This window comes from Patagioenas fasciata, chromosome 1 (genome assembly GCF_037038585.1).
Source record: "Patagioenas fasciata isolate bPatFas1 chromosome 1, bPatFas1.hap1, whole genome shotgun sequence".
NCBI classification, from domain to species: Eukaryota; Metazoa; Chordata; class Aves; order Columbiformes; family Columbidae; genus Patagioenas; species Patagioenas fasciata.
Genome location: NC_092520.1, coordinates 211,500,878 through 211,561,825, shown reverse-complemented (window position 1 = coordinate 211,561,825; position 60,948 = coordinate 211,500,878). Strand labels below are relative to the sequence as shown.

At 46.5% G+C, this 60,948-nt stretch overlaps 1 long non-coding RNA gene across 1 annotated transcript; it reads left to right on the top strand.

Moving 5' to 3' along the window:
* The first annotated feature begins 10,363 nt into the window (after nucleotides 1-10,363).
* On the top strand, nucleotides 10,364-14,614 carry LOC139827112 (uncharacterized). Its single transcript, XR_011737308.1, has 3 exons — nucleotides 10,364-10,651; nucleotides 12,662-12,764; nucleotides 14,544-14,614. It is a non-coding gene; the product is annotated as an uncharacterized lncRNA (long non-coding RNA).
* Nucleotides 14,615-60,948: the final 46,334 nt, after the last annotated feature.

Sequence of the window (60,948 nt, the reverse complement as noted above, 5' to 3'; positions counted from 1 at the left end):
ACTGTGAAGGTCTAATGCTTGTGAAATGGCTTTTTTTTGGGTCCCCCCTTCCACTGCAGCGTCAGTGAAAACCCACCCCAAACACCCTCTCCCTGCGCTCCTGTCTTATTTTAGTTAATATTCTTTTTAACGTTAGTGCTACAGAATAGAACAACTTTTCCTGCCGGGTGATTCGCTCCCGAATTCTGTATTCCTGTAAGGGCCACATTGGGCTTCCACGTGCTCGCCGCTGAGTAATTTCCTTTTGTATCGCTGACAGGTGACTCAAAGCGGGCGCTCGCAGGCGCCTGCGTCCTGAGCTGGTGGCCACAGCCTTACGAGACGAGTTTTGGAATTGCCAGCAAAGTCGGGATTAAGCTCAGGACATGCCGGTGGCTCCCAGCACCCCCGGGGGAGCGCGGGAGAAGAGGAAATCATTCATAGCGACTCATCTTTGCGGTGGGGTGAGTCAGGGGGTGCTGTTGGTGGTCAGAAAGGCACGTGGCTGACTCCACCGGCTTTGTGTGCTCTGCAGGATGCGAGCCGTCTTTGACAATTAATTTCTTGCCCTTTCGATTTTTGCCCGGTGAGTTATTTCCAGAAAGGACTTACTGTATTTTCTGGAATGAGTATTGCGATATTTTTTTTTACAGTGGGCAAGTTTTCAGCTGGTGATTTATCAACAAAGTATTTTACACGATCACGGTTAAAAGCTCTTCTTTAAAAAAAAACCCCAACACATCCTGTGCGATAGGGAAAGTAAAAGCATCTCTGTTTCCAGATGATGAAGGAATAACCGAAAGAGCTGGTTCTTGGAATAGTAGCTCCACTGGCACTCGGTGGTGATTTCCTGTGCATTTGCTGCAAGAATCACTCTGTGATGCGAGTAGGTGGTACTAAAGGGTTATTACGAAACCGAGTTTTTTTTCCTTCGACCAGACGTTTTGAGTCATGGATCGGGATAGCAGCTTCAGAGCTCTCTCTTTGTTCGAGCAGCTCTCCTGAAATGCACATACAGGATATTCTGCGATTCTCGGCTCGCACGCAACGAGCAGAGCGGGGACAGGGCTGGCAGTGCATAAAGGACCCTTCGCTCCGCTCCGTCCCGGGGATGGGAACCGAGGACGCGGCCCAGAGCGCACAAGGTGCACGGGGAGCGGGTTCCTGACGCCTTTTGCATCGTGAGTATTTTTCTCGTGGTTTTTCCCCAGACGCAAGAGACAAAATGGAGTTGGCGTCGGGATGGATGTCTGTGCCAAAACGAGGTGGCGATGGTTTGGAGCGGTTTGGTTCTGGTTTAGAAGGAGATGGGTTCCCAGTGGCCGGAGACAGTTGGCTTCTCCATCAGAAAATGAAAAAAGAAATAGGAGCTGTTTAAGGGAATTGGTCTGGCTCCTAAACCGGAGGAATTGTTGACCTACTGACTCAGTTATGAAGCATTAGGGAAGCAGTCGTGCTGTGGTTTCTTTTGTTGGTGGCAGATTCAGAAGACGCCTGCGAGCGTTACGAGTACGAGGAGCAAAAAGAGATGGTTCTGGTACCTGCTGCCTGTGGGATTTGTTTTGTGCCAGGAAGGAGCCGAGGTGCTGAGTACTGACTAACACCTTAGAGCTTTATTTCTGATGCTTCTCCCGATAATGCATTGGTAAGTTTATATGCTTCTCATTTTCAGTGCTGAGATGGTATCTTATTAAATGAAAGAAAGCTCTTAAAGAGCTTTTTGAACGTGGGAAGGTGCGTTTGTTTTCTTCACTGCTTTTACAGCAAACACCAGCTGGCCTGCTGCAGTTCAGGACGCTGGAAATCAGGGGGAAAACTTTGTCGAACAGGTCAAGGATTTAAAATTGCTGTTCCCTCCCACCTTTAACCTGCAAACCTCTGCTAATGTTGGTACTGAGCAAAGAGGCTGGGCCATCGTGGGGATCCTGTCACCCTGGAGTCACGGCCACGCTCTCATTTTCCTGTTACACTTAATGATGAATGAGCCTTTGGTCTTCTTAAATTCCACGTGAAAATCAGGTGTTCATCCTTGGAATTAAATCTAATGATATTTTTCTTGAAGTATGCCCAGAATAGAAACAGCGTGCTTTTTGAGTGACTCTAAATCCCAAGGGAAAAATAAATATATCAATGGGTGGTTTCTCCGAAACCTCAAATCATTAACACACTGTTGGCTGATGGAGCAAGGTCTGTTAATCGTGATCCCCGAATCTGTTGTCAACTCTGCCACTGCTTTGGGGAGGGTTTTTTTTGGAACGAGGCTTCTTGGGCAAGTGATTATTTATTCTTAGTCGCTGATAGAATGTGGATAGTGATACTTAACTTTTCTTCAGTGCTTTACCAGCGTTATCACTACATTTTCCTTTTAGAGAGGGTGCTGATATGTGATACTGTAGCATTTCCAGAGCATTGTTTTGAATGCATAGATTATTAGAAGATAGGGGAAGCAGCACAGTGATTATTGAATTTATCATGCTCTGTAGGAATGGTCCTAAAGTTCCACCACAAAGAGAAGAATTCACTGCTACTTTTCTCCCCTGGGTGTGTAACACATTCCCAAACGCATTTTAGTGAATATTGCCCCCCCCGCTCTTCCAAAAGAGCAACGGAGGGGGCAGCTGTACCCCACACATCCCTATGGAACCGCAAATAAACACAGCGGTTAAAAATAAACAACAAAAACCCCACGTTTAGCATTGCACTGAACTTCCTTAAGTGCTTCCTTTGGATTTTGGGAGAAGAACTCGAGCACGGGGTGATTTTAGTGAGCGGTTGGACCGAAAGATGTGGGAGGCAGGGTCAGGGAAGAGTCCCTTGGTTGTTACGTGGGTGTGAAAAGCCCATGAAAAGGAAAGGGCGGTGGAAAATATTTTACTCGAATTAAACAAATAAAGGAGAATACTATACGAAGTAGATATTCAAAGTTAGATATTTTTGGGGTTTTTTCCAAGTATTTTTGCATATCTCCTGCAAATCATTTGTTTACCAGCAAGCTTAGCAACATGTTCTCAGGACATTATCATTTCGGATCAAAAGGAAGCAAGTTGCCAATTTTTACAGCCTCTAAACTGTTAACTGTTAAACCTGGGTCGAATTTCCTCAGGCTCACACCGGAGCAGCGGCATTTACTAAGAAATCACAAGCAGGTTGTGTTTGAGGAGGAAGAGTCGTAGATCTTGAGTTCGTTGTGGTTTATCCACCTGTGGGACGGGGGAATCGCTGCTCTTGAAAATGCCCCGTTTTGGGGAGCAGGTTGCGGTACCACTATTGCAGTACATAGGGGTGGTTCACACCCAAAATAATAGAAGAAACAACATATTTCTAAAGCTGATTTTTTACGTGTATGTTTGTATTATCACCATTTCTTTGCAGGTTTTAAAAAGTCACCTCGTATGATGGAGAAAATCTAAAATACGTGGTGTAGAAGTTACATTTTTCCACGCTTATTGTGATGATCATGACCCAAAATAAAAACCATAAAGCAGGTTTAACAGCATTATCTCTGAAGCAGAATACTGGTTATTACATTAGTGAAGCGCTTGGGGGGAGAACACAAAGCAAACAAGGAAAGAAAACCAACAAACCCCACTCTCCTTTATCATAAATGTTATAGCTTTTTAAACACAAGCAGTAAATTACATAATAAGAAAACACCAACGCAGTCTGAAATGAGACCCACGTGTGTGTAGTAGGATGACTTCTACTAAATCACAGTGCTTGACTTTGTGCGGTGTATTTAGAACGTTGATTTGGGCTGATTTCTGAGGGATTCCCATGCAGATCTTCCCAGACATGGTCTGGATAATTTGTTGGCTTTTTCTTGTTTGTTTTGCACGTGTTTGGAGCTCGGCTCTTTATGGCCCGTAGCTATCCAAACGCAGACTTTGCAGCCCAAGTTTGCATACAAAAGACAAGCTCAAAATTGGACCTGGAAAAGAGGAGCGCTTCCTTTTCCACTGCTCTACAACAATGGTAATAACACTTAAAAATTACTATTCCTTGAGCCAAATAAAAATGCCCGTGTACTGGCAACGTGAGGTATGGATAGAAGCCACGCTCATCTGTGCATTTTCAGGATGCAGTTGTATGCCACCCTTATAAAGCACATTTGAAAAATAAGTAGTGGTAACTCTACCGTACATTTTGTAATTTTTCTAACTTGGGAAGATCCTGACATCAACACTGGAGTATCTTGGTTGCTCCAGGAAGATCAGAGATGAACTCAAAAACTCAGATGTGGTCCAGAAGTCCAATCCTTACTTCTGCCTCCTACTTTTTAGTTTAGTATTTAAACAAGGTTCGAAGTATGGCTGCTCCACTGTGTCTCTGTTCATGCTGGGTGACAAAGATTAAGGTACAAAAAAATCTGGAATGAAGTGGAAAATAGTCTAGGAATACTGAGTGTGGTTTACAGTGGGAGGAGAAGAAGTGTTATTTAGGGATTAATTAACTGCCACCGAGGGAGTGATGCAGAGAAGGATGGAAGGAGCCTGCAGAGTCTGTGATCAACCCCAGCTGGGGGCCTGGTAAGATCCCACCACAGCTTCTTTCCATCCAGTTCTCTTGCTTCCCAGTTCACTTCCTTCCCATATATTTTGCGAGCTCTGGGCAGTGCTGCGGCTTTTGGGGTTCACCGCTGCGGTAAATGGACACTAGCGGGTGTTTTTTAGCTTCCAATCCAAGTTTGGCCACCTGAATTGTGACTTTGAAGGACCTCAGCGGCTACTGAAATTCTCCATATGACCTGTTATTACAGGCTCCTGGGAGAGCTTATATGCAGCTTTATTGCCAAAACATGAGGTTGGCAGAAGTGAGTCATAACTGAAGATCTCAGCTTTGCTCTTTCATTTACTTTATCCACTAAAAATAAAAATATTTCCAAGAATACAGGTAGGCAGATGCTGTTCTCCTGTTAGGGCAGAGCTCTCACTGGCTCTCAAGTGTATTTGCACAGCTCATAGGTTCTATTTTTCAAGCTTTAGTATAAAAGGAGCCGTGTATACATTTTGTCTTCAACGCAGTAGGAATGAGCAATGCCTGGAGAAGGGACCAGAATATAGGGTTCTACCCCTTACCCTTATCTTCTGTGGACATGTTTTTGGATTACTGTGATGGTTACTATGGTCTTGTAGTTGTTTTAGTGTGACCAGCATGAGGTTTCACATGCACTTTCAGCTCTGACTTCTTCCATGGTCATCACTCATGACCATTTTGGGGTGAGCCAGCTCAATTTGCTTATCTGGTTAAAAACTAGATTTTTTGGCTTCTCCCTTGCTTTTCTTTTGGGAAAATTCAAACTGATCCAACTCAGTAAATGGAAAAATCACAGGATCTCATGGTGAGAAACAAAGGAGGTGGGACCGTCCCTTTCAGTGACACCTGCGGGAAATTCAGTTCAACCCATTCAGAAAAACGCGTCTCCCCATCTCTTTATTACAGTGGAGCTCAAGAGCTAATTTAACCTTGTTCTCCAAAAGAAGCTTTTTATTCTTCCCTGTTTTCCTTTGGCATCTGGATTTTAAGTCTCTACATGTAACCCAAGTATCTGTGTAGACTGAGTAGTCAATGTTATCCTTTCATATTTCTATTTTCTCTTTGGAGCTGAAGTATTTAAGAGTAGGACTAATAACGTATGGCGGCAAAGAGGAGTCCATCCCTTACTAAAATTTCTAATCATCAATGTAAATAAGTAATACAGAAATAGTATCTATAGAGCCTCATAGGCTCGTGGCATTGATCTCATTCTTATCATCTGTTTTTCTCATACACGTACTTTAAACATCAAAAGGTTGGTTTGCGCCATGTGTCTTTTTGCGCTTTCTTGCTGCATACGCGCTTACCTAATAACTTGCAAACAGCAAACAAAGCGCATGATCTGAGCAACAAGCTGGTATTTTCCCCTAAGGGAGGATTTTCTCAGCGCACAAATCAAGTGTAAATAGTGCAAAATACCGTATAGTATAGAACCAACCACACTAAACGCTTCCTTGCCTGTATGAGTGAAGCTATTTGCATGCGTGAATGTTGACAGAGTTGAACTCTGTATTATCAAATCCTCTGTCAAAAGTTGACCCCGGGGGCGTTCTGCGAGAAAGATGATGATTGTCTCTTTAATTACTTAAACTCTGTTTTGCCTGTTTAGGAGAGCTCCCCACAACTCTGTAATTACCACCCGCCTGCCATTCAGATCAGGCTCCGCTGGCACCGTAACGCGGGACTTTGGACGGGAGAGGCTGCAACATCCAGGAACTCCTTTTAATTGAACACTTTGATTATCACACAATAATCAGGCGATTGAGTTGCTGCGACGGTTTGCCAGCCCTGTGCTAAGCGCTTCTACGGAATTACGGAATCAGAGATGTTAGAGATGGAAAGTTCATTACATCACCCGGACCAAATTCTTGCCAGTACATGTTTTCTGCTACGTTATTTTGGTTTTTATTCTGTGGTTTATGGCTACAGATACTCTAAGAACTTGGCCTTCCACTTGGATCTTCCGGAGTCTTTTCCATCAAGTTTGATGGCGAGATTTTTCTTTGGCCTAAATTTTTCCATTTCTTTGTTTCACCGTATTATTTCAAGCCTGCGTTCTCATCTTTCAGTGATCCTCTCTGGGGTGTTAACCGCCTCTAAATACGAGCGGAATGGTATTACTCTTGAATATTAGATGTATCACGTCCTTTAAGTGCTGCATACTCAATTCTTCAGGATTTGGAAAAATTATACTGATTGAAGATAAGCTTTTAAACTGAACTGCTAATAGGATGATTTCTTAGACGCGTATGTTATTCCGGTGTACGAGTGGTCTGTTCTGGCATCATTTGAGAAATTGTTGAAAATTACCTCAAAAGGCCAATTTTACTCAGAAATGAAAACGTTTTTATATGGGAGAGTTATACCAGTGTATCTTTAATGATTTTTAACTCCATTGTGGGAAGCAGTGTGTGCAGGCAAGTCTGCAAAGGGCATTACAGGGAGAATTTAAACATTGTGGTTTTCCATTAGTGACAGAAATACTGGAAGTTGTAATGTAGTATTTGAGGGTTTTTTTCCCCACCCTCAGCTTTCCAGTATCCTTTCTTTTTCTCAGAGTTTCTTCACTTCATAACTATTGCTTCTTTTTATAGTTTCACTTGTTTTGGTGGCATTTGAGGGTTCCTTGTTTGTTGTTTCTTCTTCAGGGCTTGGCCTTTGCTACCAGAAGCCCCAGGCGCCTGAGCAGGGTTGTCTCCAAGTTTTCCCTTGTCTCGACCACAACGAGTGAGATCGATATCCCCACAAAACAAATACTCTGTGACCATAAAGACAAATGGACATTGTTTTTGCCCCATGAGAGACAGGAGCCTGATGGACCTTGGGCTATTAAACTGTCCCCTTAAAGCTCAATACAGGGCAGGGATGTTGATGGGAGAGGTGAGGACGAGCGTATCGTAGGAGGTAAAATTACTACTAGTGAGTGGATTAAAGGTGTTTGAGGATCAGGTTGTGTAACCGAATGGGGAGATGAATGAAAACCATGTAAATGGGTGGGTTAGCGTGTGAGCAAGAGAAAATGCGAGTGGGCGGGTGATGAGACCGGCGAGTGAGAGAGGAGGGAGGAGTGGGTGAGTACATGGATAGGTATGTAGCGAAAAAGTTGAAAGAGCATTATGAGCCAGCTCTTGTGATACCTGAAAATCTGGTACCAACTCCATAATCCCCATTGGGACGTGCAGAAGGGACCAACAACCAGCGGCAGCCCATCAAGACCTGCGTTGCTTTCCAGCTCGTTGGATGGAGCATCATTTACTCTAATTAAGCTTCCCTGAGTCTGTGCAGCGAACAACGATCTTCACCTTGGTCAGACAGTTGTATTTTGCTACTGTTCCTGCAGGAAAATAGAAGACCATAATTATAATTTTGGCTCTGGCAAACTTACAGAGAAAGAGAAGCATAATAGAAACTTTTCGTAGTTTGTATTCCCAAGAAGGAAGAACAAATAAAAGGTATGAAGATGAGGGATACACTGGATTTACAAATACCCATCAGCAAAAAAGCATCTCCCAAACTTGAAGATCCTTTCATTTTAACGAATGAGGCGGGAAGGTAAAGTAACTTTAAATCATTATCATCAAACCTTGACTGACGGGGCTTTTATTGGGATATTTCACTATAACTGCTGAAGGCTGGACATAGTTCACCGTAACTAATACGTAACTGTTTTTAATTTACCATGGCAGAGTTACAGCCCCAGCTGTGACCTCTCCAGTCAGGTACAGTCAGGCTATTGTTCAAAATAATGGCTTTACTATCTTGTTAAGTTATATTAAGCTGTGCGTGGTACATTTTCAATATTTATTGTAACAGAGCAAGTCCTTTTGAAGCCCAGATAGAGGTGAATGACCACTGCAGGAAGTTACAGGCTTCAGTTAGCTGCCAAAAAGGTGTATATTTACTAAGAAACAACTAATACATGGTTTAAACTCAAAAATCCTTGAGTCCCTTCAAGTTTTTCATCAAGTAGCTGGCCAGTGTGAGAGATTTCCCTTGTTAGGCCTACTGTTTGATGAAAACTACATTTTTTTTGTCTACATGTGGAGTTGGCAGCAGGATGAAGACCTGGTCTGTGGAGCAACCTACGGGATCGAGTGTTTTAACCCCCCACTTGCCATTGCATTGTCCATGGGCGGTTTTGGCTTGGATTGCATCACTCACACACAGAATCCCAGAATGTCAGGGGTTGGAAGGGACCTGGAAAGCTCATCCAGTGCAATCCCCCCATGGAGCAGGAACACCCAGCTGAGGTTCCACAGGAAGGTGTCCAGGCGGGTTTGAATGTCTGCAGAGAAGGAGACTCCACAACCTCCCTGGGCAGCCTGGGCCAGGCTTTGTCGCCCTCACTGAGAAGAAGTTTCTTCTCAGATTTAAGTGGAACCTCTTATATTCCAACTTAAACCCATTACCCCTTGTCCTACCATTGGTTGTCACCGAGAAGAGCCTGGCTCCATCCTCCTGACACTCCCCCTTTCTATATCTGTAAACATGAATGAGGTCACCCCTCAGCCTCCTCTTCTCCAGCTCCAGAGCCCCAGCTCCCTCAGCCTTTCCTCACACGGGAGATGCTCCACTCCCTTCAGCATCTTTGTTGCCCTGCGCTGGACTCTCTCCAGCAGTTCCCTGTCCTTCTGGAACTGAGGGGCCACAACTGGACACAATATTCCAGGTGTGGTCTCCCCAGGGCAGAGCAGAGGGGCAGGAGAACCTCTCTGACCTACTGACCACCCCCTTCTAACCCACCCCAGGTACCATTGGCTTTCCTGGCCACAAGGGCCCAGTGCTGGCTCATGGTCATCCTGCTGTCCCCAGGACCCCCAGGTCCCTTTCCCCTACGCTACTCTCTAGTAGCTCATTCCCCAACTTCTACTGGAACCTGGGGTTGTTCCTGCCCAGATTCAAGACTCTACACTTGCCCTTGTTCTATTTCATTTAATTTCTCCCCGCCCAGCTCTCCAGCCTGTCCAGGTCTCTGGATGGCAGCACAGCTTCCAGTGTCAGCCACTCCTCCCAGCTTGGTGTCATCACACAGAACGTCAGGGATTGGAAGGGACCTCGAAAGATCATCTAGTCCAAACCTGCTGAAAGATCGTCAGCAAACCTGCTGATAGTACACTCAGGATAGTTGCGTTTTTTATTGTTTATAAAACTTGGTTACATGGGTGTCTGGTAAATCCGTCAGGGTTTGCTGACTTCTAAAAGAATCCCTAAGCGGTGAGTGAAATCTTTCTCATCTTTGAATGTGGTCACCTGTTGCAAACTAAATTTCCTATAAATCTTACAAGTGTAGCCAAGCCAGCAGCGTTTACACTTTTCTTTTTTAATCTGAAACTGCACTTGGGCAGATGTTTCTTAATGTTAAACTGGAGCAAATCTCTTTGGTGGTGTTAAATGCTGTGGTAACTGCGGAGTGAGGCGCAGAGGAATGTGTGGGTATGTTGAATCCGAGCCTTTTGGGTTGTAGATCTGTCAGAGCCCCACATTTGCATTTCTTACATAAGCAGAAATCCCGGTAGTGTTTCCACGTGCTTTAGGAACTGCAGGAATGGAATTGCTATATAAACCCCTGCTTTTATTTGCTATCTGTGAACTCGCAGGGACACTTAAAATATTTATGGTTTCAACCTGAACTAGAAGTTTGTTTCCTTTTACCTTTGACACTTAAACTTAGCCCAGTGGTCACTAAGACCATCCCGCACCCTCCGTGGAGCTGCGGACAGTTACAATACTGAGAATACACAGGAATTAAAACCTTGACGTTTCCCCTTGTGTTTAATTAATTGTTTGCTTTTGGCGGTGGCAAGGTTACAAAACATTTGTAATAAGCCTGCTTCGTCTTTTGCTGTTTTTTTCCATATGGGTGTGTGCTTCCTTTTCATTATGTTGTTTTTCTTTCCTTTTTTTTTTAAAGCACAACCACTGCTTTCATTTTAACTGTAAGAAATGAGCTTCTCGCCGAGCAGGAAAGAAAAGTTTCATAAACACTGCAATTCTGATCCTTCTAATCCTTCATTACCTGTAGGGGCAGGTGCAGGAACCTACCACAGCAGAGATTTCTTAACTTCTTCCAGGCTTGGGATTACACAATGGAGCGGTAGATTTTAGACGCTACGGAGAAAACTCACAACATGGTCAAAAGGTGCGTTGCTCAGAAATATAATATAGCCCTTTTGTTTGGCTTATTTTCAGTTCTACCCTGTAGAGTTCTGAGCCCTCCAGCCAGCGTTTTAAACACAAAATGGAAATAGGTTGAGATGTGCACGTATTATCTTGTTTCCTGCTGATGTGAAATAGGTTTTATTTCTGGAGATAGTGTCTTCGAATACTTCTGTTATCTGGACTAGTTACTTGTTACTCAAGAGAAAGTGAAGGGAATCACTTGGTCTCAGTAAAATGAAAGTAATTAATGCTGTTTGCGTTATTGGCTGTAATGCTGAGAGGAAAACAACCAGACAGCTTAACGAATTTAGATTATAGTTTTGTTTCATTTTGTTTTGTTTTTTCAGCATTCTAAAATGCTGAAATAAGGGTAGGGCAAGGAGGGTGGTAAGAAGTGCATCACCCATCCCTTGTGATCGTATGGTTTTGTCTGAATCTTGTTCCCTTTTGCTCCCTACGATCAGCCACGTGTTTCAATGGCGATCGCTGCCCTAAGGCAGTCGCTGCGTGCGGGATGTCTCATTTGCCTCACGTTAAAAATATCTGTGTGTAATAACGTTTTTATAGTGCTTCCCATGTGGAATATTTGTCATACACCTTTCTATAAAGATTCATGCCACCCTTTTCACATATTGCTATGTTTTGTGGATGGAGACTCCTGTGCAGGGATTTGTCAGTGTACAGTTTGGTCTGAAAAACAGTTCAAAGCGCCTTATTATTTATTGCTAGAAATAAGTTTTCACTATTTTTCTGTCTTGCTCAATCTAGTAGAACCAATACGCTTGTTAGAGAATAATCTGTCTGCTTAAAGTTGTTAAGATTTATTAAATAGAAGAAATGCTAACGAGCTAACGTGTAGTGAGGGATCTGAGAAGCTTCTTCCTCTGATCATTCAGGAGATACCTGGAAACATTAAGGTTTGGGTCTAAAATTGTATGTGCAAATCATAACCATATCCTAAGGGGTGAACCTCTGTACAAATTTGTCTCAAAATGATACATCCATTAAAAGGTATGCGCAGGTAATTGTCGTGCTGCCATTTACATTACCAAGGCCACCTTCCTTCTTGAATGAACTTAATAGAATTGTATCAAAGAGTGGGATAACTACAATGTGAAATAACTGGAGATCAGCCTTATCATTCTCAAATAACAGGTATTGCTGCATAAGCAGCATTACAAAAAAGAAGAACAAAAGCAGCTTTATGTCTTAGCATGACTTTGGAAAAAGGACAATGAACTGCTGCTTTTACAGTATGTAGGAAAATGAGCTTCTGAGCTGTTTCTGTACTTCAGATATATTTGCTGATATGTCCTGATTAATACATTGCCTTTAAAAGACCGGATTTCCCAAGTGCCAAGCAGCAGACGGCCCCTATGTGCTTAATTCCAGCTGGCAGTGACACCTTCTGGATCCTGAGCACTTGGAAAATTTCACCTGTCATATGAATCAATGATTGAAAACGGAGTTATTCGCAGAGCCTGGTGTGATCCACGGTCAGCAGTGTCGTAATAGGAGAAAACAGTCCAAATGTGCTGTCTCGAAGGCGTGTTCTCTGAACCGTCATAAAGTGTTGTATTTTCAAATTGCTTTTAAAAGGCGATGATGCAGATTTGACCTGTGTTTATATCTACACAGAATCACAGAATGTTAGGGAGTGGAAGGGACCTCAAAAGATCATCTAGACACGTTTGTAAGAAGCCCATAAAATTATTTCTGTATTGTTTTCTGTAAATCTCCAGTATATTATTCTGAGAAAAACGCATCTGCAGCCTGCACGATTTGGCTTTCTGATATGCAGATGCACAGCCCTGCCTATCTACTTAAATCAGTGTAGCAAGCGCGTTTACAAACTGTGTGACAATGTACAGCCTCCTATCTGCGGAGCGGATCAGACTGAAATTGGGACTCTGTCCAAAAAAGTTAAATACTGCAATCAATCTACTTACTGTGTCAGCACTCGGATTTGTTTCTGTTCTATACGCTGCAGGGAAAGGAAGTGGAAAATACACGTTAGCGTCCCAAAAAGGATTCCTGAGCTGCGGAGGAGGCGTTCTTAATAGGAGCTGCTTAAAAGTTCCCGTTTTTGCAGGGTAAATAGATGTTAAAGTGATGTTCTAAGCCTGTGCGACACGAGGGAAGTCACGACGTGACACTACGGATGCCACGTGACTTCCCTGTTTACGCTCAGCGCGGCTGCAAATGTCTGTGAAACAGCGGTGACAGAACGAGCTGCTCGTGTCACGGCATCCTCGGCCTTCAGAGCCGCCCTTGGGTACCAGCGGGGATTTGTGGAGTTCATTCCCTCAGAAAACCTTAATTTCAATGCTGATGCGTTCACACTGGGTCGATCTCTTGCTTCAGAACGTGTGTTTCCTTCCCTTCCGCACACCCCACCTCTATTCTCAGCTGCTGGCTGGAACCTCTCGAGCATCCTCATTGAGCATCATCATCATCAGCTCCTCGGGTGGGCAGGTGGGCTCCATGGTGTGATTCCACTTAACCCTCTCCTTTCCAGTTCTCTAGACTTAACCCTTTTGCCCTAAAATTTGCTTCATTTCAAGAAAATCGTTCATGGGAGAGGATGACCCATGCGCCCATGAGATGCTCTGGGCAGCGCCCAAGCGTGTAGGGTGTGCAGCATAACGGCAGGGTCGCTCCAGGGTTAGAACAGTAAATCTATATAAAGGTAATCACGCTTCAGAAGTGATTTAAGGAGCTGGGTTTCTGGGTGAAAACCAATTGCCAGGGTTTAATCTGCACCCCAAAGCTCTGCTGGTAAATCTGATTCGGCAGTTCTGGTAGAGACACCAATATAAAAGCATCTTTCCTGATAAAAAGCAGTGGGACTTTTGATGTCCACAAAAAAATTAAAGCATTTTAAAGGGGCTTTAAACTTATTATTAGACCAATAGATGTGCAGCAGGCTATGTGGGTGGGATTTGGCTCTGATGCAGAGGCCGGACAGCATCCTACACGTGCACATTTGTCTGCAAGTGCACAAGGATGGGATGCAACTGTCTGCACTTTGGTGTCTGGTCCATTTGAGACACTTCAGGTTACACCCGGGACATATTTACAGGGCTGGCAGGTACAGAATAAGTTTCCTGGGAGTTGTAGGTGAGCCAGGCAGCGTATTGAACATCACCAAAAATAACAGGAGGCACAGGTGCTGTGTTCAGGCTACTAAATCTTCATGCAAGTATCCATTGTAATTGCTGGAGATGCGTTTTATCGCTGAGAATGATTCTGCTCACCCAGCAGCAGCCACTTTATATTTGATGGGCTGAAATGCTGTCCAGATGCTACGGGATCTCTAATGGTTCAACCACTCTTTGTTTGCCTCTGACACAGAAGGTGAAACAAATCTGAATAATAAATCATTTCAAATACAAACAAGTTCACGTGAACGTCTCAGAATCTGTAACAGTCAATTGAGATGCAAAGAAACTTTTTATGCAGCTGGAACACTTTGCAGAAGAAAATCATGAGTCTCAAAGCAAGTAACTTTTCATCACTGTGATTACAGCTTTTTGCTTACACTTCCCATATCAGTTTCAGTGTCATAAGCACATTTATTTACCCATTAAGCATTTTTTATAGACTTTTACCATGGCTAACTAGTAGAGCATTGAGTAGTTCTTTTAGTGAAGTAGGGCACAATTTAGAATTTTACCCAAAATACTACACCTAAAAAAAATGGGATTTTAGTTCTTAATTACTGAACTCCTAGCATAGAAAAAAAAGAACATCAACAAGCCCATTGTGATGCTTTTGATTAGGCTTCGAGAGGGATAATAAAAGTATAGTGTCCCTTTGTGAAAGGCGTTTTTAATTATCGTTAATTGTACTTCCTCGCTTCATTTCTGAAGGAAAAGGGAGGTGACCTCATCCTGGGAGCTGTCAGTCCGATGCTGCTGTCATTCCCTGCATGGAAAACAGGTTATTTTTTTGTTTCTTGTTGTTTTGTTTTGTTTTAATGAGGAGTTATCAGCTGGCCTGACGGGCCACTGAGCACTGCGTGTGTTTCTCAAATGTCGAGCTACAGACCTGTGGTATTTGTGCTCTGGTAACGTTTCTGACAGCAGCCGGTACCAGAGACTTTGGTGATGGGAGCCCTTGGAGAGGACGGTGCCTGTGTGGCCAGGAGGCCAATGGTCCCTGGTGTGTGTTAGGAAAAGTGTGACCAGCAGGTCAGGGAGGTTGTTCTCCCCCTCTGCTCTGCCCTGGTGAGGCCACATCTGGAGTTCCGGGTCCAGTTCTGGGCTCCCCAGGTTAAGAAGGACAAGGAATTACTGGAGGAGTGCAGCGGTGGGACACAAAGATGCTGAGGGGTCTGGAGCATCTTTGTGATGAGGAGAGACTGAGAGAGCTGGGGCTGTTGAGCTGGAGAAGAGAAGCTGAGAGGGGATCTCATCAATGGTTATAAATATCTCCAGGGTGGGTGTCAGAGGACGGACCAGACTCTGTTCAGTGGTGCCCAACGACAGGATGAGGGGCAATGGGCACAGACTGAAGCACAGGAGGGTCCATCTAAACATGAGGAGAAACTTCTTTCCTTTGAGGTGCCAGAGCCTGGCCCAGGCTGCCCAGAGAGGTTGTGGAGTCTCCTTCTCTGAGACATTCAAACCCACCTGGACACCTTCCTGTGTGATCTGCTCTGGTGACCCTGCGTTAGCAGGTGGGTTGGACTGGATGATCTCCAGAGGTCCCTTCTAACCCAAACCATTCTGCGATTCTGTAATTTGAGGGCTCACTCCTCCTCTTTCATACTAACTAATGAAATACTCATGGATGGTTTCATTATCTATCCAAAAACTTGATTTCTTACCCCTTTCCAGCCCTTTGGCTTTGGCATATTCTCGAGAGGTCCGCGCTTTATCTGTACTTTACATTTAAACAGATGCAAAAAGATTCTCTCACCCTTTATGCCGCAAACCGAGCAGGGCAGTGGTGGCTTCATGTGTGTTTGTGGGGGTGCCAACGTGTTGGGACCGATCAGTATTCAATTGTAAATGTAATGAAAATACCAAAATATTTATAATGGGTTTAGTTTTCTAGAGTCTCCGTATGTCAGAAGGATGAATAGGAGTACTTTTTTGTCTCTCTTCACTATTCTATATTTCTTAAGCTGTTACCTTGTCTCGCCTTACGTGAACCTTCTCTGAAATGCCCTGAACTTTTCAGTTCTGTTTCAATTCATCCAGCGCCATCTGCCGCAGTGTCTGCTCTGTATTTCAGTCCAGACGAAAATCCCCATTTCTCATCGGTACCTCTGCACTCTTTCATAAAGGTGATGTGACAAGCTAAGCTCACAAGTTGTTCCCACCTTTGTTGCCAATTATATATCAATGTGAAGAGGCAAATTTTAACAAGCTATGTCCTTAGAGGTGTTTGAATACCCAACTTGCAGTGAGGCTCATGGGACTTAGGGCTGGGGTTTCTGCTCGACTTTCGTTCAGGCAAAAAGTCTCTCAGTGACTTTGATCACTTTATTTTTTTGAATCGTAGATCTCAGATCATACAATGGTTTGGGTTGAAGGGACCTTCAAAGCTCATCCAGTGCCACCGTGAGCAGGGACATCTTCACCAACTCAGGTTGCTCAGAGCCCCGTCCAGCCTGGCCTGGGATGTCTGCAGGGATGGTTCATCCACCACCCCTCTGGGCAACCTGGGCCAGGCTCTCACCACCCTCATCATAAAGAATTTCTTCCTTATGTCTATCCTGAATTTCCTCTCCTTTAGTTTAAAGTCATCACCATATTTTTCTGTCTCAGACGTGTGTTTAAAGCTGCTGATTCTTCCTTGGTATCGAAACCTTTGACTTGGAGATGAACGGAGAGCAGAGCGCCAGCAGTTCCCTCTGCAAGGGAAGAAGCATTCGGCTGTTCTATTTTCTAACCATGGCCTGGAGAAATCCGAGAGGTCACTGACCTCCGTACGTTTAATGGGTCTCCTCACTGCTTTGCCAAATGTGTTGGGAACTGTGGTCTGGAGCTCCCGCTTTATCTCATTCCTTTGCTTTCTGCGGCTCATTAAAAGACAGAATTAAAACCTCAGTGGTGGGAGATGTTAGGGCTGTCTGAAATGGTTTTCAGTCTGTGGCCCTGAAATCCTGTTCAGGCCAAAAGAGCAGAAGTTTTCCTGACGTAAACCACATTTTTCAGTAAAAACACTGAACTCAGGTCACCCGGAACTGACTTTATTCAGTCTTTTCTTTGCTGTCTACAACATGGGGATTACAGTAGCATCTTAAAGGATTGTTCAGAAAACGACGGTAGTTTGTTAGCATTTCTGCATTCTTACCAAAATATCTGTTAAATACAAATATTCTCAAACCTGTTAATTTCTCGGGGTTGAGTTTGGTATCCTGTTCTGCTCTGGGTTTCTTTTTCTTTGTGTTTTTAAAGATGTGTTCTCATCTTTGCCGCGTATATTCTTCAAATCTGAGTTACCGTACGAGATACTCTGCATGCTGGTGGTGGATACAAAGAGATGTTGATAGTATTTAGTTTCTGAATTGCTGGGTACCGTGTTGGGTAGGAAGCAACATCTGTATCAGCAGTGAGTACCAGCTTTTCTATCCCGAACAGAAAGGCAGGATGTGGAAATGTCTCTCATTTACACAAACTACTGTAGAAATTGAGACCTTCCAAAGAATTCCTTGAATCATCTGCATGTTGTTATAGTTTGACTCCCAGATTTTCAAAATGGGATAAAGAACCTGTTATCAACAGCAAAGACGCTTCAGAAATCCAGGTACCCACCTCTGCTTAGAAGAGGGACAGCGGGATTCCTTAGCACAATTTTGCCTGCGGGGAGCATAAAACAAAGCTTAATTCCCACGTTTGGGCTGAATATCTTGTTTCCCTACAGAGGACCATTATATTTTATTTTCAAGTGCAGGAGGAACATGAAGCTGCTGTTCTCGCCTCCCCAAGCTCCACCACCCCGCTTTTCGGCATTGGGCACCGCAAGCGTTTGGCACGACGACAAGAGACGGACCCAGGACAGAAGTAGCGCGGCTCCTTCTCCCCCTGCCACGTGAGCTTTTGATAGTGGATTTCAGAGACATACACTTCACGTGGGCACAACTAGCTCTTGTTTTAAAAAATAAAGCGACTTGCGGCTACTCCGGGGCAAAAATCAGTGACCGCAAGAATACCGGAGGATTGAGCAACGTGCTAAGGGCATGTTGTTTCCTTTAAGGATTCTGACTATAAATGACGTCACTTAGATAGTTTGGATGTTTGCGAGCACTACAGGGCTTGGAAAGGGAAAGCGAATCGGAAAAACATTGGGAAGCTGAACAATTTGTTTTGTTTTATGGCTCCCTGGTAGTTTAATGAGGGAGCTATTACTCATGCACTGTCACTGCGCATCTAGAAAATTCCTCTGGGTTCAAAAACTGGCAGGAAAAAGTCGTTTCCTAAAAACTGCTGAATTAATGAGATAAAGCCCATTGCTCCAGAGTCCCTTACAGGAAGGACAGGAGGCAGAGCTGTGCAGGACTCGCGGTGTGTTGGAAATCTTCCCGCAGGGTGTTTCAAACAGCAGATAGTGCTTCAGAGAAGGGATGCAGAGGACATGCTCAGCATCCCTCTTTTAGGATATGGGACTATAGATTTGGGGAGACAAAAATACAAGTTTGATTGGGGCATCATAGTTGGTTCTCCCCCTCCATTCCCTTGCATCTGAAAATGTCTGGAGTATTGGACTCCTCCTAAAGCCATGACATTTAACAAAAGGTTTTCTTACTCATGGGCAGTGGTACAAGGCATTATATCAGTAATATTGGCACTTGAAGTGAGGGAGATGCACTTAAGGAGAAGAAAAAAGATCTATTTGTTGTGTGGGCTTAATTACGCGGCTTTAAATGCATTGTCACAGTTTTATAATCCGTTTTCCCATGTCTGGCAGGCTTCTGGCTTCCTGCGTCGTGTCTGCGTTATTTTATACATCTGTACAGTGTGGTTTGCGTATTTACCTCAGTTATTTTAGGTATTTTAGCCTATCTTGTCCTGTCTATACAAGACACACGTTATCCTCCTTTTAACTGAAAACCTAATACAACTTCCATGGCGCTTGAATGCAGCGTGAGCACAGTTTCAGTTTGATGCTTTGGAGAGGACAGTAAACAGAGAACTGCTCCAATCTGGAAATACAAGTAAATGTAATCTATTCCTCACCAACCCCCTGACAGAATTACTGCCTTGTAGCATAAGTTACTGTGGTTTCCTCTGCAAAAAATGCAGATAAAGCAGGGGCTTTAAGTAGGGAAATCCGTAAGGAGTCTGTAAAGTCTAATTTAACTATTAGTAATAAAATTAACAAGCCACTGTAACATTTCTGCTGCAGTTTGTCTTAAACTGTGGTGCCTCAAACACAAGTTTAATCATTCCCTATTCTTATTTTGGTACTAAGCCGTAGTCTGGATCAATTTTGTCTTTGCTGTCTCTTCTTCTTCCTGTCCTCGTAAGAATTTCCTAAATTCTTTTAATTATCCATTTTTTTTGCCAATACACAAACCTTAATCCAGAATATTCTGATTTTCCGTAGAAATACAGAAGTAGCAACTGAAAGGTTGCGTCTTTTAAGCTTCAGATTAAAGAGGCGCTTAACTGCGTCCCCTTGTACACGTGACATCCGCTGCCTTTTGCAATACCCAATACTGAGCTGCTTTTGATTTCTATTTTATTTTTTAAATCTTATTTTAAATCACATAGATGCCCAGTTTATGCCTCAGAGCTGGATTTTTGCCCTTGGGTGTGGAACTCGCTGCCTGGGCCAGGATTAGGAAATAATTCCTCCATCTGCTGTGAAAAAGTCTTGGATCACGGAGCGGAGCTCATTTTTCAGCAGGATGGGAATGGGACGGAATGAGAGCAAAAAGGCTGAGAGAATGTTTCTGGTATGGTGAAGAATGGCCGGGGTGTGGGTGTGATGTAATTGTCGTTATTTCAGAATCAAAATAACCAGGAGAGACACTTCGAAGGGACCTTGTTTGTGATTTATTAGGCTGGGGTTTGAGCGTCAGTCGTTCTGAGGTTTGGGTACCAGGAGCAGCGGGGACTGTTCCAGAGGGGTGTTCAGCCTTATGTGTTGGGTCTGCATGGCTTCAGTTGTCCAGGGTAGTGTGAAGATGAAGGCTGAGAAGACATAAAATGGGCTGTTCTGCTTTCTGGGTGGGTGCTTCAGTGTCCAGACTGCAGTGAAGGTCGTGAGTACCAGTGCTCCTGTGTGGCCTTATCCTGGGAAAAGCTCTGGTGTTGGCACAGATTTTAGAATCATAGAACCAGTTTTGGCTGGAACTGACCCTTAAGATCATTGAGTCCAACTGTTAGCCCAACTCTGGCACTAAACCATGTCCCTAAGAACCTCTTCTCCATGCCTTTTAAACCCTTCCAGGGATGGCGACTCCACCACTGCCCTGGGCAGCCTGTTCCAATGCCCAACAAACCTTTCCAGGAAGAAATTTTTCCTAATATCCAATCTAAACCTGCCCTGGCACAACTTGAGGCTGTTTCCTCTGCTCCTGGCGCTTGTTCCATGGGAGCAGAGCCCGACCCCCCCTGTCTCCAAGCTCCTTTCAGGCAGTTCAGAGATCAGAAGGTCTCCCCTCAGCTCCTGTTCTCCAGCTGAACCCCCCAGGTCTCTCAGCCGCTCCCATCACACTTGTGCTCCAGCCCCTTCCCCAGCTCCACTCCCTTCTCTCAACTCGCTCCAGCACCTCAAGGGCTTTCTTGTCATGAGGGGCCCAAAACTGACCCCAGGACTCAAGGTTTGGCCTCCACAGTGCCCAGCACAGGGGGACGATGGTTTCCCTGGTCCTGCTGGCTATGCTATTCTCAATGCATACATTTTGTTGGGTTTTGAGCTCTTTCTGGGTATTAACATGGTACTTAGGACACTTTTTGCCTAAATGGCTTGCAGCAGAGTTTAGGTGGGACTCCAGGGATGGTGACTCCACCGCTGCCCTGGGCAGCCTGTTCCAATGACCGACAGTGCTTTGCATATAGAATTTTTTGCTAATATCCAATCTAAACCAGGGTGCTGCTCCCATCTTTGCAGTGCTGCCCTAGACCACCATCCCACACCCCTTCAGAGTCTTCCCTGGCTCCTGCTTTACCCTCGGACTTCGGTGTGTAGATCTGTGTACATCCTGCATTCAAATTGCTTTCAGGTTTTACATTTAAAGTCTGCTCTCTTCTTTTTTTCTTAAACCTTACTTTGTCGAGACCTTTGCAGCTGGCGTTATGTAGCACATACTTTATTATCCCAGTCATCACTTTGACCGTTTCATCCTTTTAACCTTCACAGTTGCCACAGTAGACAATTGTGTGGATAACGTAGAGTGACTTTCCTCGGTTGGTATTAAAACCACAAAAAAATCCGAAGCAGTTCTGTGAAAAAAGGAAATGTCTCGATGAAACGATTCACAAGGGACTGAAAGTGGGAGCGCAAAATGAAAACCCAACCCAACTGGAGGGAAATGACTCGGGGACATCATCACGGGCTGACAGCTGCCACTTTGTGCACGTCATCTCAGACCACGGAACAGTTAATGGGCAGCGCTGCTGAGCAGGGAACAGACCTTGCTGGCCAATACTTACTGCTGTTATATTTCTCTTGTGCGTTATCTCAGTAAGTTTTGCATCCGTCTTTTGTTCAATTTTTATTTCTGCCTTCAGGTTCCCCTCTTTCCTGTCTAACAAATTAAATGGGATTTGCAAAATATTACAAAGTGTCACAAGGATGTGGCTGTTAACAGAGTAAATGAATTACATGCTGTGAACTAACTGAACTCATTTACTAATTGATGAATTAATTTAATCATTTCTGTTACAAATAGGAGAGCTCGAATGCCAGCAGAATCAAGAGCTGACTCTCTTCTTCATTAAATCTTTAGGGTTTCTTTGGTTTTAGTTTGCCTTAGGCCAGTAATGGCCACACTTTTAGAATTAAGCAGTTCCACTGCGCATTGGTAATTTCAGTTCCCTGTGATTCTGTCCTACGCCTCTTCCAGGCTGGCGTCTGCCTCTTGAATTCATTGGAAACTTGGGAGTTTCTGGTTGCTTATTCTCAGCCAAATATTAGCACTAGTTCTTCATCCTTACCTTTTTTCACTGGTCAGACATTCAGTGCCATTAATCCTGTTGTCCAGCACAAGATTCCATCCTGACTGGACGTGGATGTGATCTTTCTTAATCATATTCTTAGTGTACACAATTACATTCTCTCCGTGCACTTTCTGCATTGTCTCTCTTCCAGGTTTCCTTTCTGAACATGTATTTGACTGCTGTCTCTGGGCACTCAAGTTCCAGATCTGCTCCTCTCTGCATCATTTTATTAATATTTCTCTCCTGAGATATTTCACAGAATCCCAGAATGTCAGGGATTGGAAGGGACCTGGAAAGCTCATCCAGTGCAATCCCCCCATGGAGCAGGAACACCCAGCTGAGGTTCCACAGGAAGGTGTCCAGGCGGGTTTGAATGTCTGCAGAGAAGGAGACTCCACAACCTCCCTGGGCAGCCTGGGCCAGGCTCTGCCACCCTCACTGGGAAGAAGTTTCTTCTCAAATTTAAGTGGAACCTCTTGTGTTCCAATTTGAACCCATTACCCCTTGTCCTACCGTTGGTTGTCACCAAGAAGAGCCTGGCTCCATCCTCCTGACACTCACCCTTTACATATTTATAAACATCAGTGAGGTCACCCCCAGTCTCCATCTCCAGAGCCCCAGCTCCCTCAGCCTTTCCTCACACGGGAGATGCTCCACTCCCTTCAGCATCTTTGTTGCCCTGCGCTGGACTCTCTCCAGCAGTTCCCTGTCCTTCTGGAGCTGAGGGGCCACAACTGGACTTGCGCACATGTGAGTTGATAGCGATCAGCTGCAGCTCAGCACAGTTTCAACAGAAGGGAGGTGCCGACCCTCTGTAAATGCCGCAAAAATAGTTTTTAATTTAACCCTCTGTTTTAAAGCTATACCTTCCTACGATGCCTGGAGTAGATAGCCCATCAGGCTGTTAATCTGCCTTTACATCACGTTTTATTGTCTCACTGTTATGCTACCTCTCTTTTTTTTTAGGTTGCTTTGCTCTTCCTTCCCTCAGGCAGTGAACTAGAAACCCAACTCCTTTTATTCTGTTTTATTTGAAGCTCCTGAATCAGTGTAACTTGGTCCATGATAGAGACTCTGTCCTGCTACAGTAGCTTTACGGTGCCTCCCTTGGGGATCACTGGGGAGGTAAATATCTACGTAACTACAAAATCTACACAAACTGAGTTTTTGGGTCCCAAAGAAAATCAGACTAGAAACAGAACTTGGGCCTTCCTTAGTTTAATGCTCAAATTATGAGATACTGGCTTTATTTATAGCTTCATGAGATGGAACCAGTTACAGAGAAGAGACTAGTAAGATCACAAGTAAGTTGGATATATATTCATGTTAATGTTTTACTGATAGATAGGGACTTATTTTTCTAATGCGGCTCAAGTTGTTCAATAGCTGTAGCAAATTCAAGCCAAAACCACTCCGCAAAACTAAGTTACTTCCATAATCCAGCAGCTGCTTCTCGCCATCTCTTGCTTGGCTGTGTTTAATATGTGGAGCGTTATGTTGTGGTCCTCTAATTAATTCTGTAATTTTCATGGCATGTGCCAGCGTCTATGTTTATTATTGAATCACAGTGTCTGTTTTTACCCTGACGATGTGTTTCGTCCTGTAACAGTAGTCAAATAACATGAACATGAGTAGTCAAAGGGGGTTGAGGAGTAAGGACCAGTAAATATTCAAGGCTGTGGGTGGATGTCATCAATTGCAGCGCTGACAGATGTTTGCTGGTTGATCCAGATGGTTGAATCATCAAATCCTAGAATAGTTTGGGATGGAAGGGACCTTCAAAGCTCATCCAGTGCCACCCCTGCCATGAGCAGGGACATCTTCACCAGCTCAGGTTGCTCAGAGCCCCATCCAGCCTGACCTGGGATGTCTCCAGGGATGGGGCATCCACCACCTCTCTGGGAACCTGGACCAATGTTCCACCACCCTCAGTGTAAATGATTTCTTACGTTCAGCCTGAATCTCCCCTCCTTCAGCTTAGAACCATCACTCCTTGTTCTGTCGCAACAGACCCTTTTAAAAAGTCCGTCCCCATCTTTCTTCTCGGCCCCTTTAAAGCACTGAAAGGCCACAATAAGATCTCCCTGGAGCTTCTCTTCTCCAGCTGAACACCCCAGCTCTCTCAGCCTGTCCTCCCAGCAGAGCTGTTCCAGCCTCAGATCATTCCTGTGGCTCCTCTGGCCCCTCTCCAGCAGGTCCATGTGTGTCCTGTGCTGAGGACCCAGAGCTGGATGCATCCCTGTTCAATGCACAGTGAAGATCCCTCTCATCTCCTGCCCCTTCCAGTCTCTAGCACAACTTTCAGACCACTGATCATTCCCTGAAATCTTCAGGTAAACCTGTCATCCCTCTCACTTGAAAGCCGGAAGAAACAAGCCCTTTAATTAGACGACACGGCCAAAAATATGCAGAAATGGAGGAGAATGCATCACGACGAGTGGTTGTTTTCCTTCTGGCTGAGGAGATGGGCAGTTCCTGGAGGGTCTGAGCTGCTTGGTGGCTTTGGGACACAAACCCAAGGGAGCTGCCGTGGGGCAAGTGTCAACCAGCTGCGCTTCTGGAACGTTCTTTCATTCTATATAAAACGAGGTGATCTGAAATGGAACCAAACTGGTAAAAATGTACCATAGCAGTGTGAACAACTTCTTCTTTCATGAGGGGAAGCTAAAGTAGAAATGCAAGCATGTATTTAAATAAACTATTTTATAAATTCCAGGTGATGATCTCATGAGGGTGCCCTTCATATGCCAAAGAAGGTGTTTTTGAAAACCTGTTTATAGTACAAACAAACTAAAAGGTAAATAATTTCCCTTTTCATGAAATTGGTGGACTATGTTCTTTCCATTGGTTCAGTTTCCTGCTGTGAAGTGTATAATGTAAATATATCTGGCATATATAGTTTGTCGCTGTGCAGCACCAGTATGTAGGAAGTGGAAATAGATTTCTGATTGTTTGCTTTTTCAGCATAACAAAGGATGGTTCAAAGGTGATTTGTTCTGCTCTGGAAGTATTTCTGGCTTGGGTTTGGGGTTTTTTGCAGTGTCATACATGCTGGGAGGAGTAAAGGAGACTTGTTTTCAGTTTAAAGATCCTCCTCAGTCTGTTTGGGAATTCAGTCGGGATTAGAAACAATCACACTTGGAGCGGTCTGATTGAGTTTCCTATCGCTCTTAATTACTATCTTTCTTTCTACGTGATGATTTTAATGTCACTTCTTTTCAGTAATCGTGAAGTAATCAGAATTTGAGTTCATGTTATAGCAGGAAAAAAAGGAGAAAATTAAGTTTTCACGTGTATATATTGTTATTTTTAAAAGCTACGCAATGGCACTTCTTTCCAGGTCACCTTTCCTCCTTTAACATGATCATTTATGCAGCAATGTAAATTAATTGAATCTGAAGATAAGCAGAAGGGCAAAAAAGCCACAAGCGCCTGGTTTTAAGAGCCCAGAGACGTAAGTGGATGCACAGGAATATAAACAGGAGGTGTGGGTTCCGAGTGCTTCATGTCAGGGGCATTTGTGTTCAGCGCTGGGATTAACGTTTCTATTGAAATTTATGTAACAGCGACGTTGCCAGGGTGGTTTCTAAAAATGATGCTCATCGCTCTTCAGATTCCAAAAGCTTTAAGTCAGAAGAAATATTTGAAGCTGAAGAAATCTTTTCTCCTTTTTTTTCCCTAATGGTCATTGGTTTTCTCCCAGATCCCAGTGAGATTTTTTTAAGCCGGCAGTGGGAATGAAAAAATGTATTCAGAGCGTAAAGAAAACAACAGGGTATTACGTTGTTCATTATGGTTGCCCTGGACAGTTTCTAAAGTAGAACATCTGCCGCTTTTATCCAGCAAATCGTGATGCCCTTGGGGAAGAAAAGAAAACACGTATTTTCCAGGCTCTGTCACCCCCAAGATCGCTGTCTGAGGAAGAACAGTCAGCTGCTATGGTGATGGGCACAGGGTGGGAACACGGACAGAAATAGAGAGGCTGGAACCAGACTGTTCCTGTTTCCTTCCCATTTCAGTAGCCCTTTCTGAACTTCTGATTTCAAGGGGTTAACAGATTGTTGCGGTGTTTTCTGCCTCAAATTCTCACGAATAATGCAAATCTATGTATTAATACTCAGGCAAAAAGGAGAATAAGGTGCTCAAATTGGTAATGTTTCTACAGGAGTCCATGTAATTCCCTGCAGTGCAGTGTGTGCCCGTTGTGCTTGCATTTGGATGCACAGAAACCTCCCTCCTCCCGTATGAATTGCAGTCAGTTTTTGGTAATGCATAATTCATACACCAAAGCCTTTGTCACACAAACATCTTACAGCTTTTCCCCCAGCTTGATAAGCTTTTGTGTTTTTAGGATTTCGGTTTCCCAATAATCCCCCCAAATCACCCTGAAGAGGTTTCAGAACAGAATTCAGCGTAAACCGGAGACAACTTGTACGTCAAGGATGTCGCTCTACGCAGTCCGTGATTCTCCGGCGCCTCCTATTTACAGACCCTTTCCTCCACAAAGAATTACGTCCCCTGGTGTGGGTGGACTGGAACTCAACGTAATCCAGCAGGAGGTTTGTAGATTAATTTAGATACACCTTACAAAGCGTGTCTACGCACGTCTGTATAACACAGAGGCAGCAATTTCTTCCGCTGAATTTTGAAGCTCTAATCACAAATTACTCCTTCCATAGGGAACGTGATACCTGTATTCTAGTGATGGGGTTAGTGGTAAACTTTGATTTTGAGGAGCGGTAACTTGACTAAAAGCTTCGGGAGAGGCTGGAGAAAGAGAAGGATGATCATGAAGTTGCATTTTAATTGATCTCTTTGAAGAACAACACAAAGAGACGACTAATTCCAACAGCTTCTGGTATTTTTTCTTCCAGATTGAGGACAAACCTGTCAATAACAGATTGTTCCAGCAATACATGGAGAAAATGGTACATGGTGAAGGCCGCGTTGCTCCTTGGCATCAGCTGGTATTGTAAATACCTTGTAGCCATCAGACCTTTCCGTGTTAGAAGCTTCTGAAATTAAAAAGGTAAATGTGTTGTACATAAATAACAGAGATATTTCATTAGTGGGAAATGTTGATACTTATTCAAGGACCATTTGATTGTTCCACAGGAGTGTTGCTCAGATTACCAGCTTATATGGTAGCGCTTCACAGTACAGGAAGGAAAGTGAGATATATATGCAATACTGTCACCAGTGTAGGAAATTTGGACAGTAACCATTTGTCAAGACGTCAGTTTCCCCCCAGAAGACCCAAGTGCTTTTTCTTCTTACCTGTTTATGTCAAGCCTGTGCAGACCTTCTGACCATATTAAATTCCAACTGTGGAGGGTTTATTTCTTGTGTTTTTAAGATAACACAATCAAAATTTAAATGGAAAAATTCAGGCAGCCGGCCAACGGGGAAAGCTGGACCTTTGATAAAAAACCAGTCAAACCGAAGTGAAAACCTCAAAGTTTGGTGTATTGATTTTCTTGTGGAAGTTGAAGAACTGTGTTTCGTTGCAGGCAGAAACTCATCTCAACTCCTCGTGACCAGCTGAGCAGGGGAGATGGGATTTGATGCCGTCCAAGGCGTAATTCCACAGTTCGTGTCTTTCGCTAGTACCAGCTTAATAAGTTTCTGCCTAACCCCAGCCGTTCATTTCCAGCTCAGCAGCAATGCGGGGCCATCTCTTTCCTGACCGCGTGGAAAACCAGATGACCGAAAACACGTTTTGAATTAGAAGCGTTTGGGTGAACTTGGTTGATGAGAGTCGTAGCGGTGCAGCTGAAGGTGACGTGAATTGCAGCATCAGAAGCAGCAGCGAGCGCTTGTGGGTGTCCCCGTGTTAAATGATCTTTATATCAACAAAAATCCGCTCTGGGGCCGTATCCTGGATGAATGGGTTTCACTAACCCTGGTAATACTTATTGAACTGCTGCTTTTCATTGGATTTTATTTTATTGAGAAAGGTTGAACATCTTGGGCAGGTTTTATTCCTGAGGAGATCAAACCACCTCTGTGAGAAGTCAGTCAGCTTTGTGGACAGCTACGAATGTCAATAAAGTCTTGGCAAACGCAGTAGGTATTTATTCAGCCTTGCAAATTAAAAACATTTTTCCTGCTTGTTTAGCGAAGGGAACAAAAAAAAGACAAATTACATAGCGGATGAGCTCTTTTGATAGTTGGAATTCATTAAGCTGGTGGTGAAAACGCCGGGGGATTGATGGTGCAGAAAAAGAAAAGATGAAGCAGCTTTTCCCAAATAGCTGTGGTTTAAGTTGAAAATGACCAAAAAAAAAGAATCCCTTAAAGACATCTGTAACTGACCTCACAGCCTTGGTTTCGATCCTGGTAAGCAGTTCTTTCTCACAGCAGTTAGTATTAATTGGTTTTTCAGCTGACAGGCAGTTTCTCAATCTTCATCATACCATACCTCATCAATGTTCATAAATACGTGAAGGGTGAGTGTCATATAACGAGAAAAAATGGAGCTGCCAAGCGCTTGGGTGGGGAAAAATGTAATGAAATATAACAAGGGCAAGTGTAGAGTCTGGAATCTGGGCAGGAACAACCCCAGGTTCCAGTGTAAGTTGGGGAATGACCTATTAGAGAGTAGCGTAGGGGAAAGGGAGCTGGGGGTCCTGGGGACAGCAGGGTGACCATGAGCCAGCACTGGGCCCTTGTGGCCAGGGAGGCCAATGGTACCTGGGGTGGGTTAGAAGGGGGTGGTCAGTAGGTCAGAGAGGTTCTCCTGCCCCTCTGCTCTGCCCTGGGGAGACCACACCTGGAATATTGTGTCCAGTTGTGGCCCCTCAGCTCCAGAAGGACAGGGAACTGCTGGAGAGAGTCCAGCGCAGGGCAACAAAGATGCTGAAGGGAGTGGAGCATCTCCCGTGTGAGGAAAGGCTGAGGGAGCTGGGGCTCTGGAGCTGGAGAAGAGGAGACTGAGGGGTGACCTCATTCATGTTTACAGACATAGAAAGGGTGAGTGTCAGGAGGATGGAGCCAGGCTCTTCTTGGTGACAACCAACGGTAGGACAAGGGTTAATGGGTTCAAACTGGAACACAGGAGGTTCCACTTAAATTTGAGAAGAAACTTCTTCATGGGAAGGGTGTCAGAGCCTGGCCCAGGCTGCCCAGGGGGGTTGTGGAGTCTCCTTCTCTGCAGACATTCAAACCCGCCTGGACACCTTCCTGTGGAACCTCATCTGGGTGTTCCTGCTCTGGCGGGGGGGATTGCACTGGATGAGCTTTCCAGGTCCCTTCCAATCCCTGACATTGATTCTGCTATAGGATATCCGCAACAGCTCATAAATCAAGCACATGGCCAGGAGTTAAGTAGGAAGATCACACAATCGCTTCCCGTGCTACAGCTGTTCTGTGAACAGAGGAATTGTCAGTGTGTCATCTTCCCTTGGCTCCACGTTTTATTAAAAAAACAACAGGAATTTAAAAAGTTACAGTAAGCTGAGCAGTTTGTCAGACATAACGTACTCACAGGCTATTGTCTGCAAATTACAGACTGACTGGATCTTCCAGCCTGTTGTAGATGGATCGTAAAGCTGTCATAAGTAAAGCTCTAACAAAATCCATTTACACAGCTCCTGTTACGGCAGAGCATGGAAAGGAAGCAATAAGACTTATTTTTTTGCAAATTTCCTGCACATGATCATTAATCCAGCTGGAGGTCTTTCCAAGTTCTTCTCGGTAGCTGTTCACTCTCATTATCCTTGATGAATGTGATGAAGTGCCCACAGTCATCGTTTACAGTCAAAGATGGGATCATAGTTCATGTGTTATTTTGAGTGTTTGACTGCAGGAATTCATCACTGGAAGAGAGGGGGTTACCTGACAGGTGTCCGAACGCAGCTGAGCCTCCTGTAAATCACTACAATTATTCAACAGCAAAACAAAGCCATTGTAAACTCTAATCTTGCCGTGGCTTAATTGCAGATAAAGCTTTAGTCATGTAAGTCATCCTGTTGATGTCAAATAAAATCACGTGAATTACAAGTATTTGATATCAGGGCTTAAGTCACTGACGTGTCATTCTTATAAATGTCATTCTTGTAATTTCCTCTGGAAGATTAGCAAACGGTGTTGGGTGATAACTGCAGAAACAGAAACATAATCAGAAACTCTGCCGTCTGAAAATCTTATCTGAGTCCGTGAATTCTGGGTTTGCTCTACATATTCCCAAGTTCTTGCTTTTCTGGTAGGTAGATACATGAAGACCTCATCTTCTCTGGTCCTCCCCTTCCTTTCCAGTTAAATGAGAAAGTTGCTCTCAGCTTTTCTTGTCATTAAATCTAGGAAGGACAGAATAGTCCAAGATCTGAAAATGTTCTAAAGCTTACAGGGCCTAATTGGAAGGAGGCACCTCGGGAGGTACAGTAGCTCTCTATCTGCAGTTCATTTGGTTTTGTGATTTAGATGTGACAGTTTACATCCCTAACGAGAGTGTTTCTCATCATCTGTGTTCTAGAAACATGCAGAGTCATTGCAAGTTCTGCAAGATGCTTTCTTCAGAAGTGCAAATGATACTAAATGGAAGAATTTGTTCTCCAGATAGTCAGATGGAGATGCCGTGGTCCAAACCCGTTCTGGGGCTAATGGTAAATAAAGACAGAACCCCACAACTGGAGCTCAGCTTCAAATCCCATGTATATCACAAATGTATAGGGAAAGATGGTATAGCACAATTTAGCTGTGCCTTGTCCAGGGAAAACAATGATTCTGAAGTGTTGTTGCTTTTCTCATTTCGCAGATGGACTTTCTGATGAAGATTTCTTGGAGAGGAGCGTGTTAGCTGTGCTGTTGACAGATACCCTTGTGGGAACTGTCCACAGTTATTTCACATTTCTCTGTCTTCAGCCATCAAGTTCAGTTTCTAGCCTAAGCCGGTCATTTTGCTTGGCATTGTGGTAAAGGGACGCATCTCTAGAGGGGATTAAACCTTAGAAACAGATGTAATTAATCAGTTAAGTTTTTGACATGGTTTCCTGCCCCCTGAAGAGGAGTTCTGAGACTATTTGGCTGTCCTCAGTAAACTACAGATGGATCCATGTTTGTTGATGGTTCTAAGCCACTGCAGTGAGTTTCCACAGGACTTGCAGAGGCAGGTACAGTGCTCGCCAGGTGTATTAAACTGCAGGAGGGAAGAAGTAGGATGCTTCACTCTTCCTGAATTACATTACAGCACGGCAAACTTTGAGGCTTTTTCATGCCTTGAGGAAACTATTCAGTCCTGCCCGCATTTTAGAACTGCTTTATTTTAACTGCTGAAGCATCGGTGTTTCTTGAACCTGCGTGGGAGATTCCCAGCCAGAATTCTGACTCCAGCACATCCCCATCCTGCTGCTCCTCACTGCTCATCTCCACACACTGTTCTGGACAGAAGATCTGTATAATAAATCACAGCACTGATGAGGCCTGGCATACATAGAGCTCTTCCAGTAACCGCAGCAACTGCTCGCTTTTGGACGCCCAGCCTGCTCCGTTTGGTCGCTTTCCTTAAAATAACGTTGTTTTACGCCCGTGTGGCACATGCTGTCTTATTGCATCTTGTTTGTTGTGTGTCAGGTAATTTGTTCTTGCTGAAAGGCCATAATGTACCCATCAAGAACTTCCCAGAATGTGGCTGAGCGCTGTAGTCTGTGCAAACACTCCAACTTGCTAAGTGTTATTCTGCCGATGTGATTCGGGTACGTTTGTCCTGCCAGCTGAGATGAGGAGTTGCAGACAGGTTAAAACGAAAAATACATCTGTTTGAAGGGAATAAATTGTCTAGAGAACACTTTGGTAGCCAGACTTCCAGGAAAAAAAACCCCGTGTCAGACTTCTTAGAAGTAGCGCTGGGACCAGGTGGTAAGATCTGAATAGTCTGTAATTAATTCAGTCCTTAAGTTTGGGCACATTCCTTTTCTCTAACATTGCAAATACCACCTCAGCGATAGCTGGCAGACAGGTTTCCCATGATCCGCCTGACTTTTTGAATGAATATTCACCATTTAGGTGTTAATATGTAGCTTCTGTCACATGGTCGTGTTAATACTTGTGCTACTACTGTTAAAAATAAGATGTTAACATCTTGCAGAAGGCCTTTTTTTGCTGTCACTAGAGGGAGTTTGCAGCACCTTTCCTCGCTGATTTGGGAGCAGACCTCAGCAGACACGATGTGTGAATAGAAGACAGGAACAAAAGTAGGACGGTTTCTGGTTAAACCATGGACATGTTGTCCAAGCTTTGATGAACAAAATTCTTCAGAGCGTCGCTTACCCAATTCTGTTGGTAGCACTATAATGGAAAACAGAAATGCACATTTGGTGACTCAAGGGTAAGCATTTTTAAAAAGTATCTATTTAATAGGGAAAAGATAAAACCAACATGTATAGATATTCTTCTGCAGCATTTCCAGTTTATTGTTGCAGGAATGTCATCTCAGCGAGAAACAAGCTCCCTCAGGAAGCTGGTTTCATATGGTGGTTTAGATTTAACTATTCATTGTCTAGCACCATTTGAAATCAGTGTTCTTGGAGGAAGAATGCCTGCCTTCCTCAGGGAAACGGATCCTCCGAAACGTCCATGGAAAGGAAGAGAAGGCGAAGATCTTCCTTTTGTGCGCCTGCTGTTGCAATTAGTTCAGCACCAAACAAAGTCCCTCGTTAGGTTTGGACTGCAGGGTCTGTGGGCCAGATGACCCTTGGGAGAGCAATATAATGTGTGATTTCAGAGGCTGTAATACTGCTGGGCAGTGGCATGTTTGTAGTATTTCTGGGTGGTGAACAAGAGCTCTGAGAACACAAGGGCTTATAACACACAAACAGTGCAAAATCAGTGTCATACAGAATTGCAACGCAGTTTTCAAGACATGGAAGTTAATGCACCAACTAGCGAATCTTGTCTAAACAACTAGTTTGTACAACATGGTGAGGAGTAAGGAAAGGAATTTCATATTCAATATCAAGCCTATTTTAGCCTTACATAGATACATTTTTGTTGATTCTTTACTGCCTTTGTAAATAACTCGTCCATGTATCATCCAAGACATGCAACAGAATTGACAGCAGGTGATTTTAAATTTAAGCACTGGGAGCTCTAGGCGCTGTTTGCATCCCCGCTGTGTGTTTGCTCATTCATGTTTCGCAGATCCTAATGTGCGGATTTATTTTGTGTGACAACTTCCCAGTGTTCAGGTTGCAGGTTGATAGTTTGATTTACTGGTTGTCATTCATGGAAATGACCAACACCAGCGTCTCTGAGATTGGACCACGCATGGTAGGTCACGTTGGCCAAGGCTACTGAAATGTGGAGAACTTGAAGAAATATGTGTGTAGCTATTGATTGATTCTGATAGTTTTCACTAATTGTCTTCTCACAGGCGTTTTAATAACATTTTGTTCCTGAATGATGCCACAGAGGTAACTAACCAACACTTATCAAGCATTTGGGGATCTTCCAATGTAAAATACCATCCAGCTCCTAACTCTTCGTCCTTGCAGATCTCAGTAACCCCTTTAGAGGATGACTGATTTCTTTTGGTGTTCAGAGTCAATAATATTTTCTAGCACCATTTGAAATCGGTTATAGTGATTGGGGAATTGCTCCTTGCGAATTTTACACAGGAGGCTGCAAAGAGAACCTTTCGTGGTGTTATCTAGGACTGAAAAATAAAGTGTGTTATTTTAGTGAATGGAATTGCTGAACCCACGCTTAAACTCTAGTGTTTCATATAGCTGGAGATTTTTCCTGGGAGAATAATCGGATCTCTAGTACAGCATGTAAAATACATAACACAAGGTCTTGATTTAGGTCATCTGTGTAAAAACAATACTCAGAGTGGCTTGGAAACCCGCACAGTACTGAGAATGGAGATAAAGGGAAGTGGTTTTCCCGATGGATCAGTATGGACTTCAGGTAAAAGATAGAAAAATACCTTGTTGGCTTAGTGGTCACAGAATCCCAGAATGTCAGGGGTTGGAAGGGACCTGGAAAGCTCATCCAGTGCAATCCCCCCATGGAGCAGGAACACCCAGCTGAGGTTCCACAGGAAGGTGTCCAGGCGGGTTTGAATGTCTGCAGAGAAGGAGACTCCACAACCTCCCTGGGCAGCCTGGGCCAGGCTCTGACGCCCTCACTGAGAAGAAGTTTCTTCTCAAATTGAAGTGGAACCTCTTGTGTTCCAGTTTGAACCCATTACCCCTTGTCGTATCATTGGTTGTCACCAAGAAGAGCCTGGCTCCATCCTCCTGACACTCACCCTTTCTATATCTGTAAACATGAATGAGGTCCCCCCTCAGTCTCCTCTTCTCCAGCTCCAGAACCCCAGCTCCCTCAGCCTTTCCTCACACGGGAGATGCTCCACTCCCTTCAGCATCTTTGTTGCCCTGTGAGGTGTGAGATATTTGTTGTTGCCTGGCTGTGAGGTATGAGGAAGTATAAAGGCAGCAGCAGGAAGCTTTCCACTCTCCGGTTACTCTGCTGCGAATGTGCTGAAAGCGGGTTCTTGTGAAAGATTCTGTTGCCAGCCTGAGAGATTTTTGCGTTCTCCTCCCTTACACTCTTAATGGTATAAACCACAAAAAACCTGAGTCATCTTCCCAAGAGTGTTATAATATCCAAGAAGTTTACTTTGCAAATTCAGTTCATCAGAAAAACACCAAGCCAGAGCCGGGTGAGTCCCCTGCTGCTGCAGGATCTCCTTATCCATGAAGATAATTTCTGAAAATCATCCTCTTCACCAGCTTGTCTCACTACATCCAGCTCTTGGGGAGCTAATCACAAACCAACCCACAGCAAGGCATCCATGTAGTGGGCGATATTTTCACAGAATCGCGGAATCAACTGGGTTGGAAAAGACCTCAGAGATCATCCAGTCCAACCCTTGGTCCAACTCCAGTCCATTGATCAGATCATGGCACTAAGTGCCATGGCCAATCTCAGTTTCAAAACCTCCAGGGCCAGTGAGTCCAGCACCTCCCTGGGCAGCCATTCCAATGCTGACCACTCTCTCTGCACAGAATTGCTTTCTGATAGCCAGCCTCAATTTCCCCTGGCAGAGTTGAAGCCCATGCCCCCTTGTCCTATTGCTGACTGCTTGGGAGAAGAGCCCAATCCCCACCTGGCTAGACCTGCCCTTCAGGTCGTTCTAGAGAGTGCTGAGCTCACCTCTAAGCCTCCTCTTCTCCAGACTGAACAAGCCCAGCTCCCTCAGCCTCTCCTTGAGCTTGTGTTCAAGTCCCTTCCCCAGTCTTGTTGCTCTTCTCTGGACCCGCTCCAGCACTTCAATCTCTTTCCTGACCTGAGGGGCCCAGAACTGAACACAATACTCCAGGTGTGGCCTCCCCAATGCAGAGTACAGGGGAAGGATCACTGCCCTTGTCCTGCTGACCATGCTATTTTGAATACAGGACAGGACACCATTGGCCTTCTTGGCCACCTGGGCACACTGTTGGCTCATGTTGAGCTTCCTGTCCATTAGTCCCCCCAGGTCCCTTTCTGCCTGACTGCTCTCCAGCCACTCTGTGCCAGCCTGGAGCGCTGCGGGTGGTTGTTTTGACCAAAGTGCAGGACCCAGCACTTGGCCTTGTTGAACCAATGTACAGGTGAAAACAGCAATATCCCACTTTTCTGCACTATTCTGTGTGGGGAAAATGAAAAACAGCCCCAGACTGGAAACAACAGGAACAGCTTTGGGTGTTCGGAGGCATTTCGAAGATTTTGCTTGATTGTTGGCAGCAAATGTAACTTTCTTTTACCCCCTCCTCTTTTTATCAGTATATGCTCCCATTACTTTATTTAGCTAAGAAGGGATCAGATAATCACAAACAAAAAAGAGACTTTATCTGAAGAGTACATTGTCTCTTTCTAACCTCTTAGTTCCATCTATTTGTGAAACCCACCCTCATGATTTGTCTTTTTTAAGCCCTCAGAAGTGGGTAGTGCTGTGTTTAGTACAAAAGACTAGGTTAGCCAGTAGTATACTATAAAAATGATTAAAATAATGGCTAGCAGCATATCTTTTGCAATGTGATGGAAAGGGCTGACACCTGCCCACATGTGTATTTTAGGAGGTTTGGCAGGTGTTCTTGTCGAGGTTAAAAACTGTACAGAATGAAGTATTGCCCTCTGGAAATGTGGCTCACAAGTAATTGGTGTGTTTTAAGCACATCCACTGCTTAAGTAGCTCCCATACAGACCGTTGCTTAAATGATTTTTTGTGCAAAGCTCTTGGAACGAGCAGATCGATCTATTTGGAGTTGAGCTGCTTGTCCTGTGCTTGTCAAGGTAGGATCTAAATGTCCAGACTGCTTTACAGCTAAAGGAAACTTGTTAGCACAAAGCTAAGAATCGATTGCAAAGTAATACAAAGTGATCGCACCAAAGCAGCTGAAGGAGATTATTAAAGATTTCATTATTTCCATTGAAAGGTAAGAGGTTTTTAAGCTGCAGTGATTTTCTCTGTTTATGCTATATGGAGCTTTCTAAGGTGATACTAATTTTCTCTGTGCCGTATAGCAAGAAAAAATGGAGCTGCCAAGCGTTTGGGTGGGGAAAAATTTAATGAAATATAACAAGGGAAAGTGTAGAGTCTTGTTTCTGGGTAGTAACAGCCCCAGGTTCCAGTATAAGTTGGGGAATGACCTATTAGAGAGCAGTGTAGGGGAAAGGGACCTGGCGGTCCTGGGGACAGCAAGGTGACCATGAGCCAGCACTGGGCCCTTGTGGCCAGGAAGGCCAATGGTACCTGGGGTGGATTAGAAGGGGGTGGTCAGTAGGTCAGAGAGGTTCTCCTGCCCCTCTACTCTGCCCTGGGGAGACCACACCTGGAATATTGTGTCCAGTTGTGGCCCCTCAGTTCCAGAAGGACAGGGAACTGCTGGAGAGAGTCCAGCGCAGGGCAACAAAGATGCTGAAGGGAGTGGAGCATCTCCCGTGTGAGGAAAGGCTGAGGGAGCTGGGGCTCTGGAACTGGAGAAGAGGAGACTGAGGGGTGACCTCATTCATGTTTACAGGTATAGAAAGGGTGAGTGTCAGGAGGATGGAGCCAGGCTCTTCTCAGTGACAACCAATGATAGGACAAGGGGTAATGGGTACAAACTTGAACACAAGAGGTTCCACTAAAATTTGAGAAGAAACTTCTTCCCGGTGAGGGTGTCAGAGCCTGGCCCAGGCTGCCCAGGGAGGTTGTGGAGTCTCCTTCTCTGCAGACATTCAAACCCCCCTGGACACCTTCCTGTGGAACCTCAGCTGGGTGTTCCTGCTCCATGGGGGGATTGCACTGGATGAGCTTTCCAGGTCTCTTCCAACCCCTGACATTCTGGGATTATGTGATCTGCTGAAAGGATTTTCAAATGTGAGCACTGTTGCTGGTGTGTCCCTGTGTGTACAGGATTGTGTCCTGTTCTTGTTGGAACTGGGAAAGAAAGGATGAAAAGACCAAAGAAGATGGGAAAGAAGGAAGAAAAATGCTTCATCAAAACCAAAACATTGCATTGTACTGCAAAATATATATATGAGGAAGGGAGAAGCATGTGTAATGGGTTTCTTTTATTGATTTTTTTGGAATTCTCAGCTCCAGTTTTCCCTATTACAGCCAAAATCAGATGCAAAACGGTGCTTATGAAAATTGCACCAGTCTCAAAACATCGATTGAGTACCACAATATCTAACTTAACCCATTTGTTTGCACACCTGCCCCATCCCTCTGTTCGATACCCTGCAGCAGTTGCAAAATGCAACGTGCAGGAGGTTATTTCATGGTCGGCAAAGCTTGTCTGGTTGCTGGGATGGTGTTTCGGAAATGTCTTGCGGTATACCCTCTTTCTATTAATGAGGCATTAAACCCATTCATTTTTCTACATCGGTCTTAAATTTCAATTGTCACGTTCGTCTGAAACTTTCGTATTTTGCATCATAATCTCAAAATGTCTGGTTTCTGCATAGGGAGTTCTCTGAAATCCATTGTACATTGGGAACATGGGGGGCAGATACCCTGATCATTTTGAATGGGAGCTTGGGATGATGGTGGAGAACTGCTCTGTTTTCACAGCAAGTCAATTCAAGGGCCAGAACTACAGTCAGCAGTAGCTTAATCTTTATGTTAATGAAACATACAGGCATGAAATGCTTATAGAAGACTGGAACAGGATAGCCAAGACTAACCTGCCTGCGAGGGAACTGTCGTGTCCTTAGGACACATTCCCATTGTGGTAATGGGCAGCAGAGGTACGAGTAGAATAGATCTGTGTAGTGTGGCTTTTACTGTAGGTTGGCTGAGTCCAGCTGTGACCTTTGCTAAGTATGAAACAGCAGAGGTTTGTGTTGGCAGAGCTTTGCTGTGCTGTAAAACAGACTGTTAAAGATTCCAGCAATTTAAAGATGCAAGGAGAGCAAATTCTTACTTGTTTGTGTAATCCTAACTTTAAAAAGCGTTATGATTTCTAGTTATCTTCTTTGGTGAATGAGATCCAGTGAGGAGAGCAAAGCAACATTAGTTGAGTTGCTTGTATATGCGAGACATTTTCACTTTACACATGTCACTCAGGACAGCTCTCCTCTCTCATAGAATCATTTTGGTTGTAAGAGACCTTCAGGATCATCAAATCCAACTGTTGACCCAACACTGGCACTAAACCATGTCCCTAAGAACCTCATATCTGCATCTGCTCAACCCCTCCAGGGATGGTGACTCCACCACTGCCCTGGGCAGCCTGTTCCAATGCCCAACAACCCTTTCCAGGAAGAAATTTTTCCTAATATCCAATCTAAACCTCCCCTGGCGCAATTTGAGGCCATTTCCTCTGCTCCTGGCGCTTGTTCCTGCGGAGCAGAGCCCGACCCCCCTGGCTCCAAGCTCCTTTCAGGCAGTTCAGAGATCAGAAGGTCTCCCCTCAGCTCCTGTTCTCCAGCTGAACCCCCCAGGTCCCTCAGCCGCTCCCATCACACTTGTGCTCCAGCCGCTTCCCCAGCTCCGTTCCCTTCTCTCAACTCGCTCCAGCACCTCAAGCCCTTTCTTTGCAGAGACTTGTCCTGTTTTCTGATGGTGGTTCATCAAACTGGTGGCTTTTCCAGCAGCTCCTATCAGATACTGCAGGTGCATCTCCCCTTGAAATGTTCAGAGCTTTTGAGTTCCAGGCATAGAAGCTGGACCAGCTCCATGCTCCCGCCTCTGCTGCTTGGCAGGCAAGAGGGTGTTCTGTGTGTCCATACCAGTATGGTGGCTACAGACCTTTGCTTGGCAGCTGTTCCCATTCAGCTCTTCGAAATCAGAAGCAACAGATGTTTCTCCTGTGTCTTTCTCAACCTTCTCCTCTTGGTTTCCTGCAACAGTCTATGGTGAGATGTGTGGCTGCTCGGCTGAGTCGTGTTCTCTGCAGCTTCTCTCTGTGTCACCTTCTCAGCATTGTGGTCTTTCTCTTCTCAAGGTCCTGGAGGGTCCATAAAACCAGCTTTTCTTCCATCAGAGAACAGGTTTTTTAATGACCTCTTTCCATAAAAAGGAGAAGCCACACAAGGATTTGAGTTGAGTATTTGGGTGCTAGCAGCATCCACATGATTGCTGCAGGAGAGAGGTTTCCTTGGGCTCTGCTTTCCCAAGTAATTAATGTATCGAACCCTCCTCATCTCACAGGCTGAATGCCAGTCCCGAAAGCACAGATGGAGATAACATGGTTGGGATGGAGCATCCAAAGGAGAACCCAGCTATGGTAGAGTTTTCCAAGGGATGCATCGCTGTGTAGAGCATCGGCATCACCAAGGAATGTAAAGCGTTTCTCTTCTGACCTCCTTATTTCTTCAGATATTATTATACTACCATGACATTGCTGCATGTGGGGACGTTCACCTACAACCCAGTAGGATTTAGTTATAATTAATGATTTTACTTGGAAGACACGCAAATGCCACCGTGCATGGTAAGACTCTGAAACAGATTGGCGGTTGTAAAAGCTGTGAGTAAAGGTGAGTTACCCAAACTTTTAACAGCCTCCAGAGAACCACAAAGTGATTTTCTCTGTTAGATTTTGGAATTATTTAATCTTTAGTCCTGCCTGTCCTTATTGTGGAACAAATTGGGAGAAGAATGGCTTGATGGTCTCCCAGATAATTTTTTTATTGCTAGAAATAAATGGGCTGATTGGATTACGTGGTGAAAGGTACCAAATTCCTTGCAGGTCAGAACCTGCTCAGAATCACAGAATCCCAGAATGTCAGGGGTTGGAAGGGACCTGGAAAGCTCATCCAGTGCAATCCCCCCATGGAGCAGGAACACCCAGCTGAGGTTCCACAGGAAGGTGTCCAGGCGGGTTTGAATGTCTGCAGAGAAGGAGACTCCACAACCCCCCTGGGCAGCCTGGGCCAGGCTCTGCCGCCCTCACTGAGAAGAAGTTTCTTCTCATATTTAAGTGGAACCTCTTGTGTTCCAGTTTGCACCCATTACCCCTTGTCCTATCATTGGTTGTCACTGAGAAGAGCCTGGCTCCATCCTCCTGACACTCACCCTTTCTATATCTGTAACCATGAATGAGGTCACCCCTCAGTCTCCTCTTCTCCAGCTCCAGAGCCCCAGCTCCCTCAGCCTTTCCTCACATGGGAGATGCTCCACTCCCTTCAGCATCTTTGCTGCCCTGCGCTGGACTCTCTCCAGCAGTTCCCTGTCCTTCTGGAGCTGAGGGGCCACAACTGGACACAATATTCCAGGTATGGTCTCCCCAGGGCAGAGTAGAGGGGCAGGAGAACCTCTCTGACCTACTGACCACCCCCCTTCTAAGCCACCCCAGGTACCATTGGCCTTCCTGGCCACAAGGGCCCAGTGCTGGCTCATGGTCACCCTGCTGTCCCCAGGACCCCCAGGTCCCTTTCCCCTACACTGCTCTCTAATAGGTCATTCCCCAACTTATAGTGGAACCTGGGGTTGTTCCTGCCCAGATTCAAGACTCTACGCTTTCCCTTGTTCTATTTCATTAAATTTTTTCCTGCCCAGCTCTCCAGCCTCTCCAGATCTCGCATCTGGGAAACCTTAAATTTCTCAGGAAATACATGGAAGTTATCACAGATTCCTTGACTTTCAAATAAGCTGTAACGTAAAGGCCATCCATCATGATTCTAGTGTGAAAACTGAAATCACAACGGAAGCGTTCATGAAGGAAAGAGAAATTACCTTCAGTGCGAGTAGATTTGCGGATTTCACAGTGCAAATCAAAATTCCAGTTGGAGAAATTCTGAGTGAAACGATGGTGTAAAAAAAAAGGCTTTTTAGTTGTGATTATCCTGGAAATTTTAAGATGATCATGAATAATTTATAGACCATCCATCCCACGAATGAACGACAGTAGCAGAGCGTGGCTGCGTTTGTCAGTGTATTGAGATATTTCCTGGCAATCGGGGAATTTTTAGGGAGCTCTTGTTCATAATGCAGTTGTTGCTTAGCTTTTAATTTCCGAAATGTAAACAGATCTGAGGAGGCAGATTGTTAAAAGCGTTTGGAAAGGGCAAGTGAAAAAGCCAAGTGCTTTTGTGCTGCGTTCTGAGCAAAGTGTATAAATCACTGGCGCTGGAATTAGGCTGCCAGCCAAGAAATGGCATGAGGAGGAATAGTCAGATTACTTTTTAAAACCATGGCAAATAAGAAAGAGCAGAGGGAGGAACCCAAGAGGTTTGAGAAGCTGTCCTGTGCTCTGTTTGCTGTTTTAATACTCTGTAAACAAACAGGTAAAACTTCAGAAGCTGAATTAAATCTGCTTTTCAGTGTCTCGTTCAGCTCCGCAGTCTCTGCAGCTGTGGGACCAGTTGGCTTCGCTGTCTGATGCTCCTGCATTAGCGAGGGCTGGGGACACTTAAATCCATGCAAAGGTTTCTTTCATAGAATCCTAGAATGGTTTGGGTTAGAAGGGACTTTCAAAGCTCCCCCAGTGCCACCATGAGCAGGGACATCTTCACCAGCTCAGGTTGCTCAGAGCCCCGTCCAGCCTGGCCTGGGATGTCTCCAGGGATGGTTCATCCACCACCTCTCTGGGCAACCTGGGCCAGGCTCTCACCACCTTCAGGGCCAACAACTCCTTCCTCATGTCCAGCCTGAATCTCCCTCCTTTAGTTTAAAACCATCACCCCTTGTCCTATCACAACAGGCCCTGCTCAAAAGTCTGTCCCCATCTTTCTTACAGGACCCTTTTAAGCACTGAAAGGCCGCAATAAGGTCTCCCCGGAGCTTCTCTTCTGCAGCTGAACACCCCAGCTCTCTCAGCCTGTCCTCCCAGCAGAGCTGTTCCAACCTCGGATCATTCCTGTGGCTCCTCTGGCCCCTCTCCAGCAGGTCCATGTGTGTCCTGTGCTGAGGACCCAGAGCTGGACCAGCACTGCAGGGGGGTCTCACCAGAGTGGGACAGATGGGCAGAATCACCTCCCTGACCTGCCGGGCCTGCTGAAAAGAAACAAATAGCTAATTTTAATCTCATATTGAATCCACAGAGCTGTTCTCTAAACTGATTTGGGGTTCGCAGTGCCCTTTGAGCCTTCAGAAGTCCCTTCAATAACCCGTGGCTGTCTCTGAGGAAAGCTGGGACGGTGGGCAGGAGGGCAGAGGTGCCCAGCCCTCAGAGCGCTGGGACAAGCCGCTACCCCAGCGAGCTGCTCCTGGGCTCCCCTCGCCCTTCCCGAGCCAGCCCGCCAGATGTGCGATGCCGCCCTTGGCCCGGGAAGCAGCGGGAGCCGCGTGGTTTTGCTTCGACGGGAGAGGCCGTGGGTGGAGAGGAGCTGGCGGGGATCCCGGGAGCCGTTGTGAAGAGGCTGCTGGTGGGGGAGAGTGAACTCACCACCCACTGTGGGTGAAATCACGGAACGGGCACATCCGAGTAAAGGCTGGTGAGGCGAAGAAGGTGTTGGGTCTAAAAAGGGGATGATGAGAGAGGATGCTGGAGCACGGTCCTTGTGCTGGTGGTTTCAAGGAGAGGCTGGTTTTCACAGGGGTGCACTGGGCTTGTAACAGATACAGAGCCGGTATAAAGAGAGGAGTTTGTCACGGGAAGGTTTGTTTTTAGCATAATTGAAAAGTAGAACTTTGATACATGACCCATTCGATGGAAATTTATTACTGTGTGATTGCTCCCAGACAAGCTGCTGCTTTCCCAGCCTAACCAAACTTAGACCAAGGAAGACGCATTCCTGGAGCAAGGGGAGAGACACAGAGGAAAGATCGCTGGAGCTGATGTGTTTAAAACTGTGTTTTCAAGGGCTGCTGGCAAAGAGCGGTCAAGTTGGCGCTTTTCATACCCAAGAAGTGGATGACCTTGCTGTTACCAGCTGGATGGGTGCATTGTCTTCACCAGAGAGCTGGTCCTTACTGTACAAACCAACACAGAAAAACTCCAGTGTGGCTTCTCCTTGCACTCTGCTCCGAGACTAAACATCACCCAGTGTGAACTCTTAGTTGTTGCGCTTTTTTTTCCCCATATTATTACCTAATTTATGATAAAACACGCCCCTCATGAGAGCAGCTGTTCAATCCCAAGGAGAAGACCTCCAGCGCTAATGTTTTCCACCTGGATTTCTTTCCAAGCCCTCTCACTGCAGTTCATCATTTCTGAAGAGCTCGGGCAGGCGGGGAGCCAAGTGAAGGAGCAGACATGGTCCCTGGAGCACATCAGCATCAAGTTTTGAAGGTGGCCTGGATTTTCTGGTGAGTTACAGTAGATTCTTTTTGGTCTTGGAAACACAGTCAAGGGTGTCACCGTCACGGTCTGGCTTTGGGGAACAGGCTTCTCGGTTCTCCTCTTGTCTGCTCCAGCGGGCAAAAAAACCATGTGCAAAACTCCTTCCCCTCCGTCAGCTCCAGCGGGTGCAAAGTTGTAATCGTTTTGGGAGATGCAGCCAAAAGAAGAAAAAAAAACAAGAAAAAAAACCATTTCCCTAACTCATTTTCTTTTCCCAGAAAACCAGATGGATGAATCATTATAACAGCAGCTATGACAAGGGACCAGACAACAGACTGAGCCCGAAGCCCAACCCAGTTGATGAAAAACTGTCCAAGGATTTACCAGCCCTCCCTCCCACGTGTGTTTAAAGGAGCGAGGCTCCACAAATAGGGCACGTCGCTCTCGTCTGGGTTTTAAGCTGCCTCCCACATCCTCCTGTAGCAGCAAGGCCGGCTACTGCAGCATAATAAATCCAGCAGCACGGCAGCGGTGAGGTCCATGCAATGTGATGATGTGGTAGGTGATGATCACCAACATCTGAAGCTTCTCTGACAGCCTCGCCGCTTCACTTGTGAACACGTGCCAGGCTTTCCTCTGTGACAAGAGTTATTTGCAAGATACGTAGACGTTCTCTTAATATAGCAGAGCAGGGCTATGCCTGAAACACTTCAAAATAACATCAGAAGTGACAAGGTTGAAGAAGGGTTTAAAATCTAGGAGATACCCGTCTTGGTGCTGCCCTGCGTGCATGGGCAATGGTACAGTCCTTAATTACATGATGGGAGGTATTTATTGCCCTGCTCCACGCACGGGATGGTGGTACTGGGTGCACAGCCATATAGCGTGTTTTTTTCCCCCTTCTTCATGCTCATCTCTGCAGCAAACAAGCGCTTTGCTGTCATTTCTGTAATGACATGTTTTATTTTATAGGTGAGGCTCTGTTGTCCTTTCTGCTTTGCAAACCAGAGAACGGAGCACAGAGAAATGAAGGTCAAATAATCCATTAATTTTGGGTGCCCAGCTGAAGCAGCCAGCGCAAGACATTCGGGATCTGTTCAAAGCGTGGATTCCTCTCATGCCATTCTTTGTTTCCTTCCACCCCCCTGCTTTGTTTATTGCCCTCTTCCAACTTCTGCCTGTTGGGCACTCTAATTACGATTTTTAAATTCAAATGCTGCTCTTAGGTTTCAAGTGTTTTGATCGCTGGGCTGAAAAGCTGGAGCTGAACTCAGCTCTGCGCAATAAGCGTTCTCTTCTTCTGCAAAGTAAACAGGGAGTCAGGGAAGGTCACTGCAGGTAAAAAGCGAGGAATAACAGGGCATCATTAAAACCAAAGTACATTTGAGCGATGTGGAGATCTCTTCACCTCTCCTACCCTGCCTGACTTCCACGGAGCCCATTGCAGAGCGAGGATGGCACAAAGAAGCTGCATCTTGAATAGAAAGATCTGCTTGCTTACCTCCCCAATGGACTCGGTGCTCAGGGCTTGGGTCTGTTGGTGCTTCGGCAGAGGAGGCTGTGCAAGAATTATGTGTGGAGGAGAGACCAGCCCCACGGGAGGGCCGGGGAGGCAGGGGGAGCGGGGGTGAGCGCTGCTACCGGCTGTGCTCAGCGTATATTTATTGCATTGGGAAGAGCTTGTACTTGTGGGACGTGGTTAAATGCCAGGAAAACCCTGAGGATGAGGCCACAACGCTCCTCGTGAGCTGTTACCAAGCCTTTGGGGACCGGCAGTTCCGAACACTGTGTGCTGCCAGCTGTCCCAGGCACGGCCGTACCCATCCACACATGGACCCAACGTGTCCTGGGCTCCCTCCAAGCGGGAGCTTTCGGCACATCCACCTTTTATTTCTGCCCACAGAGCCCTCTCTCCAGGCAGGCTCTGGGTGACCATGTCCTGTGCCTGAAAATACCTTCTCTACCCTCAGGACATCACGTTTGGCTTTGGCAGAAGAAGGCAATGGGATACTGATGTCCTGGGGTTGGGAAATGGCCTCAAGTTGCACCAGGGGAGGATTAGATTGGATATTAGGAATTGTTTTTTTCCCCGAAAGGGCTGTTGGGCATTGGAACAGGCTGCCCAGGGCTGTGGTGGAGTCACCGTCCCTGGAGGGGTTTAAAAGGCGTTTAGATGAGGTTCTTCACTACATGGTTTGGTGCCAGAGTTGGGTGAATGGTTGGACTCAATGATTTTGAGGGTCTCTTCCAACCAAAACGATTCTGTGATTTGTTTGGCTGCATTAGCCAGTGGCTTGTGAACATCCAAAGGAAATATCCCGAGTGCAGGACAGGAGCAGAGGAGGTGAGCACAGCACCAGCGAGCTGAGACCTTGGAAGGCCCCTCCGTGTGGGTTTGAGTAGGAGGCAGTTGAGAAGGACTTGGGGGCAGGAGGGGTGGTGAATCACCACGGAGCGATGCCTGGGTGGCTCCCAAGAGAACCTCGCACACATCTGTCCAGGCTTTTCCCGCTGCCGCAGGGGATTCCTGCACTTCTCGCTGCTTCCTTCACCTCCAGAGCTCTGCGTCGCTGTTGCTGTTGGAAACAACATTTTGTAAGCCGGCACGCAGGAGAGCTCAGGTCTGCGGAGACAACACGAAAGCAGCTCCAAGACGCTCAGAAGCAGGAAAAGCAGTTATTTTTAATCAAACCCAGAAATGCTGGGTCAAAGGGACATCTCAAATCCAGCCTTCCACTCAGAACAGGACTGTAGCCAGGCTGTCAGCTGTGACTTGGTCTAGCCAGGTCCTAAAGCCCCCAATGATCAGGGGTGCACCAGCTCCAGGGGGTCTCTTTCCCCAGGCAGCGCTACCTTGCAGCAAGAGCCTTTCCTACCTCCAACCTGAGCCTCCCAAGCCCCCGCTTGCAGCTGATGCCTTTTGTTACAGTCTGGGACAATGGAGTTTGTGTCTCTGCAGTCACCCTTAGGGTATTCATAGCCAGCTCAGGACTGCACAGGGCTTTCTCCTCGTTATTTCACAGAAACACAGACTGATTTGGGTTGAAGGGACCTCTGGAGATCATCCAGTCCAACCCACCTGCTAACGCAGGGTCACCAGAGCAGATCACACAGGAAGGTGTCCAGGTGGGTTTGAATGTCTCCAGAGAAGGAGACTCCACAGCCTCTCTGGGCAGCCTGGGCCAGGCTCTGGCACCTCAAACTGAAGAAGTTTCTCCTCATGTTTAGATGGACCCTCCTGTGCTTCAGTCTGTGCCCATTGCCCCTCATCCTGTCGTTGGGCACCACTGAACAGAGTCTGGTCCATCCTCTGACACCCACCCAGGAGATATTTATAACCATTGATGAGATCCCCTCTCAGCTTCTCTTCTCCAGCTGAACAGCCCCAGCTCTCTCAGTCTCTCCTCATCACAAAGATGCTCCAGACCCCTCAGCATTTTGTGTCCCTCTGCTGGACTCCTCCAGTAATTCCTTGTCCTTCTTAAACTGGGGAGCCCAGAACTGGACCCAGAACTCCAGATGTGGCTTCCCCAGGGCAGAGTAGAGGAGGAGGAACAACCTCCCTGACCTGCTGGTCACACTTTTCCTAACGCACCCCAGGGACCATTGGCCTTCTTGGCCACAAGGGCACATTGCTGGCTCATATTTGCACCCCTCAGTCATAGCAAAAGCAACAGAAACCCACCGCAGCAACTCCCTCTTTTCACACCCTGCCTCCCAAACCCAGGGCAGCAGCCACAGCATCCATCGCTCTCCTCCAGCCGATGAGGGCACATCTGCAGGGGATGACACCCCACCAGGCGCATCCCCATGAGACTCAGCTCCATCTCCTGCCCAGGTGACTTTCTGTGTCTTTTTTTAGACTGTTTGGCACAACTTTAATAAGATCTGTGAAGCGTCAGGATGAAAAATGATTATGAAGCTGTAAATTGGCAGCAAGAACTTGACAGTCATCACCATCAGCGCTGGGGCGAAAGAGGTGTCTGGAAAGAGAGGTAACGGGGAGTTCACTGGCGGTCTTTCATCTGACCCCTTCCTCCGCGCTTTGTGCTGGCGATGTAATTATTGCTTATTATTTTTTTCACTTTTAATTTCACAATGAATATGAACAGGGCGAGCCCAGATGCAAATAGGAACGGAGGTGCTTTTGCAGGGCCCCCAGGGGAATCTCTCTGATGGTCCCACCACCAGCATTGAGTCACCAGGAACCCCATGTGGTGGCTGGGAGGGCACGGAGGGGTGACAATGCAGAGCTGCCTATTAAAAAAAGGCCCCAGGTTTGGGTGGTTTTTTCGGTTTGTTAACGACAGAAAAATAATAGTTAATGCTGCAACCTAGTGGAGAAAACCCAGCTGTGCAGATTTATGGCAGAGCTAATTCAGGCCTGGGGAAAACAGAAGGTGATGTACTTTGTGCTTTGTAGCAGAGCGGACCATGCAAGCCTTATTTTTATGGGATCCCGAAGCTCGGAGCGCATTCTGTGACATATTCAGGGTTCTAGAAGGTGCTTGGCTTAGCACTAAATGATGTTCTAATGAAAAGGCTGTAAATATCCCCGTGGCCCACATTAAACTGAGCACAAATGTCACTGCAAACAAGGTGCAAAAGGATCCTGCTTCTAGCAGAGTCCCCTTGGGGTTGGATCTGTACTCCCAGCTATTTCTTGCAGCCCCAGAAGGAACCTGAATCACAACAGAGCCTGTTTACAGGGTAAAATGGGGAAAAACAGTAATTTGCCTAAGCGAGGTGTGTTGCCTGGTGCCTGCAGCTGTGTAAACCTGAGCTTTGCAGGGCTGCAAAACTGATGTTGTTGCATAGTCCAGGACTAACTGAGGCTGGAGCTCCTGGACCTGGGAAGTGGAAAATACCCAAAAAACATAAGAATTTGGGCCAATAATCATCCAAATTGGAGACACAAGCACCATTTGAGCTAAGGGCAAGTGAGTGCCAGCTGTGCTGGGGACGGTGTGTTGTGAGAGGCACAGAGCTGCTGTGTCAGGCTTGGAGTCCCCACTGCAAAAAAAGAGGCTGGAAAATGAGAAGGATTTCAAAGAGCCCCAAGAGTGAGGAGAGTAGCAAGTGACAGCACGAAAGGAAACAGCCTCAAGTTGCACCAGGGAAGGTTCAAATTGAATATGAGGAAAAATTTCTTCCCAGAAAGGGTTGTCAGGCATTGGAACAGGCTGCCCAGGGCAGTGGTGGAGTCACCATCCCTGGAGGGGTTTAAAAGGCATTTAGATGAGGTTCTTAGGGGCATGGTTTAGTGCTAGAGTTTGGTTATGGTTGGATTTGGTGGCCTTAAGGGTGTCTTCCAGCCAAAATGATTCTATAAAAATGTGGAAAAACTTGCCTCGGAGAGTTGACCCTGAGCTCAGAGTGTTACCTGAGCAAGGAGGGTCGATCTCTGCCCACCACCACCGAGACCCATGTCCAAGTCCCTCCAGGGACACCAGTCCTAGGCTTGTCTCCTGTGAGTGGGTGGTCTGGAGGGCACCAAGTGACTAAACTCCTCTGCTGAGACCCTGCACAGGTTTGTACATCCAGGAAGGTTTGACACAGGGTGGGGATCAGGCTTCAGGAGCTCCCCAGCACTGCTTGGGGCATGGACATGTGCCTGGACAGCACCACAGAATCACAGACTGGCTGGGGTTGGAAGGGACTTCTGGAGATCATCCAGTCCAACCCACCTGCTAACGCAGGGTCACCAGAACAGATCACACAGGAAGGTGTCCATGTGGGTTTGGATGTCTCCAGAGAAGGAGACTCCACAACCTCTCTGGGCAGCCTGGGCCAGGCTGCCCACCTCAAAGAAAAGAAGTTTCCCCTCATGTTTAGATGGAACCTCCTGTGCTTCAGTCTGGGCATCTGCAGAACTGAGATGCCTCTGGGATTAAACAACAGCTGAGCTGGGGATTTACAGACCCACGTTTTGGCTTTTGGAGCTGCAGTTGGCATCAGGCTGCCTAAATTCCACCCCCCACGTCTCCATGACTCTGCTGGTTTCACTGACTCAAAGACAGCAGATCCTTTGGATCTAATGGGGTCCTTCCTGGAGCCCTGTGGTCAAAGCCACCCTGGCACCCAGGAAACCTTGTACACGCTGTGACAGGTCTGTTAAATTACAGCTACTGACTTTTTATCCTTTCCAAACACAGACGAGACAAGGAAGAGAATAAAAATGGAAAGGGAGGCTATTGAGCGCTAACCCATGAGCAAATATTTAAGGATGGGCTTGAACCCGTTGTCCCGTGTGCTCAGCCTGGATCAGGGAGCTGGTGGCAGCCCTTAAACCTGGTACCAAAGCCATTTCTCCAGTCTCCCCTCCAGATTTTTGCTGTGCAAAACCTCCCCCGTGCTACTCCTGCCCTCTGGCTTGTGTTCATTGTCAGTGGGGCACACTTGTCTTGTTAAAGAATAGCCAGATGTTGCACGGAGGAGCAAGCAGGGAAGGAGGATGAAGGAGTAAGGTCAGGAGTAGCAGCAGGAGGAAAACGAGGAGGAGGAGAGACGTGGCGCTGGGGAGCAGAGGGGATGACGCCAGCTCCAGGCAGCTGCGAGGAGCCCGACAGCTGGAAGCCAAAAATAAACCTCGGTGCTGAATCAATTTTCTCTGAGGAATGTGTAAATTCGGGGGAAGCAGCAACAAAGGGGAAAGGACAGGGCAGCTGATAAACTGGATATGCAGAAAATCCACAGAGAAATGAATCACCTCCCTGAAAAGCCCCTTTTCCCGAAACAAGGTGGTGATGAAGCAGAAAATTAAGCAGAAACAGAAACAGTTATGTGGCAAAGGAAATATGCCTCCTGCTGAATAAATATGCAGGAGTGGCCGACCAAAAGGCAAGGAGTCAATGTGAGCCAGCAGATAAATCACTGGTGAGCAAGCCAAGGTGGCTGGAGCCAGCTACAAGAGGCACCAGGAGCAATGGTTCATGTGTCCACCAAGCAAAGGTTCTGCAGGGCTGCTGTGGGGACATGGAGCTTCTGGAGATGTTCCCTCCAGATCCAGGTGCCCATCCCTGAGTGATGAGAGGGCAAGGAATCTCAGGCAAGGAAAAGTGAGCTGCAAATATGGAGTTACCCTGGGCTGAGAATGGGCAATGCTATGTGATAGGTGGTGGGCCTCAGGGACCAGGATAAAAAGCCTCAAAAGCCCCAAAAAGCATTTGGGGGGTATAAGGTGAGGCATGCTGGGAGCATCACAGGGCCAGTGGCCATTTGGATCATAGAACAACCTTGGAGGAAGACTAGAATTGCATAGATAGTACGTTCAAAGCTGCTTGAGGAGCAGTCTAGATCTTATGGCTGTGAATATACAGCATGAAGCAATGGGGAGAGCCTAGAATAGGAGAGATTTCTTGAGGACAATGCTTCATGCACAGAAGCTTTGGGGTTAAAGCATTCTATAGAGAGACATTGCAGAGATTGTGTCTTGCAGAAAGCATGGAGAACAGCTGTTATGATTAGAACGTGGCTACTTTTGGCCACCGTAGCAAAGACCCTACCAAGAGAGGCCAAAAGAGCAATGGCCCATGATTTGTAAATGAGTTTTGGGTGTTTTATCAAAAAGAAAAGAAGGAATTTGGAAATAATTCTTCCCATCTGAGTGTTCTTGCCACCAGACTGGAGTTCGGCTTCATTCTAACTCATCTCCTCGTAGCTGCTCCATGATGCCATTTTAGGAAAAGAACTATGGGCATAAATGTTTGAAGGACTTTGTTTGGAGGTGGGCTTGTGTGTGAAGGGGTCACATCTCCCACCAACTGTCCCCGTGAGCAGGCACGGGAAGAGGTCACGGAGACAGAAATCAGAATCATTTATGTGGACTCAGAATCCTTCATGTCGAGCTCTACACAGCTGACTGGGGACAGATGTGCTCCCATCCCACATCTTTGAGGTAGGCAACAAGGGCTCCAGCCCCCAAGGGCCATGTCTCCACAGGCCAAGGGGAAGAGCAGTCCTCTCTGTAGATGGAGCTGTGCCACAGCCTTCGCTTCTCCTGATATGAGTCCACCTTGTCACTAGAGGGAAGCAGAACCATGTGCATGGAGCTGGTCTGGCATGGCTGGTGTCACCAGGGCTGCTCTGAGCCAGCGGTGTTGGGACAATGGGCAGAAGCAGCAACCCAGGGCATCTTGGTTGGAGAAAGGGGACACCTTCCTCACCTTGGGCTGGGCAGAGCTCCAGCGAAGGATGGTGGATGAAAGCCACAGGGAAAGGGAGCACCTGATGTACTCAGTGCTGGGGAGGCCAAACCTCGAATCCTGGGGTCAGTTTTGGGGCCCTCATGACAAGAAAGCCCTTGAGGTGCTGGAGCGAGTTGAGAGAAGGGAACGGAGCTGGGGAAGGCGCTGGAGCACAAGTGTGATGGGGGCGGCTGAGGGACCTGGGGGGTTCAGCTGGAGAACAGGAGCTGAGGGGAGACCTTCTGATCTCTGAACTGCCTGAAAGGAGCTTGGAGCCAGGGGGAGTCGGGCTCTGCTCCCCAGGAACAAGCACCAGGACCAGAGGAAACGGCCTCAAGTTGCGCCAGGGGAGGTTTAGGTTGGATATTGGGAACAATTTCTTCCCGGAAAGATTTGCTGGGCATTGGAACGGGCTGCCCAGGGCAGTGGTGGAGTCACCATCCCTGTGTCACATCCCGGCCTCAGGTATGAGTTGGAAGAGAAGTGACTCAGGTTTGTGGGTCCCCTTTGGTTGGAAAACAGTACACACAGTACTTAAGGTCTGCAAACAAAAGGCTTTTATTTTTGCAGCTTGGCCCAAATGGTATATGATACGGGGGCAGAAGGATTTAGATGATTGTAGGTTCAACTGGTAAACATGAAGTTTGCAGCATATGCGGGGCTGTAAATCTTATATTACTATGTTACCTATAAAAGGGAAAGCAAAAAGGTAGAAATATGGGAAAGAAAGAAAACAGAGTGAAAGATTTCACCATCCTTATGGCTCTGCTTTGTGTGTGATGGAGTTCGCAGTCTCTGGTCCAGCGATGTGCAGCATCCTCTGGTGTCTTGTTTAGTTCATGTGGCGAGACTGGTGGGCAGAGTGGTCTTCAGGATGGTGGGTGGGTGCTGCCAGTGGCCTTTATAGCCCTCTGGGTTGCCTGCTTGCATAATTTTTGGTCTTTTGTGTAGGTGTTATTGTGAAAGAGAGAAAAGTCTGGGGGGAAGGTGTGATTGCAAAAGATCGACAGATCTCGAGCCATGTTGGGGGGTCTCAGGTTTTCTCTTTGTGCCATGCTGGGCGTATCAGAAGGTGGAGCTATGTGCCCTTCATCCCCACCTCCTGTATGGGCCAGCCAGCCTGGTCTGTGGCTCGTTAGCTTGTCGTTGATAGGTAAATCACAATTCACCTTATACTGAATCTGTCATCTCCTGTGGCTGGATGAGCTGTTTTGCCACAATGTTTTGGCCATTTTCCTTATCAGTACATGACACCCTGGAGGTGTTTGAAAGACACGTAGATGACGTTCTTAGGGACATGGTTTAGTGCCAGTATTGGGTTAATGGTTGGACTTGATGATCTTGAGAGTCTCTTCCAACCAAAACAACTCTTTGATTCTATGATTCTGCGAAGCGATGCTGGGCCGTGTTGACTGGTTATGACCCCCAGGTGAATCCCATGTCTCCTCTCTGCTGTGCCTCTCACTAGTGCTGAGCTGCCATTGGCACTGGGGACTCAAGCGGGGTTCATGGACACCCCACGGTGCAGGATCTGGGGCTGGGGATTTTGGGCACCTGCAGAGGAGATGCCTGGTGCTCCTGGGGACAATGTGTTTATTAGAGCATCACTCTGCCATGACCCTCACTGGAGTTACTCTTCAGGGATGGGTTAATTGGCAGGACTGGGAGTGTGAGGACACAGCTGGGGGCGAGGGGAGGTACAAGATGTCAGGAAGGAAATGGGGCCCCGAATTGCCCTTGGAGGGATGGCCATGGTGTCTGTGCTCAGCGTTGGTGGTGCTGCCGGTCAATGCACCCTGGGGGACATGCAGGGCACGCTCATGGAAACCACAGCACCCACGGAGGAGGCCACTGTCCAAACCAGTTCCTCTGAGACCTGGAGATTTTCTTCTGTGTGAAGATGAGGAACTAAAACAGTCATTTCCCTCTTCAGTCCTGGAGATGTGGAGAATTCCCCTCCTCTCCTTGTGTGCTGGGCTTGTCTCCACATATATGATGAACAATCTCATGGGTCTGGCTTGGCCACAGTCCACCTTAAGCCCCCCCACATCTCTAGGGAAGGCTTCTCTGAGTGTTCATCAGCTGCAGATCAGGATCATTTCCCAGCATGTTTGGAAAGAAGCGCATCCTGCAAATTTCTCCTGTTGTCTGCTGCTTCTGAAAGGTTTTTGACACAAAGTCAACCTATTCACCAGCAGCTGCCAGGAGTTTAGTTCATACTGAATCTTTCTGCCAGAGCTCTGCCCATGTCAGTACATGCCTCAGTCACTGCGGGTCTCCCACAGCAGGTCACGCAGCTGGGAAATGCCAGGGCTTGCTGCTTTGGCCGGAGCGAGACCATAGTTCTCTGCCAGTATAACAGGGTAGAGGTGAACTTGCTGTTTTTTTCTCAATCCCATCTCTCCTGCAGAGAAAATTGAGGGCATTTTCTTAGCTAAACCATGCTGGAGGATCTCAGTCATGGGAAAAGGCAATGATCCCTTTGCAGAGGACAGGGATCAGGATGCACGTGGTGCCTCTGGGTTTTTGGGGGAGGGCAGGATGTCAGCAGAAGGCACAAGATGACAATATCAGCTTGGATGATCAGGAACAATGTTTCTCAGATGATAGAATCATAAAGTCGTAGAACAGTTTGGGTTGGAAGGGACCTTCAAAGCTCATCCAGTGCCACCCCTGCCATGAGCAGGGACATCTTCACCAGCTCAGGTTGCTCAGAGCCCCGTCCAGCCTGGCCTGGGATGTCTCCAGGGATGGTTCATCCACCACCTCTCTGGGCAACCTGGGCCAGGCTCTCACTACTCTCAGTGTAAAAGGGGAGAGGATGGGAGAGGAGGGGAGGGGAGGGGAGGGGAGGGGAGGGGAGGGGAGGGGAGGGGAGGGGAGGGGAGGGGAGGGAAGGGAAGGGAAGGGAAGGGAAGGGAAGGGAAGGGAAGGGAAGGGAAGGGAAGGGAAGGGAAGGGAAGGGAAGGGAAGGGAAGGGAAGGGAAGGGAAGGGAAGGGAAGGGAAGGGAAGGGAAGGGAAGGGAAGGGAAGGGAAGGGAAGGGAAGGGAAGGGAAGGGAAGGGAAGGGAAGGGAAGGGAAGGGAAGGGAAGGGAAGGGGCATTACTTCAAGAAAAAAAGAGTGTTGTATTTTGTTTCTGGCACTTGAAGGTCCTGTAACTCTGGAGGGTGTTGTTTTCTGCTGGAGCAGCACCAGGCCAGATTACAGGCACAAAAAAGGATGCGATATCGCAATGGCTCCGGTGGTGATTGCGAAGCAAAAAACAAGAAGTGCTAATTGATGCCTTGTTTTTAAAAGGAACTTTCTTTTCTGCCAGTTAGTGAGAACTTCCTGCAGCAAAAACAAGTGCAGCTGCTACTTTATTTTATTTTTTTAAGAAAGAGGAGTCTGAACGTTTTTGCTCTTTAAGAACAAGGAGGTCAAAAACTGGTTCTTTGGTACTGTACTGTACTGACAAACCCCTGTACAGAGGAACACATCGCAAGAGCTGCTTCATCCTAGCTGAGATACCCAAGTCACGAGCCAAACCAAACCTTTGAAGTCTCTTGGTCCCCATGATGAGTAACCCATGGGCCTGGTAGCAGGCAGGACTGCTCTTGGAAAGACTTGTGCTCTTCTGGTTGTTATCAGAGAAGAATTAAAGATACAAATGTCAGTGAGAGAACACCCTTGCTTTCTGCTCCAATGTAAGAAGCCTCCTGGTCCACCTCAGTATGGGAAGGGTTGTCTGAAAGTAAGAGGAGGGACAAAGCCCTGCTAAGCAGGTGGCTCCATGCCTCACTGAATTCAGGAAAGGCCACGTGGGTGTGATTTAACTGCATCTGCTTTTACGCTGCATCTGGAGCTGGTCTGCTCCAGAATTACCCCAGGAACAACAAACCATCAGAAGATGGTTCACAGAGGAATTGGACCAGATGATCTCCAATCTCAACCGTTCTGTGAGTTTAAGAGACACAGGTTCACTTGGTGTCCCCTTCAGTTGCTACATCGACTCATTTGGGTTTGCTGCTCATCTGCTGCAATAGCTCATCTTGTTTGGTTGGCTTTTAACGAGGTTTCTGGGCTCCCATTAGCAGCAGAACTAAACATCCTGCCTTCACATGTTCAGCTCTGTTGTTTTGTTTTGTCGCTGGGACCCCAACTTGCAGCAACAGCTCTGAATTGAAATGTGAGCTCACTTTAATCCAAGCAATGGAAAGTAAATGAGGTTGATTTTAGAGACAGCTGTAAGAGCTGGCTGCAGGAATGCTGTTTTACTTTTTATCCGCTGCTCTTTGTCATGGCACCTGGGTCTTGTTCCTGCCCTTGTCTCCTGTTACCTGAGGCTGAGTAGGAAAATCTTGCAAGGGTGAGATGTGAAAATTCAGCCAGAACTGCACTGATTGACCTAGTGTTAGATGGCTCCACTTGTCTGCTCAGACATTGTTTTTACATGGAAGAAAAAGCAAGGAAAATTAGTCCAATGGGTCTTTTTTCAGGTGAAGAACTGCCGTTGATGCTCTTTCATGCACAGTGCTCGTTTGTGCTGGTAACTGCAGTTAAGGTCCTTCGGATTTAAACAAATATGGTATAGCCTGGTGGAAACCTACAGACACCCATTCCCACGGATGGTCATGGACAACCTGACCCAGATCCTGCCCTGGCTGCAGCACCCCCAGGCATCCCTTGGTACCTCCAGAGATCGCCACGAGGACCAGAGGGATGCAGGGATGAGAAAGCCACATTCTGCAAAGGACAAAACTCAAGAACAGGCATCCAACCAACCCTTCTTCTCTACCAGGTCCTCGTCGAAAGAAGCAGAGAGTTTTTCTGGCCAGAGAGGTATTTGGATGGGAGATATCTCCTTGGGGTTTGTCAGTGGACCCAGCTGGTGGGTTACTATAGGTGTTGCATGGTTTTGCCCATTACCAGCAGGAGAAAGCTGCTACCAGGAAATGACGGAAAACAATGCTCGGCAAGCTGGGTGTGCTGCAGGGCTAAGAGATGTCTGCCTATTCATCTTCCATCTCCAGGAAATAGGGCTTTTTATCTGCTTCCCCCCAGATCTCCTCGCAGTGCCCGCGGGGTTTCATCCGCCCCACGCCCTGATAAAACTGAGCACTGTTCCTTGCAGTTCCTCCCAAGAGGGATTCGGGATGTGCAGCATCCTCCTGCCCTCATCCCACAGCAGGCAGGGCTCTGCCTGGCCGGAGGTGGCCGGGCACGATGCCTGGGAGCCACTCGCTGGTTGCCAGCACTGGGCAGATCAGAACAGCTTATCAAGGCACCGTGCTGCTCCCATCCCTAGACTGCACCGGGATGTCTGTTTAAAAGGAGAATTTGCATTTCTTTCACATTCAGGGGTGAGAAATGGTCGTGACCTTCTCAGCTTCTGCTTTTCACTTTCTCATCGTTCATGTCCATGCCGATGACCCCACACAGTCCCAGTCAGCAGATTTCCTGTGCATGACTGAGGTTTTTCTGGCTCAGAAAACACAGGAGGGAAAACTTCCCTCTGCTTCCCATCTGTGGCTGAGATTTACTCATGGGAGTTGTGTTGGCCAATGAACATTAACAAGAGTTCAATAATTCAGAGTTCGAATCCTTCTGAGGTGATGCTGCATAGAACCATAGAATGTCCTGAGTCGGAAGGGACCCACAAGGATCATTAAGTCCAACTCCTGTCCCTGCACAGGACACCCCACAGGTCACACCATGTGTCTGAGGACATTGTCCAGTCTCTTCTTGAACACTGTCAGGCTTGGGGCCGTGACACCTCCCTGGGGAGCCTGTTCCAGTGTCCAGCATCTCTGGGTGAAGAACCTTTTCCTGATGTCCAACTTGAACCTCCCCTGGCACATCTTCCTGCCATTCCCTGGGGTTCTGTCACTGGTCACTAAAGAGAAGAGCTCAGCCCTGCCCCTCCTGCTCCCCTTGTGATGAAGCTGCAGCCCCATGAGCTCTGCCCTCAGTCTCCTCCAGGCTGAACAAACCAAGTGACTTTAGCCACTCCTTATACAGCTTCCCCTCCAAACCCTTCACCAAATCCATGGCCCTCCTCTGGACACTCTCCAGTATCTTTATATCCTTTTTATACTGTGGCAGGGGACAGCATATTTGACAAATGCTACCTGTCACAAGCCACCCTCTTTCCATGTGCACAGCCTGCTGAGCAAGCCCAACTATCACAAGCCTTCATCACAACCTTCAGCAAGCAACCGCGTGTATGTAGGACTTTAGTCGTGACTTTGTGTTTTGCACAGAAGCATTTCTCTCCTGTCACGGTGCAAAAAGCCTCTGAAAATTCCCCTTTGTGCCGAGTTGCAACGTGATGTCACGTCAGTTGGTCAGTGACCCGTGTCTTGGTCACAGTGCTGTGATAACTGGAGGTGGTTGACTTTGTAGTCTGCTTTGGGAATGACTGAGGTAAGAGAGATTTAGGGGACTGAATTACAAACCCCTTCTCCTCCTTGGACAGACCCTGTTTGGGCTCCCGCTGTGTAAATGCACTTGGGGCTGCTGGCAGAGCTTTGAGGACAATTTCTAGGCATGTCTGCAGAAAATGAATGGCTCCAAGGCCATGCCCTGTCCTTCTCCACCCTGGGCAAGATGTGGGCTGTGTGGAGAGGAGCTTCCTTTCCTCAAAAAGATATGTATAGGCGGTGTCTCTCTGCTGGGAAGAATAGAAAATAAGCCCTCATTATGCTCCCCAGGAAATGGAAAAGAAATGAGTCCCTTTCTTCTACCCCCACCTCGAAAACAAGGGATCAGCAGCCCAAATCCCCATGCTTGGGGCAGCTGGGAAGATCCTCCCAGCAGCAGCAGATCATCCCTAGTCACACCAGTAGCTCCGTGCCACCCTCCAAACGTGACTTACACCCTTTGCCCAGCAAGTGATTTGCAGCTGTGCATTTCCCCCACCCCTGAGTGAGAAACCACCCAACGCAGATGCAGCAGTTTCCCTTTCACACACTTCAGCCCCTGCAGAGCTTTGTGGGTTCCCTCCCTTCTGCTCCTCCGTAAAGCTTTTGTCTTCAAATCTCGGCATCTTCTGAACCTCACCTCCCATCATGTGTGTGCTCACCCCTGCCTGGTGGAGCTTCAATCACCATAGGGTGAGGACACCCAGGACTGGAGGTGTCCACCAAGCATTGCCATCCAGGAACTGCCATTTATTACAATCTCTCTAGGTTTGAAGGCCAAATATTAGCGGGAATTAATGAATCTGGTTACACTCAAGTGCTGCACAGTGGGTCCTACAACGTTATGTTACCTGTTACTCAAGTGGAATAATGGATAATTCAGGGAATATAGGGGTACAGTGCCATCTCACCTGAACACGCAGGCTATGAGCTTTTAATCGACCCTTTCACCATTGCCATTGTTTGTTACTTACAAGTGTGGGGAGAATTAATTGTTACCCCACACATATCTTCTGAGCTATTCCGTCCTGTGCGCTGGAGGAAAGCTTTCTCTCCCAATGGCTGGGTCTTTGGGACTCTCCTTTTGTTCCTGGCATCAACCCTTATCTCCTCCTCCAAAATCTCCTTCCTGAAGGTCCTCACTGTGGTTTTTGCACCACCCGTGTTGCTGCTTTGTTTTCTCAAACCAATGACAAAATGCAACCACTTCCCAATCTTCTTGCTCAGTAGTTGTCCCCTAAACACAACTGTCCTTCTTTCACATTCATGCCCTCCCTGAACTTTTGTCCTTCACCTTTCTCATTGTCCCCTTTCTTTTAAATGAATTAAAATCGAAACAAGCACCCAGGAAGGAGTTAGAAATTAATCTCGTGCAGTCAAAAGTCTCTTGATATTTTTGGGACTGGGCTCGCTCCAGTAACTCTGGAGCCCAAATCTGCTTATGCAGGCACACTGTGAAGATGAAGACTTGTGTCTCGTGGTGCTCCTGTGGCTCCCAGGACTTCTGAAGAGCTCAACCTCAACCAAAGATGAGGATGGAGGCTGCCGTCCTGTGCTTCTCTCCAGTGGTGCTCTGGGCACATCACTGGGGGATGCTGAGCTGGGCTCAGGTGTGGATGACACAGGTGTTCGGATTCCCGCATCCTAAGGCCTCAAGTCCCCCAGGTACCTCCTGCCATGTGGTGGTCAAGAAACTGCCATGAGTTGATTAATTGACTCTTGTATTGTGGCTTCTCTTTCAGGGTGTATTTTGACTGTAGGCATTGCCACTTCCACCCAGAGATACTGAATTAAGTGGGTTTGCACTGCTGACAGCTGCCTAAAAATATCCAGCCTTCTTCTGTTGGATCATGTTTATTTTCCTCTCAACGTTTGCAACAAGAGGAACCCACTGGAGGCCTCTGGGATATAAGGATGGTTTTCCCAGCAACTGTCTGCAGCTGAGACCTCTGCTACCTCCAGTTACAGGTGCATGGAGGGTGTTGGTCTCTTCTCCCAAGTGACAAGCGATAGGACAAGAAGAAATGGCCTCGAGTTGTGCCAGCGATGGTTCAGATTGGAAATTAGGAAAGATTTCTTCCCAGAAAGAGTTGTCAGGCATTGGAACAGGCTGCCCAGGGCAGTGGTGGAGTCACCGTCCCTGGAGGAGTTTAAAAGACACGTAGATGAGGTTCTTAGGGACGTGGTTTATTGCTAGATTAAGGTTATGGTTGGACCTGAGGGTCTCTTCCAGCCAAAATGATTCTATGATCTTTTTTTTAGGCAGCCTAGTGAAATTCTGATGGCACCTGAATCAGTGATTGAAAAGGAGGATTTAACAGGAGGCACCTACCCACAAATGCAGTGTCTTCCTCACCCACCGCCGTCTGCAGTCTTTGGTGTTCAAAGAGGAGAGATACGAAAGTGGCACCAGGGACTGGTGTCTCTGGCAGATCCAGACAGTTAAAAGATGCAGTAAAATGAAAGAAGAAAGAAGCTCTGACTCAGAACTGTCCTTTGCTGCTGAGCGTTCCCCAGAGGGCTCAGGGACAGCAAAAAATGTCTTAATCACTGCTGTTGGGAGAGATGCCAATGAGCTCAGGGACTTCAGGGAAGACTTGTCTTCATTTCCCTCAGCTAAAGACCAAACCTAAAGGGATGCGATGGCAGCTGCAAAGACATTGAGCTGGAAGAAACTGGCAGGGATTAGTCGTGCCCTTTTTGACATTTTGAAAGGTTATTGGTCAGAAATGTATCAGATGATGTTTGATCGGGCAGTCGTGGAGTCTTTCACACCCTCATGGCACATTTTCGCTAGCTAATGCTTTTCAGGGTAACTGAGTAAGATTCAGTTTTATGACATGGTGGTGGGAAAAAAACATCTCAAAAAACCTGAATCATTTGATCTCGGGCAGACAGTAAATCTATAGCAAACTCAAGCACAGTCATAAGAA